The sequence below is a fragment of the Thunnus thynnus genome, chromosome 2, assembly GCF_963924715.1.
Source record: "Thunnus thynnus chromosome 2, fThuThy2.1, whole genome shotgun sequence".
Taxonomy (NCBI): domain Eukaryota; kingdom Metazoa; phylum Chordata; class Actinopteri; order Scombriformes; family Scombridae; genus Thunnus; species Thunnus thynnus.
Genome location: NC_089518.1, coordinates 26,616,947 through 26,678,534, shown reverse-complemented (window position 1 = coordinate 26,678,534; position 61,588 = coordinate 26,616,947). Strand labels below are relative to the sequence as shown.

The following is a 61,588-nucleotide window of genomic DNA, read 5'->3' as shown; positions in this document are numbered from 1 at the left end:
GTGTTTCCTTTTCTAAAGCACAAAAATCAAAAGCATAGTCTGTATTTAGCTCTAGCTTTACAGGATTAGTTCTAGGGCTGCAACTAATGATTATTTTCATTATCATTTATTTTATTTTCTCTCTATTAATCGATTAGTAGTTTGGTCCATAAAATGTTGTAAAATGGTGGAAAATGTAGATCACTGTTTCCCATAGCCCAAGGTGATGTCCTCAAATGTCTTGTTTTGTCCTGACCAACAGTCCAAAACCCAAATACATTTAGTTTACAATCATAGAAGACCAAAGAAACCAGAAAATATTCACATTTCTGAAGCTGGAATCAGAGAATTTGGAAATTTTCTTCTTAAAAATGACTCAAACTGATTAACCAATTATCAAAATAATTGCTGATCAATTGAATAGTTTTCAACTAATACACTAATTGTTGCAGTTGCTCTAATAAATTCCATGTAAAACCCTGAAGCACATTAACTCTTTAACTTTATTATTAATGCAATCTACATTTATTTTGTTCTGTCTTTACAGCATTTTACAGCTAAAAATGTTCAATGAAGCATTTGTCAAACAAATAATAGCTAATATAATATACTAAAGTTTGTTAAATGTTAATCCATTTTGACATTTATCATGAATTTATATTTGTTTTTCCCCCCATAGCAATTTTAATCCTTGGAAGTTAAAGATAATAATTGGTCAAATGCACATAACTTGCTTTTCTGAGGTGAATAGCACTGTTGTAGTTTGTTTTAATAGAAAAGAAAACAGTATAGAGCAGGACCAATGATGTGACAGTAGAGGGTGCTCTTTATGTGAGGTGGAGACAGACCAGATAAATACACACAAGTAAAGAAGTAGGAGCTTCACTTTGCCCTGCAGCATTCTGCATATAAAGCCATGAAAAGGCTCGTCGTTACTCAGCATCACGGTCGACTGCTTCCTGAAGCTTGTTAGGACATTAAATTTGTCTGGTCATGTTTAAACAATTGCAAACAACCCTTAAAATAGTAAAATACCCTCAAATCAAACAAGGAAGGATGATATTGCACCTTAAATATTGAGTTGATTTAGTCTAAATATAATAATTCTTTGTCATTTGTGTATACAGTAGCAGGGCTGTTGACCTGCTGTCCCTCCTGTCAGTGAGCCAGTGTTTTTGTTCTCCATAAGTACTATGGGAGGACAGCCCTTGGCTATAATTACAGTAAATCTCCTTGGCTCTGAGCCAAAGGAGGTGACAGGTTGAATCTGGGGTGGGACAGTTTTGTAAAACAAAACATGGAAGAATTTTAGCACCCTCTAGTTTGCTCGCTGTCCAGCAAAACAGGAAGCTCTTACCTGAGCTGCTGCTCTGGAGAGAAGTCAAAGGAAGAAAACATTTCTACACAAACTGGGGAAACAGTTCAATCTTTTCAGGAATATACAGTATGAATGGAGTCTAATATTCAATTCTCTTCTATTATTGCATCTTTTTGCTGTTTTTAGCCTTGAATGAAATGTAAACATTGCATGAGGCAAGTGTACAATCAATTTTCATCCAAAAATTGTGTAGGAAGATGTACTTAAAAACCTCTTCCTACACAACTCTCTTCATTTAGGAAGGCATTTGTTTGTGATGTGGAGACGAGTGATGCAAAGAATTCAGAAGTATTTATTTTCACTTTCTCCATTACAGGCTTCCCCTGTCTGCTTCCATTTTACTTCACAACAGCAGCATCACATACAGTAGGAGATTGTTGTCTGAATAGATGAGAGAGACAGACACAAAAACTGCATTGTAAGAAATCTGTTTACACAGGATGACACAGCATTTTATTTAGTATATCAGCAGATGGATAGCACATGGCTACAAAATGAATTAATGTGTTGTTGTGCTTTAGAAATAATGTTTCTGTGTGAAATATAAAATCTTATCCAATCAATCGAATAAGACCAGCAACAGTTGATGGTTAACGTATTGGTTTGATTTTCATTTATTTGCATTAAAATCAAATGACACAGAAATTAAAGGGCTTTTTCATGACCTCTACCTAAATAATATGCACTAATATTCACAATGTCAAAGATATATATATAGATTATGATATAAAATACAGAGCAAAATGATAAAGCAGAAGTTAAAAGGTTTTTTTTAGATGTTTGTATTGGACTTTAAAGAAGATTAAAGAAGAAAAAATGTTCCATAACTTAGGGCCTTCATCTTATTAAAAGATGACCTCTGTTTGTAAGATGTTTGGGAAGATTAAACTTAAATGATTGTCTGTTTAAATAAGAGACAGTCTGTGCATTAGAAAATACGACTCTGGGAGATTTCTCTCACAGAATCAAGAACATATCTGGAAAATGTTTTAATAATGAAGAAGGTGAAGTCTTTGAGATAAAGGAGCAAATGAGAGTGCAAGGAGGAAAGCATTTCTGTTTTCATTTTGTAGCTCATTATTCTGGAGGCTAACACTGATGTCAAAAAGTGCACTACAGTAAATTGCCCGTTCACATAATACTGTACATTTCAGAGGGAATGAAACAGGATGGGCACCACCCTGTAATATACAATTCAACATGGACCTTATTTAACACTGAAGAAATAGTGCCATAACCCCTGATCATACCTCTTGATTGTTAAATAAAAGGAGATTTTTGTTTAGGAATCTTTATCACTGATACTGAAGCCTTATAGGATCAGGTCTGTAGATAAGTAAGTGTGTATGGCTGCAATTAATACTTTGCTCACTGATCAATCTGTGGATTAATAATTTGTTGACTAGATAAATAATTTGGTCTACAAAAAAAAGAAAAAGAAGTGATCAAATGTCCATCGCAATTTCAAGGTGAATTCTTTAAGTTGCATATTTTGTCTGGACAACAGTTAAGATCCCAAAGATACTCAATCTGTAATTATATAAAACAGAGAAAAGGAGAAAATCCCTGACATTTAAGAAGCTGGAACAGACAAATATTTGGCATTTTTGTTTGACAAATGACTGAAAGATTAATCTGTGATAGGAATTGTTGTCCATTAATGTTCCCTCGATCGAGTGATTGATTAATCAACTAACTGTTTCAGCATGTTGTAAAGGGTAAATCATCATTGACTGGTAAGAGAGAACATTTATGAGATAATTCAATTATAAAATATACAGCTACATATTGCTGTTTAAGGTCAACCATTGCATCAACTGATATTATTACTGTATAGCAAACATTGCACTTTAAAGCTTCTTGCGAGTGTGAATAACAAAGTTTCGATGATTCAAATCATATTTGTACAACGCCTAAAATCCTTCCCATCACATGATGAGCCAGTATCTTGTCATCTTATCATATTTATAAATAGCATCGTTTCTTACCACAGGGTACATTTTCCCATCAGAGAAGTATTTACCTGTTCTCCTGCATGTGTGGGTGATCTTCGGAGTCTCATGCTATCTCAAGTTTCAGTTCATTAAAAGCACAAAGGAGTGACAGAATTATGAAACAGCATCTATCATACAGCAGGGCCTCTGAGCTGGGATCAGTTCTACATGCTGCTCTTCAGAGATTATACAACGTGACACCACTAAGTGAAGCTGGTCCTAGATTACTGACAGAGGCGATACATACAGCGTATCCACGCTCTGCGGTTCCTCTCTCTCAAGCCAGCGGTTGGGATTGAAACGTGTAGGTGAGGAAAGGAAAGGAGAGGAGGATGTGAGAACTTCCTCAAACTGTTTGCAGTTTCGCCCTTTAGGACGCGGTGGTCGTCACTGGTAGAAAAAGAGAAGCTGCTGTTCTGCATTTCATCTGACAAGAAATGACACTGGTTTACCTGAACTGGCACAATGACGCTGAATGTTATATCACAATGTGGATTGAAACACAGTAAAACACAGTAAAGTATATTTTAATTACTTAATTACTGCATAGAGTGACAAGATATGTGTGAGATATCCCACATGATGCATGTATGCATGTATGATAATGTATCATCCTCTACTTTGTAATAAAAAACAGTTTTCGGCAGTGTTTCATTCCACTAGTATTTCTCTTTTCAGCGGGGCTTCTGCAATGAGCAGAAACAATGCTTTTATTCTGAGTCATACAGACATATGAAGCCTTTGTCTGGGACACCCACTGTGTCCGTCACTGCTGTTTGATCGCAACCTAAAAGAGAGAAGGGGAGAGGTGTTTTCTCTTCCTCTTCCTCTGCTTTGAATGAGAAGCAGGAGGAGAAAGGCAAGCTTTTTGAAACTCACGGCAATCATCTCTGGCTTGGTAAAGTGTGTCACAGTGACAGTGAGGAATGAGATTTAATATCTGGGCTTGTATTCTTTCAGTCATAGGGGTATGGTAAAAACACAAACTGCAGGTTCATTGCACAGGTTCATGCATTTAAGCTTTTATTTATTATTTATTTTGCAGAATCATATTCAGTTGACCATCATTGCCATACAGGAAAGACACTGCCAACCCCTAACAAAGTCACAGGTAAAAAACATCTATCTAAACATTAGACAAAATGTAAAATCACAGTTTATTTCACAAATACACTCAAAGATTTAAGTGACTCGAGCCTCTCCATTTTGATCAAAACTACATTATTCTACCCAACAAAGAACAAAGAAGATGTTTACTTTGAGTACAATGTCGCACAAATAAACAAAACAAAAAAATCAAAATTGAACTATTGACACAATGTTTTCAGAAATTCAGAATGATTGATTTTAATATCACACATACTAAAAGGAAAATTGCATATTCGAGTTAACGTTACAAAATTATTCATAAAAAAAAAAGAAATAATATTTTTCAAACCTCTGATATTTTAACTCATCACTCATAAATCCACATGAATGTTCTGTCAGTGATATGTCTGTCAATAAAAATATGATATGTACATGCAGTTTTCTTCACAGCTTTTTATTTCAGATACTTACAATTTTATTTTTTGCTCTATTAATAAATGTGATATGTGCATGTTCCCTTTGTTGCAATAAGCTGCTATATTACATCCCTCACAAACATTTTCCTCCAGATCGCTGTATGAGACCTACACACTTCCTCCTTCAAGCCCTCTCCACTTTTCTCTCCATTAACATTCTCCAAAACCTGCCTCTTCTTCTCAGTCTTCCTTTTGTTTTTTCTCATTCTTCTCCCTCATCCTGTGGACCTGTCGCTTCCATGAATTCACTTGTCTCAAATCTGCTCTGCTTCCTGCCTGCCACATCGATGTCTGGCTCACAAAATCCATCCAGCTGCTGCATGCTTTCCTCTGGTTCTTCTTCTGGCTCATGGTGATGAATCTGATCTTCCAGTTCTGAATCAGAGTCATAAGAGTCATATGACTGTCTACGGCTCATCTCGTGGTGGTCACCTAGCTCTAAGTCAGATTCATAGGCTGTCTCAGGTGTGTCTTCTGACTGTAAGAGGTGAACCTGGTCACCTGTGTGATCTAACGAGTGTCCTTCTTCTTCTGCTGACTCCCTTTCATATGTCTGGTCATCTAAACTACGCTGGTACATCTGTTTCTGTTTCTCCCCCTCCCCTCTCTCCTCCAGCTCAGGGAGGTACTGGTCCTCGCCTGCTGGCTCATGTTGGTCCACCTCAGGGCTGTACTGGCTCCTCCTGTACAAACTCTCCTCATCCTCCTCCTGACATGAGCTTCCGGGGACACTCTCGCCATCGGACTGGGAGAGGCGAAGGCCTGGAGGCTTCTGGGAAAGATCAAAAGGCTCCTCTTGGCTGAAGTGGGTGAGGAGGCCCATAGGAGTGGACAGGCAGAATCGCCCCCTTTGCCTAAACACTGAAATGACAGAAATAGGCAATTACATCAGGTGTTTTTTGCATGTAAAAGTGCATATATATCATCTACAAGTACGTGCATCCTTACATCTTTCATCCAGCCCTCTGTCCATGACACCGTGTTTAACCTTCATGTGTCTGGTGAGGTTTCCCTTCAGTGTGAACTTGCTGGGGCAGTAAAGGCATTTGAAGGGTTTGCTGTCCGAGTGGAGATGCATATGGCCCATTAAGTTATGCATCCTGTTGAACTCCTTCCCACAAAGCTGAAAGACAAAGAGTTGGATAGCCACGTAAGTTATCAATAGCCAAATAGGAAATTGAATGAATTTACAGAAATTTACGTATCTGCTATGTATTCTGAATGGTTGATATAAAATTCCTCACAATTCAGCTGGGACCTATAACTTCCTGGTCTCAGCCAGGAAATAGTCCAGCACTTAACCCCCCATAAAACAGCTAACTGATGCTTGCACACTTTGTTTTTTGTATAGAATAAACAAATGACACATAAAGTCATTCCACACCATGGATAAAGCTTTAGAGGTTCTGGTAGACCGATTTATGACCTTTTGACAGAGCCAGTCCAGCTGTTTCCCCCTGTTTCAAATCTTTATGCTAAGCTAAGCTAACCTAATCTAAAGTAGAAGTATTATCTACAAAAAGTACATCAAGTATCAAAAGTAAAAGTGTTAATTTTAGTACATTATTTTATTACATTATTGTATTTTATTAGTGGTACATTAACATTGAAGCTGCATTTTATATCTGTATTTGGCCAAGATTTTCTCGACTTTTATACTGCTGGCAGTTTAACAAATTATTATATTTTAAAGGATGATGACATGTTTTATGTGTAAATCTTAATCTGCAAAGTAACTGCAAACTATGGCTGTTAGATAAATGTAGTTTAGGGATGCAACTAACGATTCTTTTCATTATCAATTAATCCGATAATGAGAGGAGGGTGAAAAATGTCAATCAATATCTCTCAAAGTCCAAGGTGAGTGTAGTTCAGTTTACCACACAGACAACTAAAGAACATCTAAAGACAATCCTCTAATTGATTAATTGTTGCACATCTAATGTAGTGGAGTAAAAACTACAAACTTTCCCCCTGAATTGAAGGTGAAAAGTAGCAGAAATCAGTAATACTCAACCAAAGTTCAAGTAAATGTACTTAATTACTTTACACCACTGGCTGTAGTAAACTCTATTTGAGGATACAAAAACAATGGGTCAACATCACCCATCTATTATTTTTCTTTCTCTGCCAAATTTCCTTTGTCAGATGACTAATTTTAACAGAATGCCGAGCCATAGCCCAACACGTAATCATGAATGAATGTGCAGGCATTCACATTCAGATACACCCGACCTCCCTCCCACTATCCTTGTTTTCCTTTTTTCCTCTCTGTCTTCCTCCCTCTCTCTCTCCCTCTTACCGACACACACGCAAGAAAAACAGAGAGAGAAAGACATAGAGAGAGGAAGCAACATCTAGACAGGGCCAGGAGGAGAACAGGGAAGGGCAACTCCTGCGCTGTCCTTCCTTTGCATTCTTTTTTATTAGGGTGGTCCTTTCCTTCAGGAGGAGAGAGGGACTGTAAACTGTCCAAGAGGACCGTGAGAAAACAGGAAGCTCCCTCCAGCAGCAGAGAAAGCGAGATGAAATCTATTTGCGGGCCTTGTTCTCCGGGGAGGCTGGGGGCCATTGTTAGAGAGGCAGTTTGTGCGGCGATATCCTTCCTATGAACAAGGAGGCTCCCACTGCCAAAAGCCTCTCTGCTATCTGGTCATCGTCTCAGTCCTTCTTCTAACCACCAAGGTCAAAACAGACAGTCCAGAAATGTGGGGAGATCCTTTTATAGCAGCTACCACTAAGTTTTGAAGGTTTGGTTCCTGGCTGTGATTATCAGTACGTAAGCATCGGTTAAATTAGCGTACAATAAAGGGAACATCTGGAGAGCTGAGGATGCTTTTATCCAAACACAGTACAGTACAATGACTGAACATTAAAGGAATAGTTTGGCATTTTGGAAACTACACTTATTGACTTTCTTGCCAAGAGGTAGTGTTGGGACAATATAATATAGTACTGATCAAGTTGTATAAATATTTATTTTGGAAATGAATCGGTCATTTCATATAATTTGCAAAATCATTATTCTACTATCCTAGACTTTCAGTCTTACTGAATGGACAAACAGTCAAGGTTAATCATTTATTTTTTGTGATGTTAGATGTGCCTCAGAATACAATAGTGTATGAAACTGGGTGATACAAGCATGTATTTGATGTCTACTCCCATAAAGATATTGGCATAGACATACATTAGTTCCTGAATGAAATGGAGAAGTACAGAGTGTGAGAATGGAGTAAGGGAGAGCAGGATGGTGGTGTGGTCAAGGTTGGGACACCAATTATATTTGCATGAAGTATGGATAGGCAAGACAACTCTCTAACAGAAGAGATAATGATGTCTTGATGGAAAACAGCTAATCGTGGTGGAAAGTACCCAAGGACACGAGATAGGTAAATGTGTAAGGTCACAAGAGGTACAGCGATGGGAGTGGGTTAATGTTTGACTCTACAGTCAAGTCAGTATAAATTAATGTGCTTTAATGATATTTTTTCAGTTGCTCCATGGACCAGCTCAGTTTACATGTACTCCGTTTGAATTTACAGTAAACCTATTTCTATATCAAACTCAAACTTGATACTATCAAACTTGATGTGTTTTCTTTTATGGGAAATTGAGCAGTGTGGTGAAGACCTGAAGACATCTGGCCCAGCTGAAGGTTTTCTCCCACAGTAGACAGGAACATTAATACTGTCTATGTCTATATGAAACTACAGCTAGCAGCCAGTTAGCTTAGCTTAGCACAAAGACTGGAAACAGGGGGAAACAGTTAGCCTGGCTCTGTCCAAAGGTAACAAAATCTGCCACATAGGCTAACCGTAAAACCTTAAAGTTTTCATATGTTTGGATTGAACAAACAAGATATAATTTGGTTCTTAGTGAGCTTTTGGGACACTGGTAGACAGATGTTACCTTTGGACAGAACCAGGCTAGCTGACCAGCTCCCTCTGTTTCCAGTCTTTATGCTAAGCTAAGCTAACTGACTCCTGGCTGTAGCTGCATGTCCAGCACATAGACACGAAAGAGGTGTTGTTCTCATCTAACTCTCAGCAAGAAATAAGCGTATTTTATAAAATGTGGACCTATGCATTTAACATGTGAGCTTAAGCGTAATTGAAGGCCAAACATCTGACATGTTAAGTTTGACCAACCTTGCATTTATAAGGCTTGATGTCAGAGTGGACGATCATGTGAGCCTTGAGAGTCTGCTTTTGGACGAAGCTCTTGAAACACATGTGGCATTGGTAGGCCCGTATGTTGGTGTGGATGAGGACATGGCGCTTCATGTTGGCCAACAGGGTGAACTCACGACCACAGATGCGACACTTGTGCTCCTTCACCCCCTGAAGAACGAGAGAATGTGACACTGGCACTGTAAGAAATATGGTCAAAAGACGAGTCTGTCTGCTGCTTAAGATTATAGTTAGTTTAACCAATTAAATGCCAATGATCTTTATTTTTAATTCTTGTGGAGATCCTTAAGTTTAAAAAAAAAAACCCAAATATGTCAATATGAATTTTTGGGAAGTATAAAATGATGCACAAGATATCCAGAATAGTTAAATTTCATAAAATGGTGCAGCCATAAAAATGTGGAGTCTCAAAGGAGGTTTAAAATATGTCAGTCTAAAAATCATGTATCTTCAGTGAGAAGTTGGCACAGCTCATATAGTATATAAAACTATGACATATATACACAGTGTGCAGTAGTTTTCCTAACTTAAAGGTACTTCAGGGGAAGTAAAAGGGGATAACTGGATGTTAAGGGGTTAAAAATTGCTTCACGAGCCCGAGTTGAAGCGGAAATTGCTTTGAGACAGCTGCCAAAACAACCTGTTCAGCAAGTGTCCAAACTCTGTCAGCCATCCTCACTATCCAAAATCTAAACAAGGAATAATGGAAATGTCATAATATGACAGCAAAATTGATAATTCTGTCAGAAGTCAAAAATGCAGCTTTTTTCTTCCAACCCCTGTCAAAGCACCACTGATAAAAAATGCTGACTCTTTTCTCTTCGTCCTCCTAGTTAAACCTACTTTGTGGGTGAGAGTGTGCTGTTTCAGGTGGTGTGACTGGATGAACTCCATCCCACACTCGCTGCAGATGTACGGTCTGATGTCTTTGTGTTTCATCATGTGGTTCTGAAGTTGACTCGGGTACTGGAAAGTCTTCTGGCACTCTGCACACCTGCAGGAACAATAGGTATTACCTCTTTGTGAAGCCAAATAGGGAACTGAAATTTTAAAGCAGTAGTTCAACATTTTGCTTATTTTCGTTCGTACCGAGAGTTAGATGAGAAGATTGATCCCACTTTCAGGTTGACAGTGGTATTTTCTCAGCTAACTTTCAGCAAGAAAGCAAACAAGGCTATTTCCCAGAATGTCGAAGTATTTCTTTAACAACACAATCATTACAATGTTTCAGCAGACATGTTTTTGTGCTCACCTGTACAAGGTGGGGCCACGATGGGCAGTCAGGTGCCTCTTCAGCTGGGCCAGTGTGGGAAAGTCCAGACCACACTCTACACATACGTTCTCCTGGCCTTTCTCATGCTTCAACTCATGAGCGCGGAGCTCACTGGGGTAAGCGAAGCCTCGGCCACACACGCTGCAGCTGGTGGGGCAGAGGAAGTATATGTGAGAGAAATTAGGTTAAAAGGAGAATGTTTGTCAGTAAAAAGCACAAAAAAACACAAAAACCCTGCTACAAAACATCTACCTGTATGGCTTCACGTCACTGTGTTGCATCATGTGTCTCTTCAGGTGGCTGGTTTGGGTGAAGGCCTTGTGGCACACCTGGCACTTGTGAGGACGCATGCCCTGGTGGGTGAGCAGGTGTGTGTGCAAGTGGCTCAGCTGCTTAAACAGCTTTCCACACAGGTGGCACCCATGTGGCTTGATGCCGCTGTGCCCCAGGATATGCGTGACCAGGTTGTACTTGGAGGTGTAGGACTTCTCGCACATGCGACACTTCCATCGCTTTTGGTCACCTCCCACATCCACGTAGTAGCTGTCATCAACATGGACGTTAAGACCCAGCTTCTCAGCGTTGGTCATCCCGCCTCGAGGAGGTCCGTCACGGCTGCGGTGACTGGGTCGGAGGTCCTCTTTGGGGTAGAAAGGTCCAGGGGAGAGGTGCATGACGGGCCCAGGCATGAAGAAGGGGTATGGTAGGAGGCTATGGTGGAGAGGGGGGAAGTACGGAGGGTGGAGGAGAAGAGGAGAAGGAGGCCAAACAGGGGAAGGACTGAGAGGCTCTTGTTTCACCTGCACAGGTAGATTCAGACCAGGTGATCTGTGATGCAGCTGCAGCCTGTTTAACTCGATCATGCCAGGGATGGTCTTCGGAGATGGGGAAGGAATAGGGCGAGATGGGAGGGAGAAGGGAATATGAGAGAGGTCCACCGTCTTCTTCCTGCTGCTTTCCTCCTCTTCCTCTGCTCCTCTTTCTGGAGACTCGCATCCCTTTGCGTCCATTTTGAAAGGAGTTCTTTTACGTTTTTGGGATCCTTCCTTTTGCGTATAACTGGGGCCAAGCATGGGAAAGAAAGCAGGTGGGCCTAATGCACTGTAGGTGTCTCTGGTGGGTGATATGCTTGGGTATCTGGCAGAGGAGAATTTTGGGGGCTTAATATAGAGCGGAGGTGGGCTTAGGTAGAAACCATGCTGAGATGGTTGCCTTAGCTCTCTTGCTCTATCTCTGACAGGAGGACTTCTTGCTGGTGAGAAATTTACTGTATCTGTTTCCATCTTCTCTCTGCAGAAAAGGAACAAGATAAGTGGTTGAAATGTCATTATTTTACATGCCATTTATAGAAAAAAACTGACAAAAGTACATCAAATGACTCTGTCTGGTGTCTATTTATGACATGAAACTGTCTCTCTGAAGATTCCTCAGGAAAGAATGGCGGTGGACAAACGTACAGTGTGCCGACACCCACACCTTTCAGTGTTCAACCTGAAACCTTTCACTTCTTCCTTTCTCACAGATCTCCTCCTCTCCTGAAATTAGGAAGTTATCTGTGAAATGTTCACCTCTACCTCCCGCACACTTTTCGCTTCTCCATCCCTTTTTCTCTGCTCTGTTCATCTTTTTTTTTTTTTTTGCGTTTATAGTCAGGGAGAACTTCCTCTTTTCTCCTCCACTGATAACACTACGTGCTGTTTTAATCTATATCTGTATGTACAGTACAGTGCATATGGTTTTACTAAGTAACCGATAAGCACAAAACTGTGATGTTAAGATGTTACAGAGCTATTAATAACACCTCCACTGCAGTTTCTACGTGCATGTTTTAGTGTAGATGATAGTCAGGGATTAAAAGATTGTGATACACAGAGAGGAACTGTCTTACTTCTGCATGACATTCAAAATAGTGCTTAGAAATGAACATATCTATTCTATTCCTGTATATAGTTCAACGCTTATCAATCGCAAACTGATGATCCATATCAATCCCCCGTCGCATGACCACAAGTTCAACGTCATTGTCTGTTACTTGGATCCCTGTTGGTTGCAGCTGCAGCAACTATTCTTCCTGAGGTCCGTTCAAAAACTATATTATTGTACACATAAAATACACATATTACCATATGAGGTGCAACAATTTAACAATTTTCATTGTTGATGAATCCGTGGATCATTTCCTCAATGAATTGATTAATCATTTGATCTAGAAATTTCAGAACACTGTGAAAAATATGAAGAGGGTGTAGTTAATTGTCTTGTTTTGTCCGAACAACAGGCCAGAATCTGAAGATATTCAGATTATTTTTGCATAAAACACAAGAAAAGCGTCAAATCCCCACGATTTAGAAACTGGATCTAGAGAATATATATTTCTGCTTGAAGAATGACTTAAACAATTAATCAGTTGTCACAATGGTTGCTGATAGTTCGACTAATCGATTAATCAACAAATCATTCATGCCATAAACATGCAGACACTATAATATATTGCATCAAGTCATGTTGAAAAGATGATGAGAACAAGACAGCATGTTCACGATGATAAAGTTAAGGATGATGATGCGATGAAGATGAATTCAGCGAAACTACAGGAGATTACAGATAAATTGAGATGTCACAAATTCACATTTTTGTCATTTCATTTCTGACAAAATGAAAACTCACAAGTGGTAAAACACTTTCTAAGAACCGGCAATACTTGTCCATATCAATAAATAATGAAAATAGATGTCAAAAGGATGCAAGTGCTTTGATGCATATTAGTCATCTACATAAAACATGAACTGTACTGTATGTAGAATGCACACATTTAATGCCATGAAGTATATGTTAAGATTTGCATGTTATTCTCCCACTTATCAACATTTTTTTAACAATTTCAGCTGCATTTTTCACATTGCCTTCACAGCCTGCTTTGAATGCTCTCCTAGATTTTTCCTCTTCTATTATCCTCTTCACCTCTTCCATGATTTATGAGGAAGGTGCACTGTGCAAAGACCCCAGCCTATACTTTGCAACACCATGCATTCCAAACAATCCATTAAAACCGAAGCCCCTCCTCACCCATATGCCAGTCAGTACCATGAAAGTGTGTGTTTGTGTGAGGCTGAAGCCAAGTCTGTGTGTGGAACTTACCAGCTGAGTGTAGCAGAGTGTGTTTTCTGTGATGCTGTGGCTCTGTGCTGTCTGAAATGCTGCTGCAGCTGCTGCTGTTGTACCTGTACCTGCGTTCTCTCCCTCCTGCTCGCAGTGCAACTCTCCTGACAATGAGCCGCCCGTCCACGGATAGCATTTGAAGTGACTTAAGAAAGAGAACAGGAACAATCACTTTGTTCTCATTTTTCAGATGAGTACCTTCGGAGAGAAGGAAGGAAGGGAGGGGAGAGGAAGTCAACAAGCCTAGTGCCTTCCTGCAGAAAAATAAGGAAACACTAGATAGACATCTCCATTTCTCTATGAAATAGGGATTTGTACAGCTTTTGGAGGAGCGCGGTGAGGCAAGATTTGATGTTTCACAAGAAAACAATGCAGTTTGAATGTTTAACAGCTGTGAAGTGACATGCAATGATGGATGATGATGATCACACTCTGTGAAAACCAGTCATCCCTTTCTCTTTATCCAGATTCTTAAAGAAATACATGTTAAGAAAGATCAGTTTTATATTTGAAATGAATAAAAACTCTTACATTTTTAGGTGGAGTTAGTGTAAAGATTATGTCTTTTAAGTTCCAACAGATAAAATTCATGGTCAGTTGTTTGCTGTACAGAGTGCACAATAAAATATATGATATAAATATAAGATATGTTTAATATAATGCAATCCAGCAGTAAAGTCGCTGCAAATACAACCTCTGTGAAGTGTTTAATGTTCAGTTTTTGTTTCTATCTAAAGAAAAGAGAGAACAGCTGTATTTCTCTTTTTTCTAAATGGTAATTTTTGATGCCTTGTTTGTCATTTTGTTATATTGGATTGCACAATATTGTAAAATGTTCCTGTTATTTCGTCCACCTCCTGCATGTGTTCGACAGATGAAAACAATCATAGACAAAATATTACTAGATAAACTGATGAAATGTGTCAACACAGCCACTAGGAGGCAAGAGCGGCCTACTGTCAAAAGGATGTTTGTCACACTCCACTCCAGTTTACAGCACTTTATGACAGCTGTTAAATATGATAACTGTCAGATTTATCTTCACAAACTGACTGAAGTTATGTTCTGTAATCTTTCTGTGAGTGATAAATATAAATAAACTAATAACAATCTATGTCTCAATATCCTGCTCTGCCCTTTTGGCACTGAAGTTAGCGAACACAGACATTATGAACTGTGTTTTTAATTGGGATGAGGTGGCAGTTATAGATCAGGAGGGGGCTGCAGTAATTGAGCTCATATCATTGAAACAGTGAAACTGTCTTCTGCTGGTTGTGGCCGATCATTAGCTGTGTTAATTAGCTCATGAGACCAATTAACCTAAGACCTGGACAATGTGTGCTTCAATTCCTGTGAGGGATTAAGGATTTTATATATAAAATGGGGAATTAGTAGGTGTGTGTGTGTGTCGGTGTGAGTGTGTTTTCATCATCTTTCAGTTTGTGTACCAACATCCGCTAATCGAGTACAGTGTTGCCAAGCTATCATGGTGGCTCAGCAGGCCGAGGTTCAGAGTTGGACTTCTTCTCATGACCTTTATACCTTTCTACAGAATATACAAAAATGGTATTATTTCAACTTTTTACCTTTTTTGTGCAGCTGATACATATTTTTGTTCATAGAAATTAAAAAATAACGATTAAAAAATGTTCTTCCCATTCAATGAAATTCATTAAAATCCTGACAGCTGTTATCTTCTCCTGTTTTCTGTAACATCAGACTATAATATAGTATGTTTGTGAATGTTTTTTCTCTACAAACAAAGTGTAAAACCTAAAGAATACACTCTCTCTGCTCTCTGAAAGCTTAATTAAGGGCTGATCACCCATTTGTTAATTTCTGATGAAGTATTTATGAATAAAAAATAGAGCTGTGGTTCACAAATTTGGTATAGAAACTAATTATGCGGCGATATTGTGAAGGGTCAGAATATCAGCTTTTTTAAAATAAAGGGATATCAAAGTTGTACTACCCTCACGTCCATTCATGCTTTGAATAATTTCAAGACTGAATAATCTCCCCATCCTCTTCTTGACCTCTCCTGACTTTCTACCATCTCCAACATGCACGGTCACGCAACACGAGTCCTTCTCTAATCATTCTCAATGGCATGAAGCAAACCAGGCCACACAACTGCCCAGCCCTTTGACCCGGGCCTGCCCAGTGGTCAGCTTCGTCACTGAAGGCGACAGTAACTATGACAGACTCATTAAGGATCTCTAAGTGGCTTTTGGGTTTCTGTGTCACTCTCAAAAGCAGCCGTGAAAGTATATAAGACAAGTCGGTGGCACCATGCAAGGATAGAGAACTGGTCAACCATCTGGGAGCATCTGAAACACTTGAATTCTTTTGTTCATCGAGCGATTAAGCAACAAGTGAGTACATTTTTTGCTTTGTGGATATCTGTCTGGCTTAGATTTTGTGGTCCATGATTCTAAACTGTTTACCTTGTTCTCCTCCTGTCCATCTATCTTTCACTCTCTCCGCAGAGATGACTGGAGCTGCTGTGTCCGTGTGCCTACTTTTTCTGCTGTCTGTATGTTCAGCGTGCTACATCTCTAACTGTCCCATCGGTGGGAAGAGGTCCATCACTGATGCCCCACTGCGCAAGGTGAGCTGCCTTTATCAATCTTTAACTTTTGAATTCTTTGGTGAGATATTAAGTTCAGACAAGTAGTATCAGCAAACTGGAAAATCTTTGCTGGATTTAAAGGGTTTTTTTTCCCTTGGGAGTTGTTGCCAGTCAGTAAAAAATAGGACTGTGAGAGTCTAAGGATCAAAGGTTTAAGGATAGAGGGTGTCATATTTTGTACAGACACATTTGTGATGTGTGATTTTGGGCTGTTTTAATAAAATGGACTACACTTAACATGACAAGCATCAAAACTTTCATGCACAGACATAAAAGAGGGAAATACACATTCAGAAGTTCACTTAAGGAAACCTTAAAGACATATCAAAGATAAATAGATTCTTTCTAAGATACTTAATGCTAAATTGTAGTGCCATTATATTCTAAATAACACCAAGAATAATCAATTTCTCTCCTCCAGTGCATGTCCTGTGGCCCCGGGGACAGGGGCCGCTGCTTCGGCCCCAGTATCTGCTGCGGGGAGGGCCTTGGCTGCCTGCTGGGCTCCCCAGAAACAGCTCACTGCGTAGAGGAGAACTACCTGCTCACCCCCTGCCAGGCAGGAGGTAGACCCTGCGGATCTGAGGGCGGACGCTGCGCTGCTTCAGGACTCTGCTGTGATGCAGGTCAGACTGTCTTCAAAGACTGATTTCTATCTTCAAGTATCATATAGGATTGAATTATATGGTTTTCTAATGTCTTTCTTTTCTATCATATGTTTTAACTAAATGGGGTAAAAAAAATACTACTTTTAGGGAAAAAAAATGTTGGTTGTGATCCCAACTGCAATATGTTACTTTGTTATTGCTTGAGAGTAGGAAAAAAGTGTTGCACACTCTGGCTCTATATGCATTTCTCTTTTATTTAGACAATGTTTTGGTCCTCAGGCCTTCTTCAAGGTCAACAACAACAAGGCCTATGGTGTGCATATGCAGCCAAAGTGTGCTACACTTTTTTCCTACTCTCAAGTCTACTTCCAGTGATCAGCACCTCACTACAACCCTTGGTGTTACTTTTCCATTATATACTTTATTATTGCTGCCAGAATTAGACACTTGATAGGGCTGCATATGTTTGAAAATGTAAGCTTAAATAGGTTACACACTGTATTTACAATTAGTGAACTCATCTGCCCTCGTGTTCTGACAAGGTTCATGGTCCCAGGTCACACAGAATCTGATAACAACATGCAGTTATTACACGTATTGTAAAGTGCCACGGCTGTAACAACAGAGAAACATTAACTCCTCATGTTCTTCCAAAACCATGTCACAGAAAGCTGCACCACAGACCAAACCTGCCTCATCGAAGAGGAGGGAGATGATCAAGCCAGTCAATTTGACAGCAGCGACCCTGGTGACATCATCCTCAGGTTCCTGCATCTTGCTGGCCACTCTTCTCCTCATCGAATTCACCAATGAGCTGCTCCTGACACCAAGACCTCACCGGAGGCTCTCCAGCTGTAGGGACAGATCGGGACTTGTAGTTCTAGTTCATATCGTTGTATTTCTTTGTCATTACTCTGATTTTGCCCTTTCCTCTGGAGTACTTCTGTAGAGTGCCTTTGTCAGGATATTTTTATGTATGAAAATAGGGATGAATACTGACAGTGGTCATCCAGATATCTGCATGTTGAAATAAAGTTTTGAGAGAGTATCAAATGTTGGGTTTTTTATTATCTTACACCATGACCTAATCGGAAATTGTGCAGTATAACCAGTCAGCATAAATCTTATCATGCTGCTGTATTACTATACTCCACTATCACCAAAAGTACAAACGCCACAGCCGTCTTTATCGCTCATTCAGTTTTGCATAATCCTATAACAGACTCCTGTGTGAATCCAAGGGGTCCTCACATGGCGCTGTGTTTCGTGGCAACTCTAGTGACATAATAGCAGTGTTGCAATATTTAAGATGATTATCTTGTATGGCAGTCACCTTTGATCTGTTTTTGTGAAACACATTTTGTTAAACCACAACTTCTTGCCAGTGCCAGAGGTGAATGCCACGCCATGCATCAGATTGAAGAAATCATATAATTTAACACTCTGAAATGCTGACGAGAGATTATTCACCTTCCGTTGGACTGAATAATTTTATGATAACTGGGTCTGCTCTGTGAAAGCTCTCCTTTTTTTTGTCAGGAGGCTTAACTCTAACAGTGACATCACCTGAGTAAACTACCTCTGTAATCTAATGTAGAGTATAGTTCACACTGTGGAAGCGACAGTGACCTCCAAGAGTGTTTGCAGCAAGTTGACACAAAGTGGAATTACTATAAATGCAAAACTACTAGCTGCACTTTATATTGCACAACAATTCATAGTGAGAATTTGTATCATTATTATTCCATGTGTTTCTTCATTGTAGACAAAATTAAATCTTTTCTATGATATGCACAGATGAGCCAAAGCTAAACCTTAAAAAGTAAATTTTACCAGCCACTTTCAGCTCTCTGAAAGTCCAGTTTATACATCATGCTCACATAAAGTAGATATGCATTGAAATAAAATGATTGTGTAAAAAGTCACATAAACCAAATGACAGAAGTGAAGAGGTGCAAAGAATTGGCTAAAATAAACACAAGAGGAAGACAAACAGAGAGAAAAGGGGTGGAAAGAAGGAACAGAAATCAAGAGGCCAAAGCAGCGAGAAGCAAACAGAGGGAAGGAAGGAAAGAGGATGAAGGAAGAGAGAAAAAGCAGCAACATTATGTCCGATCAGCAGTTTTTGGTGAATGACATGTGCAGTGTCATCATATGTGTTAGTGTATGACTCAAAACGAAAAAGATCCAAGATTATTATAGATTTTCTTTGCATAAACCACATGTTAACCACACTGATATTTTGACTTCAAAAAATTTCTCCCTTGCATTAACGGTTACCAAACTTTAGTCTAGCCACACTGTACCCCTGTTATCTATCTGGTTGTCTTTATCTACACTAAATCTTCTTTGAGCTCTGCTGGGTGAAGTGGGCTGGAGCTGCCTTAATTGGGGACACCTGTGGTTAATGATTGTAGCGTTGCAGTTTGAGAGTATAAAACAGGCAGATAACCGTTTCTCACTTTACCTTCACTGTCTGCCATCATGTCTTTCTCTGGAAAGTTCCAGCTGGAGTCCCAGGAGAACTTTGAGCCTTTCATGAAGGCCATTGGTGAGTGTAATGACCGTTAGCATCAGAAATACTTTGCTGATGTTTTGTTGTGTCGTGTGGCTGTAACATGCTTGCAATGTAATTGGGCTTCTTATTGACAAAGTTGTAAAACGTGCAACATGAGAAGATCTCACAATCACATATGGTTAGTTGACTTGTCTAGCAACAACCTATAGTGCTAAATTACAACTAACAAACTGTACAGCCAAAGAAACGCAACACTACTCGTAATGGTTTCTTAACTTGTTGCTCTTCTGCATCAGGTGTCCCTGATGAACTCATCCAGAAAGGCAAAGACATAAAGAGCATCTCTGAAATCGAGGAGAACGGCGACAACTTCAAAGTGACAGTCACTACCGGCACAAAGGTCCTTGTCAACAAATTCACCATTGGACAGGAGGCTGAGCTGGAGACCGTCACTGGAGAGAAGATCAAGGTAAGCTGGACTATTTTCCAGGACATGAACTAAATATACTTGGCTGTAACTAGAAATTGAATTGATGTCATTGTTACAAAATCCTGTTGCACATTGCTCCTGAATTGCCTAAGTCCCTGACTTGGAAACTTAATCTCCTGTCATGCTTCTGGCAGGCGGTGGCTCAGCGGGAAGGCAACAAGCTGAAGGTCTCCATGAAGGGAATCGAGTCTGTCACAGAACTGGTGGATGCGAACACAATTGTCAATGTGAGTAGATAAAACTACTTCCCTAACTGGTGCTGCATGACTCTAAACAAGCTTCTAATACTAATCTCTTTTCTTTCAGACTATGACTCTTGGCAGCATTGTATTCAAGAGGACAAGCAAACGCATGTAAATATCAACACTTGGGATAATAAAACATTTTTAAAAGGCAGAACTGTCATGGTTTTCTTTACAATATGATACTGAATGTTAAGTTTATTGGGAAACCAGTGAACAGCTGTTTGTAAAATTACTGGTTAATGGTGAATTACCCACTGGAATATCATGAGAGCCATGGTGGTATTTTATTTGAGGGGTAAAGAGTCTGTGTTTAACTGGCTAAAGGTCACTTTCGCAGCTGCGGGGAACTTGAGTGAACTGATTACATGACAAGCAACAAGTGTTTAAATGGACTCCAGAGTCAACCTGTACTTAAGGTGTACAAAACCATTACTTGTAACTTCCATATAATGATTCACTCACAGCTTAAGTTGACTACCAGTTAGGGTTATTTGGTAACTTTTGAAAGTGAAGACTTGAGGAATTTAAATCTTGAACTGGCAAAATGGGCAGGTTGCTGGAGTTTAAAATTAAAAATGTGGACAGTAGGAGGAGTCTGACTACTTTAATTTTAACCTATTCAAAGGCTGGCAATGCCAGTACTTTAGACTGAACTCTCAACAATTGATTCACCTGACCTTTCTTCTGGTGCCCCTGACATGTTAAACTAAACTTATCCTGTGAAATATCTAAACATCTACATGGATTAGCATAGAATTTTTGTACAGATATGGTTCCCACTGACTATTGTACTAGTGCCACCATGAGATCTCCAAATCTACCAGATGGATTGCCATGAAATTTACAAACTTTCCTGCCCCCTCAGGACTAGATGTAATAACTTTCATATGGAACCAAATAACTGCAAAACTGCCTAAATTAACTTCCCCTTTAGCCTCAGCTGTTTGTTTGATGCTAACTAGCAAATGTTGCATGCTAACATATTACACCATGGTAAACACTACATGCTAAACATGTTAGCATTGTCCCTAAGCATGTTGCCATGCAAATGTTAGCATTTATCCCAGGGGTAGCAGGGCTTCTCCAGTCCACCGGATGGGAGTATTGCCTTTTCTTTCAAACACAACTATTACAAAACCATTATTTCAGACAAACTTTACCATCTCAATGAAATATCACTGCATATGTGCAGACAAAGCTGGTAGCATTTTGAGTACTGAGGTTCAAAACTTTGCTTATTTTGGGATAATGTTTTACTTTCTGATATAGTTCCTTTTACTTGTACACTATTAGAACCATAATTATGCAATCATACATTAACAACCAAAATAACAAGACTGAGTTTCATGTGGAGGTAAAGTGTACCTGATGAAACCTGAAAAGTACTACTTCTGGTTCTTCTAACTTAATGACTAATTTGTGTTGTCCACTGTAGTTGGAATATTAAAAACAAAAAGCACAAGTTTGGTGTGACATCTTTTAGTGAAAAGTATAACAAAAGTGATACAGTGATGCAGAAAATGACCTTGTGACTACAGTATATGGATAGATTCACACACCAATACTCTGTTTACAGTAAATGTCTACAGTCCAGCAATTACTTCCTCCGGTGGAAGAGGTTCTTGATTCCTTCCTCCACAGACTTGGGTTCATGCAGCATGGTCATTGGTTTGTTCTTCAGGGCTGCCTCTCTCATACTGTGGTAAACATACTCGTTCTGCTTAAACATCCTCAGCTCCATCTCTGTCTGCATGCGCATAGCCTGTAGAAATATCAGGAAGGAGATGTGAGTGCTTAAAATGTCCACCTGTTCATTATCTGTAGCATACAATAAACAGAAAGATTTGCTAGCCTGTGAATTGGCTAAGGCTACGTTCACAATACGTGCTGAGGTGGTCCAAATCCACATTTTTGCCTCCAGTTTACAAAGATCAGATTGTTTCATGAAAGTGTGAAAAAATCAAATCAGATTTTTTCATATCAGATCTGGGTTACTTGCATATGTGGTCCTAGATCTGATTCATATCCAGTCTCTGTCAGTTAAATCTGTGCATGCGTTGCAGTTTACAAACCTTAACGGTTGTCACACCGGAGCTGAATACATGTCACTTACAAACATGAATGTGAACCATCAACATAAAAAGATCGGATCTGACTAAAAAAAATCATTATTGAGCATTAAACCTGTTATGTGAACATAGCTTAAGTAAAATTTGAGCTAAATTTGGATCACAGTGGTATTTTAACAAATCAAATATACGTCTTGAGCTGAAAGATGCTATAAAGCTCCGTAGAGCTGAGAGGAACAGCAGAGTTGACTGATCATATTCTGTGGGTTCATCACCAAAAGCGACTCCTTTCACATACAAGCAACCGTTGTTAATATAAGAATATTTTTTATAGCCACTTACTTCCAGGTCCTTGGTGATGGGATGTGTTGGGCCGTGGGTGACCATGATAATGGCATAGGCCTTGCAGATCATCCCGTGGGCAATTTCTATCTGCCCGGCCTGCCAGTGGGTTACTCCTGCTCGCATAGCAGCCATACCGAGAGCGGCATTGTTTGGGTGGTACAGCTTCCTGTCGTGATAAATGTAAAGATTTAGAAGATATTTGATTTATTAGTGTACATATTCATTCATTTTTTGACACCAGAGACTCTGTGCATTTATCGTAATTGCAAGACTGCTCAGTATCTCTGCACTCACATGTATCCCTCCACCATTTTGCGGGCGTAGTCTGCAGCGTCGTCAAAGTACTGCAGGTAGGCTTGCACCTCACTTAATGTGCTCCACATCCTGAGCAGGTAGATGTGAGTGTCGGCCAAAACTGGCTCTGTTTTCTCTATGCATTCTCTGCAGATTTTTACCACCTAAAGAAATATATATAAATAAAAAAATAGAGACATTTTAAAAAGGAAGTAGGATTGAGCATTTCTGAGAGAGGTGATAAGTCTTGGATTCTGTTATGTAACAGTTTGGGTTTTATTTGATTTTAATTTGATGCTGTACCTCATGGTAGTCACCCTTTAATCGAACCTCGTCCATCTTCTCCAGCATTTTCCAGCAATAATCTGTTGCCTCTTTCACCTGTTCCTCTGAAGGCTGCGAATGGGAGCAATTGATCAAATGTTAATGAGAAAATCAAGCACTGTTTCATCAAGTTTTAATACACTGATGAAGTACACTCACTTTCTAGATAACACATTGTTTGTCTTAAAAGATAAGATGCTTTTGTTGAGTTCCATAAAGGTGAAGGTCTGATTATTTTTATCTTGCTTTTTTGACCTTTGACTAACTGAAGGCGCCCTGTCAAAGAGCTGGACAATTGTTATTCTGATAACACATACTATTTACTCTTATATTAACATACATGTACATAATTACAGAATAATTTTCAGTTATTACAGTTAGTATCAGGCCTAAACCAGGCATATCGCAACAGATATGGTCAATATATATGATTGTTTCAGTTAAAAAAACAAAGTAATAAACACCTTTAACTACACTCTGCTGATATTTTATGATGCAAGCCAGTAATAACTTGTGACACACACGTGCACTATCACACAGGCACACAGAGTGGGCTGGCAATCATCACACTGACAGTGCCTCGTGTTTCACCGATTAAGATAAGGTCAAGCCTATCATTTAAAGCCATTCAATTCTTACACGTTTTTATGTTTTTATGTTTTTATGTGCATTGATTTACAAACTTCAGTGTATTAAATGGTAAAATTTAAGCAGTTTGGCATTGGAAGTTGAATATAAATCATCTAATATAACAAATGTTCCAACTAATCCTCATCTACAATAAAACATTGAAATAAAGTCAGTTAAGACCCTGTAGTAGTTTAAGTGATTGAGAGAATAAAGTTTATTATTAGTAACTTTTCTGTATCTTGCTGCTTCTCAGACATGTGTGTGAATGCAGGCACACATACACGCAGTTTAAAGCTGAACTCATTGGAGATTATCTTTGCTTAAAATAGTCACTGTGGCTCTGCTTCTCATGTTTCCTGTCTGTACGTGTCACCCAAGTCAGTATAACTGTAGTGAGACTGGTTTGGTCGCTTTTTTTTTGCCTTGTGCAGTGTAATATTCCTCTGTCAGAGGACAAAAAACAACATTTCATGAAACAAAGACACAAACCTTGACTCCATCCTGTTCCCTTCCCGCCAGCTTCAAGTCATCTTTGATGTGGTTCTTGCAGTGCTCACACGTGCAATCAAAGAAGTATTGTGTTTTCAGCAGTCTTTGTCTCTCCTCAGTCAAATTCAAGAAGTCCACATACGAGACTGTCAGCTCCTCTCCCTCTGCGATCTTACCCAGAGCACGCAGCTCAATCCTGAAGATGAGAAACACTCAGTTAACACTACTAAACGCAAGCAGACATTTATTACATGCAGAGTGACTGCTTTAGTTTTCTACTATCAGGCTTCTTTTCTACAAATTGCACCTTTAAAAGCTGGTTAAACACTTCCATACTGTGGCTTTCAGTTCAATCAGTGCAGATGAAGGATTGAAGGAGTGGATGAAAGTGAATATCAGACAAATTATGTCACATTTAAACTTTTGTGAACAAATTTTTATCACTTTTCTAAACTTAAATGTTTTACAGTAAATGTATTTAAATGTTCACGATAAAGTATCACAATATTTTCTAACATACTAAATATTTCCTTTAATTTTGCAAAAGTTTGGTTCATTTCCATCATATAAAAAGATTCCTTATTTCTTTTAGCAAACATGAAAAACTAGATTCTGGGTCTCTTTCCACCTTTAACAAAATCAGTGAATGTTGAAGGAAAGAAAGTTTAAAAAAAAATAGGGCTTAAATGTGAAATAATTCTTGATATTTAGCTTATAAAATGGAATATGCAGTTGGAAATATGGTTTTTAGTCATGTTTGATCTGATGTTACGTGGTGTTAGAGCTAAACTAACAGGAAGTTGTTTCAAATGAGCTGATGAAATACACGAAATACACACACAGCACTTTGTGGCATGATAGACAGAGACACAGTGCGGTACACACATGGACGAACACACAAAGTGACAAACCAAGTTCACGTTAAGATTTTGTGTGGAAAGGACAAACGGTTTTGTGGTAGATGAACTTACGGAAGGTGAAAATAGTGCAGAGAAACAACCAAACCAGCCTGTTGTGATGCTAAAAAATCTAAAAGTTAGAGCATTCAAGTAATTTGTTATTTTGACATATTGTATAATCACTGAATCACATCAAACCTACAGTGCATACTACAAAGCACTGCTGACAAAGACGTTTATTTTGCTACAGTGGATGAAATGGGAGCGAGGATGGTAAACTGAGTAGTGATGGAGCATCTAACATATCTCAGTGTTGCTTTAAACGGTAACACACTAAAGAGGCTTTAGGCTGAGGTAACGCACCTCCGTTGAGAATGAAACATAGCATTCACAGCCGATTGACTGAAAGACAAACAGGAAGCAGTTTTACACCAAATGCAACCTGACAAAAACACGTTAACACACACACACAGACAGATTATAAAAACACTGAGCATTTTACGCTCTCAGTCAAGTTAGATTCTGCAAAAATAAGAAAAAAGACAGTAGACATCATTGAAGAGCACTTTTTTTTAGTAAACTAGTGTTGTGTGTTACTTACTTTCCATGGTTGAGGATGACAGTACAGTTTGGCCAGCAGTCATGATTCACTAGACACAGATTTGGGAAGACTCCCACTCCCACTGCCTGAAGGCCCCTCTGGTCGCTCACAGTGAAGCCGTTACAGTTAATCTAAGAGGAAGAGTGGCATTATTCATGTGAACACAGGACTGGTCAAATTTCTTTTTGCTTTCACAGAGATCAGTTTCTGAAGTTATGTACAAAACTTATGCACAGCGAGAATTTCAAAAGGCTCTTGTGAATGGTTTGCTTCAAAGTCTCCACTAATTTCTTGAAAGGGTCAAATGACAAAAAGTAGGCAATATGAACGTAAATAGACTACTAGTAAAAGATTACAGCCGTGTCCTAATTCAGTGGCTTTTTCTACATTTACATTTCAAAACTGAATATGTGATAATGGGTCTAGGACTGCAACTAAATGCTCATTTTCATTATCGATTAATCTGTCAGTTATTTTCTTGGTTAATCGATTGGTTGTTTGTGTTTGGTCTATAAAATGTCAGAAAAAGGTGAAAAATGTTGATCACTCTTTCCCGAAGCCCCAAGGTGACGTTCTCAAATGTTCTGTGTCCACAACCCAAAGATGTTCAGTTTTACTGTCACAGAGGACTAAAGAAACCTGAAAATATTCATATTTGAGAATTAGAGAATTAGGAAATTTCTTTTTAAGAAATTACTCAAAACAATGAATCAATTATATAAATAGCTGGCGATTAATTTTCTGTCGATCAGCTTATCAACTAATCATTGCAGCTCTAACAACAGATTCCTGCTCTTCAAATGTGGTTTAACTAATTCAGGCCAACATGCTGTTATCAGGTTAAAATAATCCAGCTAATTTGGTCCTTTGAATGCAGTTTGAAGATTGATTTGTTAATCCTGGATTATCTTGAATAACAGAGGTGAAATGAGTAGAGAGTTGAAACTGTGATGATCAAGTGATGGCAGTGTTGGGAACCCTCCCTGTTAGAAATTTAGATGATACCAGTGAATGTGGTCAGACTGCCAGTGATGTTGGCTGGATGATTGGAGCGGTCTTCCTCTTTGAACACGTGCAGAGTTTTTCAGTGATAATCGTAAGCCTGCTATAAAAATGAAATCTTGCTAAAAGCCTCCCAAAAAGCATCTTAAACTGCATAAACAATTTGCAGCAAAGTGAGCTCTGCAGTCAGTCGTTTAATACATTTTGGTGTTTCAAATGTCAAATTAAATGCCAAATATTCTGGCCCTATTGGTCTTTTAACACTCAGAAGCTTTTAGTTGTATTGATTCCTTTTTAGTGTACAAACTTCATCTTTTTGTATGTTTCATCATGTATAAGTGCAGGTAACTCTTCATTATAAAAATTTAATTGTGATAATTACACCAATAGATCATAATGATTTGTCAATAACCTGCATGTTCTCATCTAAAATGGTAATGATATCAACATTCTTTAATTATAAATCTAAGAAAGCGAGACGTTTGTTTCTCACACTGAGTTTATGTAAATTGTTCATCCTAAAATATCTTAATCAATAAACCTGAAGTTTTGCAGGCTTGGAGTTAAGGACTTGTTGCTATGACAACATTTCCAGATGTATTTTCAGCCAGTTTTGAAAAAGCCAAAAAATCCAGACTTGTGTCAAATCGTCAAAATTATAATCTGGATAACCTGTTTATTCATGTATGGAGCACGCGGGTTGAGAAATGCAGTCAATTTTTTGCCTGAATTGTTCAACTGATTCATGATTCATTTGAGTCACCCTTATATTCATAAAACCCAGAAATATCACATGACCACTTCATATTTACCAGGTATTTGCCTTCAGGTGTTGCAGGGTGTAAAAATCTGAAGGATTTAAAGACTTAAATTTGACTGTTTGTTCTTGTTAGCAGCCCAGACATGTTGTTAAACACTTCTGTAGATATTTAACTTTTACCATTAAAATGGTACATTGTGTGCTGGCTGTTACCAAGCGTTAAAGTTAAATGTCATGAGTTGTGCTGCAGGTATGACTCCTCCGATTATCACCGGTATTTACTGCTTTGTCTGCCTTCGAGGGAAACTTTCTGGTGGTAAACATGAAGGTATTTGATTTTCTGCTTTGACAAGGATGACTGAATGTATTAGTTTTGGTCTGTTTGAAGCTATCTCATATGGGGAGGAGAGGCAGGTCAACCCACTAAAGAAGCCTCTGATATGGGACCAAACTGCTTTACAGCCATCTACATGAAAAGAAATCAATGGATGTCAAATACACATTCTTTAAACGCACCACTCCAAACATATGTGAGACGACGTCAAGCGTGTGCTGCTTGCTGCTACGAGGCCAGTAGTCCAGGAAGTTGTGGATATCCACTTTTGTTTCCTTCAGCTCATCCTCTTGCATGTCAGCAATGTGGTCCTCCAGTTCGTCCAGTGTGGTCAGCTGCATGTCAGACACCACGCTGCCCTCCTTATCGAGGCGCCACATGATGCGGGCCACCAAACTGACCACAAAAAAAAAACAACAATGAAGAAGAAGACATGCGACTTCAAGGGCACAAGCTTATGTGGCCAATAGTGGACAGAAAATACAAGTTAAGAGTCCACAATCAGAGAAAAAAAAAAAATTGTTGGTCATTGAGGTCATTTATTGATCAAACATCAAGAATCATATAATATGTTTTTACCCCTGCCCACTTCCACTTACCGGATGCTCTCATTGGGTGCCTTGCCATAAGCTTTGATGGCACCACATTCTTGCTTGTGTTCGGCCCAGCCGGCGCGCTGGCAGGTTCGATCACAGTAATGAGCAAATTTGCACTGGCCGCACCTCTGGAGCTTCTCTTGTCTGCGGAAACAGCTGTGGCAAATACGCTCTGCCAGACTGCAGAGAAAGAGAACAAACAGAAAAACTGAAGTTATTATGATATGTATATTACAGTACATGCATAAATTACATTAATGCTGGCCAAATGTACTGTCATAGTAAGTTATTTTCTCCTCTTTATACGTGTTTTTCTGTCAGTTTCAAGATGATCTTGAATTTTAGCATGAAAGTTCTTTTGATATAATCTTTCAGGTGATATACAAGTTGATAACCTGAGAAAGGTAGCTGATTCTTGACATTAGGATTAACACGTGTGACAAAATAAAACTAGCTTTTTCAGATCTTTCGGCCACATGAAATGCTAGTAATTGAAACTTGAGTCGAGGTTATTTTTTCACACAAGTTGGTATCTCTTCTAAACAAAATTCAGAAATATCTGTAGTGAAATTACAGCCCATTTGATGTAAAGTCACATTTTAAACCACTGAGTAAATATTTTACTAGAAATGTTTTAAGTTTTGTTTAAGATTTCGTCAGATTCTCAAAGATGTTAAGATATTTTCAAGATTTTCCAGAAAAGTCGTCATACAGAAAACCATGGAAATAATGATGTAAAGAAGAAAACTACTAAGTAAACTGGCTGAAAGATATCAAAAGATGCACATGCCATTTATGGGCAATGATAGGTCATTTTTGTCTCTCAAAATGTCTTCATTTGTTGAAATAGTTTGTCCACTTCACAATTCATCTCAAACAATACTGATGACATTTGGAAAAACATTTTTGTGTTACTAATTTCCAAGTCTGAGAGGTATGTTTGTTTCTGATTGTTCCAGATACAGTTATTGCTATTACAGCTATTTAGTGCTTGTTACGTCATAATACCAGCAGTCATTAAGTTACAGTTACGTACACATATTCCCTTGAGGATGAACTGTCTACATTGGATTTGCCTCACAAACATATGTTCACATGAGGAAGTCATTTGTTGTAAGATTACACACTCACATATCATTGTCAATCCAGAGCAAATTGGATTCAGGATTAGGATACAGTAGATTAGCTGTAATTTTAGCGTTAAAGATAAAGAAATACAGCTCAACTGCACAAATCTCCCCCCTGATGACCATTTCTGATCCCATCCCCCATCACTGGACACCCACAACTTCCATCAGCACTGTACCTGTCAAACACAACAGCTGCAAGACTGGGCTCAGAAAAGATGACATCTCCAGCCCAAAACTCCTTTGTGGCCTTCAGACCCCTCCCTTTCTCAGGTGTGGTAAATATTTCCACGTTCTCCATGGTAGCAGCACCGGTTCCTGAGACACTGGTGGACGAGAGAGGAGTATTTCAGTGCAAGAGAGAGGCTAAATACTGAGCTAAGGGTAGGGTAGTTGAGGATCTCGTAGACCAATCAGTTGCTTCTGTGTTCTCCAAGAATGACAACTGGACATTCCACACCCAAGGTACTAAAATAGCCGTCCACCTCTTGAACTGTACCAAGAGAGATAGAAAATGGGTTGGTGGTCTTTCGTCACATTAGTTCGCTGAGAAGTAAAATGTCTTCAGAGGACACACTTATCAACAAAGCTGACAGCCTTATCTAGGCATAACTCCTCTGAAAGTCATTTTATTCTCTCAGACTCATTCAGACATTTAAATTTTTTGTCCTGTTAACTGGCAGAAAGTCCCCCAACCCCCCCCACCCATGTATTGGTAGGTGCCCAGTCCCAGAGGGTTATTTTTGTCCCTCAGTTGGGCCTGTCTGTCATGCGTCTGTGGTGACGTTGGACAGCTGTGAGAAGGTTGACAGAAGCAGAGCTGAACTATTGCTAAGCCTCCACGCTGTTCTGGTCCTTTCTCTAACTTACTCTCTCTCTCTCTCTGTTTCTAAATGCAACATAAGTTATGACGTAAAGGAAAAACATTGCTGTCACACACACACTGTGGGGACAAGCCTTTTGGTGAGCTCAGAAATTAGCTCATTGCCTACAACATGAGTGGACTACCACGTTTGGGTTCCCACAGTGTGACACATACAAACACAAAAACTCACTAAAAGGCATGTGAACACACATTCATACATTTTCAGCCACACTTATTCTGCTTGTATGTCAGTGCTCCACAGACCAAATATCAGCCAGTATTTAGAAACCGCAGTTTGTGAAAGCCTGTACTGACCAACCAATAACATCCTCCCCACTCGAGACACCAGATTTTGAAGGTTTCAGTTGTATTCTCTGACTCTGAACCCAAATTATTATTATTAGTCAAATAAATAGTGGCCCCCTGATGAAAGCTTAAGTTTGATTTTCAAAGTTTATGTCAAAACTTTTTCACAAATCTAGCATAAATAAAATAAATACAAGGCCTGTGTAAACCCTCACCCCACACACACACATACACGCTATTTGAACAGTGCATGGTGCTGAAATTAAATCCAATTAACCTACCTACACAGATCAAATTTTCTTGTCATTTTTAGCCAAATGAGTATTAAAATAAAATGTTAGCCCTCACTTACAGATGGGACATGACATCTGCCCTCAGATATAATCCTAAACAGTGTTATAAATCAATTTTATTCGCATTAAAAGAGATAACAAAACATATAATCCTGCATCTCCTGCGCTGGTTAATGGCCCCCCAGTGAAAACTCCTGAAAAAACTGGCTATAGTTGAACCTAATTGTTAATTTGTCTAATCTGTCGATACAAATTTTACATATTCATGTCACTGTTCATAGTAATAAGTGTGGACAGTTCTACTGTATGTAATGCTAGTGTTCTTCTGCAGAACAATGGGCCATAAAAGTCTAAAGTTTTTCTAATTGCAAATTTAATTTGTTTTAAAAAAATCACTCAATTTCACTGAAAAGTTGAATTAAAGATTAAAGATGTTCTTTTAATCGATGCTTACAGCATTCTTTACATCAGCAACAAACGCAAATAATATGCAAAAGCTTTATTTTAAAGACCAGACATACATCTTTCCCTACATTAAGAAAAATAATATAATAATAATAATAATAATAATAATAACTTTATTTATATGGCACCTTTTAAAAACAAAGTTTACAAAGTGCTTTGACAGACAAAGCAAAAGCAGTACAATGTAAAGCAAATACATGAACAATAACAGATCTGACTTTAGAGATGGCGGCCAAAGGCAAAGAAAGACAATAAAGAGATGATAAAAAGTTTAAAAGATGAAAAGTTAAAAAAAAAAAAAAAGAAGTTTAAAAGAGAGATGATCTAAAGACAACATTACACAAAAGCAAGTCTGTAAAAATGGGTTTTAAGAACTTAAGAGATTTAAAAGAGCCTTATCTCCTCAGAGCCTTATCTCCTCAGGCAGGCCATTCCAAGACGAGGGGCCCTGATGGAAAAAGCAGTCACCTTTAGATTTAAAGGTCGTATGGGGTCAACATATCTGTTATGTAGCTTGGAGCCAGACCCAGACCTGCTTTAAAAGTGATCAGTAAAATCTTAAAATCAATTCTAAAACAAACAGGGAGCCAATGGAGAGAAGCCAGAATCGGGGTGATGTGATGTCCTCTGTTAAAACCAGTAAGAAGCCTACAACACAATAACATGAAGGAGTTATAATAATTTACAGGACCACATCACAGATTATAAGACATCACACTTCGAAGAAGTCGATGTGTGACCCTGAGGCGAACTTATTCTCCAGAAGCACCTTCATCAGTTTGGCTGCAGACTCCTTGCAAGGAAGCAGATGATAACTGATGCCTGTTAACCTCAGAATGTCTTCCTGCATCTCTGTGTCCATAGGACCTGAAAGAAAGCAGAAAATAGTATTACATGTTGCCTTTTGTCCTCTATAGGATATACATATGAGATGGTTAAATGTGGAGATACAGTACATCCTTTTAGCTTGTTTTCTTTTTTTTTCTTTGTGTGTAATATGGTTGAAAGCTTCAGAACAAGTGGGCCTTGCTCTTTCCAATAACAAAAATGATCTGTCACGCTTGATTTCAGCTTTACTGTACATAAATCTTTTCTTCCTTTCTTTGTTCAATATTGCTTCTCTAGCCGATATAACAAGTTGCACATACCTGGAGAGTAGCTGAGGACTTTGACATTTGGCTCCTCCTCAGCCAGCACCCTGAACATCATTACCCTCGCTGATTTGGCGGTGCAATACAGCACCCAGGAAGGCATGGCCTGCACTGCAAAGACCGAGGAGCAGTTCACCACGCTCCATCGCAGGCCCGCTCTCGGTGGAAACACCTGCAGAATCCCTGCAGTCAGCCCCAGAGCAGAGCTAACGTTGAAGGACAGATAGGAGTTCACCTGGTCAAGGTTGGTGAAACTCGCAAACCGGGAAATGTCACCCAAAGAGGCTGAGAGCAGAGAGAGGAGATGGGTGGGAGGGTGTAAAAACAGTGGGAGGTTAACATGAGATGAAAACATGAGGGGTCAACATATGAAATCGAATTAAATCGGCTACTTGGCGGTTGATCTCAACAAAAGGCAAATTATTCAAGACTCACCAGCATTGTTGATAAGAAGCACATGATCTATTTCCTTCAAACTCTCCTGTCTCGTAACCCTCACTGTCTCATTCACACCGTCTTGTGTGCTCAGATCAGCTGTGATGCAGTGAACCATCAGGTTCTGGTCCTCAGTGAAGCTCTGCAGCTCTTCCTTCAGCTCCTGGAGCAAAGTCCCAGTGCGAGCCACCAGCAGCAGGACAGAACCAGGCTTGAGATAGTGGGATACCTGGATGAACACATGACATGACATTTGTTTCTTTGTTTGTTTGTTTCTTTCTTTCTTTCTTTCTTTCTTTTTTCAACAAATGGATCACTTACTTGGTGTGCCAGCACCCATCCAAACCCCTTTGAGGCTCCTGTGATGATACAGAAGCACCGGCCGAGAGTCCTAGCGTTTGTAGAGTTGATGTCTGACATCTCTTCAAAGTGTGTTAGTGTGTTAGTGTGAGGTGGATGTGAGCACTGGGCTACTTTTATAACCCAACACCAGCAGGCAGAACTGATGCATTTCATGCTTTATATTTTACAGTGAGGAGAAAATCAAGAGAAAGGGGGAGTCTATGTGGAGTATGCCGCATCAGTAAATTATATAACTAAACATTTTAAAGGCTTTTTAAAAAGTATTTGCTAAAACTATTTTAGAATAAATACATAAATTCATAAAAATGAAATAGATGTATAGATTAACACCTTTAATTATGATTTTATACCTTTTTTAACAGCCTTTCATCATTTAAATATACATTTGATTAAGCACTTTATACATTGTAATTTGCTGACAACAAATAATTAATAGATTTTAATGAACTACAGTAAACATATTACATAACATAACTTTTATGAGACACACTTTAGGCACACAGTAGTTTCTGAAGATAAATTATATGCCAAAGCAGACTAAAAGAAAACCAATGAGCACAGATGACAATAAAACAACAATGCTGATAACATTACAAGACAGAACAGACAACAAAACTTCAAAACTATGATTTACTCACTGCAATCATTCAGTTATTATCAGTTATTCCCACCCTCAAATGACCTGGGCCATTAAAGGTCTGGTACTCCACCATGCACCCAAAAAGCAGTACAGGCCTATCAATACCTCCCCATCGTATGTCATTGCGTTAAAGGATAGATTCACAATTTTTCACGTCTGTCTTAAAACAATGCTCACATGCCCAGATTTCATCAAACGTAACTAATAACATTATGATGGCTGCATTCACTTAGAGCCCTGCTGTGTTTAAAGTCTTTAGAGCTCTCATTAATGCTATTAGTTATATCTGCCTTTCCTGCTATTACAAGTTAAAATCTGCTGTGCAAATGGCCCATGAAAACAATTTTTCCCCCTTAATCCATTAAACTGCCTAAGGTTCAGTTGTATTCTACAAAACGAAAGAGTTCGTATACTCACATTTCCATTTTAAGTGTCATTGGTCCCAGTAATAATAATGATAACAATAACTTGATGTAGCACATTTTAAAAACATTGCTTACAAAGCACTTAACATTATCTGCACATTTATAAACAAAATGCTCAACAAAAGCACATATAAATAATCAATACATTTTTAAATTAAAGTGTTAAAACAAAATACAATGATGTCCACAGTAAAGGAAAAGAAAAGGAGATCAGTAGGTCAATCAAAAGCATGAGTGCTAAAAGATAAAAGATGATAAAAGATGACATCACATAAAAGCACAGCTATAAAAGTACATTTTAAAAAGAGATTTAAAAGTGTGTAGAGAATCTGCGAGCCTTCGATCCTCTGGCAGGCTATTCCATAACTTTGTAGCTCTGATAAAGAAGACCCAGTCCCCCTTTGTTATAAATCTGGAGTTTAGAACGATAAGTAAAAACCTGCCAGAGGATCTAAGGCTGCACACCGGCTCATAAGGAGTCAGCAGGTCTGCAACATACGAAGCCTTCAAAAGTTATTAGTGAAATTTGAGGAAATTGTTCCTCCTGTCTGTTTTTACCGTGGATTTTGTCCCCTATCACTTACACTGAAATAGCTTCTCTTTCAGTGCACATGATGTCAGTATTTCCTCAAGACATTCTTGAAAAAATGTGGCACAATCCTTTAAAAGTAGTAACTAATATCAGATTTGAAACTCTTATGGCTCACATATTACCTTCTCACTCGTGTTTGAACAACATAGCACTTTCACCTTAGTATTAACCTCCATCTGTATTTCTGCACACACCAAATTTAGGCAGATAAAATTAACAGCTGACATTCAAGGAAATGAGAGAAGCAAAGAAAAGATCTACTTTTTTTTGAATATTATGTTGTCTGTTTCTTGGTAAATAAAGTTTTACATTCGTTCCTTTGCTTCAGTCAGACAGACATAAAAGATAAGGGAATAAAGACACACTAACACACACTAAATACACTAAATAAATACTAATAAACCTACTAAGGACCAGGGTCCTAGCTGAACTGGATTTAATAGATCACAGCGCCCCAGTGTGGCCAAATAGAGCCAGAGCATCCCTTGAGGCCACAGATTAGGCCAGCGTGTTTCCCCTCCATGCAAAGACTGCGTCGTTGCAGCTGTGAAAGTCCCTGTACAGGCATTTAGGCTGCCAGCAAATGGCAACTTAAATGCTCCCCCATGGACATTCAAACAGGTACAAATGTACTAATGAACAGAAAAATGTGAGATTCAGATTGGACTCCTCTTCAGAGTTTAGCACATTTTATAATATACAGAAATAAAATTGCCCTAAAACTGACATTATATCTGGTTTTATTCAGGTAACTCAGTTGTGTAACAATACCACATTTACATTAGAACATAAATGCATTTTATTAGTAAATCACATGACATTGTAACTTTTTACAAAGTTAATAAGCTGTAAACTGATCGTTTGGAAATCTATACACAAATAAACAAATACATTCTGCAGTTAATCACTTAATGGATTGTGCAGACATGTGTGTATCCACAAAAGAAAATGCTTTACAAAAAAATTAAACACTGACATCCTGCCCTGGAGCTTTTAGAGTTTACTCTGCATGTGCTTTGTGCCTTGCAGAGTAAACTCCTGCGATTCCTCTCCAGTACTGTAGGGAGCACACTGATGCTCATTTTCTTCACTATTGTAGCAACACAACACAGCAAGGAAGAAGAGCAAATGAAAAAAATGAGCTTCAAAACTGAGCTGGATGAGAAACTCTGGCAAGAAATGATGTAAGAAACACTTCTGTGATACTAATAAACACAGAAAAAAAACTTTACAATAAACAAAATAATAAGAGGCAGAAGAGGAAAGAAAAGCCAGGACAACCAGCAGCACCTATAAAGTATAAAATAAGTCATTTCGGCAGTATATAGGACAGACATCCTGTCTGAAGTTGCAGTAGAGGTGGACTGTTATGATTATTTATTTCTACATGTGGCCATTTTTGTTAACTGGTTTAGCACAAAAAAAGAATTCAACAATTAGTGAAAGTTTAAGAAAAGTCAGAAAAGCTTACGTGTCTCTGCACAAAGATAATACTAATGATCATATTTTATTTTCTATTATTAATAACTTTCTAAAAAGTGTGAAAATGAACAGAAACAAGCACTCCAACAAGAATTACTGTATAGTTGCTGCACACTGTATAAAACAGCATATAATGTAAAAGAAAACAAATGTAGAGAGTGAACCACCAAATACCAACAATTATAATCAGGACAAAACAAAACTGGAAGTAAATATGAAAATGAGACAGAGGAGGAAGGAAACTGCTATCTAGTAAAAAGGTCAGGAACCACAGAAATGGGGCAAAGAATAAATGCAAAGTAAAGATGACAAGCAGTCACAATGTGCAGCACAATCCAGCTGAAGACTGACACATCTGTTACAGACTGCTGTAGAAGTAAGCTGCATGCTTTTTTTTTTGACTGTACACATGATACCAGGACCACCCGCTTAATATTGAGTCATGTGACTCTTTGGTGACTTGTGGAACCTCACTAAAGTCAGTGATTAAAGTGTGCATCGTCACAAAACAGAGATAATTCACTTCAGTCCATGCTGCTTCAATATGAATTTGTTTCAACAGTTACATCTGTTAATGAAGTTTTATCTAAATCTACAGCTGATCTACAGTGTTACAGCAGGTCTCACAGTAGATGTAAAATGTTGAAGCCTTTTTTTACGCAAAATGCCAAATATTCAGAGTTTGCAGCTTCTTAAATGTGAGAATTTTAAGCTTCTCTGTGTCATATGTGACAGTAACCTGAATATCTTTGGATTTTAGACTGTTGATCAGACAAAACAGGACATTTATTTGAAGATGTCGCCTTGAGTTTTAAAGGATACGTTCACAGTTTTTCATGTGTCCATATGAACACTGAAAGAGGTTTTCGTCGCTGTAATCATTCCTCCTGTTCATACTGGTTAAAATGGTTCATCGAGAAAATAATCAGCAGATTAGTCGATAATGAAAATAACCATTAGTTGCAGCTCTAATTATTTGCATTCTTCCCAAACAATCACTAAATCAGATATTTTTCTTTTACATTCTTGGTGTGTTATCTGTTTTATCAACATAAATTAAAACACCATTAACCCACTTCCTCCATTCAATGTCTCATCCACCTCCATTCATCCATACATGCATCAATCCATCCATCCATACATCCATGCATCCAACCATCCATCCATCCATACATGCATCTATACATGCATCCATCCATCCATCCATACATGCATCTATACATGCATCCATCCATCCATCCATACATCCATGCATCCATCCATCCATCCATCCATCCATCCATACATGCATCTATACATGCATCCATCCATCCATCCAGCCATCCATCCATCCATCAATACATACATCCATACATCTATACATCCATCCATACATGCATCCATCTATCCATACATACATACATACATACATGGATACATCCATCCATGCATGCATCCATCCATCCATCCATCCATGCATCCATCCATCCATCCATCCATCCATCCATCCATCCATACATCCATGTATCCATGCATCCATACATACATCTATCCATACACACATACATACATACATGGATACATCCATCCATGCATCCATCCATCCATCCATCCATCCATCCATACATACATACATGCATGCATCCATCCACGTCCTTCCATCCATTCATCCATCTCCTTCCATAAATCCATACATACATACATACATGCATCCATCCATCCATCCATCCATGCCTCCAGGGGACTGTATATGACTCCATAGGCTTTTCCCGAGGAAGAGCACTGACTGGATGGATGCCAAAAGGGGGCGTTTGTATCATGCAGCCGGAGGGGCGGGACCAGAGGTGGGTGTGTGTCTCTCAGCTGATGCGCGTATCAACCGACCGACTCCATCATCAGCATCCGACGCTGACAGCGGTCGAAGACAGCATCCCTAATATTACCGACCCACGGTAACATCGCAACAATAATTCAGAGCCCGGCCGACCAGGACTGACGTTGCTGTCTTGTGACAATATTGTTTATTGAGGCTGCCATCTTACAAACCGCCGAGCTGCAAAATAGTGAGTAGCCTTTGATGATGGACCGCCAGGATGCTACAATCGGTAAATCAAAGCTACTGCATGATACGTCGTCAATGTCAATGACGCTGTGCATTTTGATTTTGGTGTTTTTCATTCAGCGAGAATCGTGCGTTTGTTTTTAGTCACGGGCCTCGGGAGCGCAGTCGATTCAGGGCTTGATGCGGATGCTGCTAAAGCCGCCCTTGCCGCCCAGGGATGCAGAGAAAAAGGGAGAGAGAGGGAGTCGTGAGGGGAGGGGATTGAGGCAGAGCAGCAGATAGATAGGCAGTGTATTTTACTACTACTACTATTCACCCAAGTGGAAGTAAACCTCTAGTAAATGGGCTGAGAAGGGGAGGTGCACTGACATTACTGCATTCTCTATCTATCTATCTATCTATCTATCTATCTATCTATCACAACAAGGTTAATATGCTACTGTATGGGTTTGATGATGGGAATGTTCATGTGTGAGCAAACTAATACTTCATGTTGTGATTCATTGTTAATGGCTACAAATTAAACCCATGTATATTGATATATAGCCTACAGTATGTACAAGTATATATATTAGCATATATTTGCACTCTACTCTCAGTTGCCAGTTTATTAGGTACACATATGCAGCCCTGCAATAAATCCCACCTTCATTAAGATTATAATAATTCAGTTTTTGTTGAAACTGTTTTAGAGAAGTGTGTGGAGTGGTGTGGTCATGTTGGAGGCTGTAGTTTTTGTTTAATTGAATGATATTATACTTAGAGGTGTTTCCCAAGTGTTTTGGGGGCATTTTTGCTTTTATTAGATGGGATAAAGTGAACAGAAAAACATGAATCGATGTTGCAATTACATGGTCAGCATCCTAAACCCTTAAAATAACCGGGATGCCCACCGAGAGGTGTTGCTCATATTCATCCTCTACCTTCATTGATATAAATGGGACAATGAACAAAATATTCGAAACATCTCTCAGTATAACAAACTACAGCCTCTAATGTAGACTACCAGTTTATAAGGTATACCTAGTTCAAACTAACATAGTCTAATACAACAGCCCTGCAGTAACTCCTACCTTCATGAAGATTTTAATGTATGTTTAGTTTTTGTTCAAACCGTTTAACTTTATGGTAATTTTGGATTGCATTGTATTATACTAAGAGGTGTTTCTAATGTTTTGCACCTCCCATGTATATAAATGAGGATGTAGAGTAAATGTTCTCATCATTACCAGGGCCAGATCAACCTGCTGGGGCAAAAATGAGCTGCAGGCCCCTGTTTGCCCAGTTGATAATATATATAACAACAACAACAACAACAACAATAATAATAATAATAATAATAATAATAATGTGTAATGCAATATTTTTAAACAGCATCACAAACTACAACCACAGAATTAACAAAAACTTGAATCAACACCTCTCTAAAACAATTCAGACCAAAACTGAACAGTACAGTCTTCATGAGGGTAGGGTTTATTACAAGGCTCTCATATTAGGCTGCATTAGTTTTAGCTGCATGTGCCTAAAACACTAGCAACTGTATATACATCCAGAGGTTGGACACAAACACAGAAAACTTGCATACTGCAGCCTCATGCAAACTAATATAATACCTCTATAATAAATACTCCTTATAAGGAGTTTTCAGTGCTCAGTTTTTGTTGAGACTTTGTCAAAGAGGTGTTGATTAAACTCAAGGATCATTTTTAGGCTATAGCTTGGTGGTATTTTTTCATGTGATGATACTGTAAACTATAAATGTTCCTGTTTTTCTACTTACTTTATAAAGAAATCCAAAGCTATACTTATGCATGCTAACATGCTAATAATGTCAGTGTATCATGTTTTTCATCCTAGTTTAGTGTGTCAGCATCCTATTAGCACTAAACATAAAGTACATCTGAGGCTGATGGGAATATCTGTAGTTTCCCAGGAATTTAATAAACCAAAAATATTGGACAAATTAAAAGTCTGAGCTGATGGTGGTGAAGAGTAAAAGTCAGGAGATCATCAAAGGTGTTCCAATTGATCCTGAGGGTGTTATGAAAGTCTGCACCAAATTTAATGGCAGTCCATCCAATAGTTGTCAAGACATTTCACTGAAAATCAAAAATGTCAGCTATATGGTGCGCTCGGAAAAAAAAAGTTAGTTTAAAGTTTTAAAAAGTTAGACACCAAAATCAATAAGATTCGTCCTCTGTACAAACTTTCATGGCAATTAATCTTATAGTTTAGGTGTTTTAGTCTGTACCAGTTGAATCAGCACTTCTCTGACACAATCTTAACAAAAGTGAAGCTTCACTAAATCTGTATTTATTGCAGAGCTGTTATTTTGAATAATGTTATGCAGGTGTTCCTGTTATTGTGTCCACAAATAAAATACCCTCCTCCAGTCCAGTGATACTGATGGAAACAAAACACAGAGGAAGAAGCTTCACTCTTACCTACAAAGTGTGAACATGATAAACAGATGCCATAAACAGAAACTAACAGTGTAATTTGTTCCTATTAGCATCATTCAGCTGGAGGACAGGTTTATTTTTACACTTTATTTATACCCTCATTATGTATACGTGTAATTGTCCAGACTTATCTATCTGACCTTTTTCATTTTTATCATGGTGGGAGGACCACGCTGCCCCTGTATGTGGGCTGGAATCTATTCTGCATTAGCTATTATTGTATAACTAGTCATTATGCAATTACAATATTGTATAACTCCTTTCGTTTTTCTGTGTTCCTCTAGTGTGTGTGCCCCCACTACCTGCATTAGGTTGTGATGACCCACACTACTTCCAAATGTATCTGTGACCCTCCCCAATCCTGACTCCTAACCTCTAATCCCTGACCTTTGACCCCCACTATGGGCAGTGTTGGCAGTGGGGTGGCAGGAGAGCAGGAGTTTGCCATGAAGTCTGTGGGCACGAGGACCACCCTGCCTCGGGCCCCTCCTCTCTCTCGCCGTTGCCCTGCCGACCGCAGCTGCAGTGCTGAGCGGCTGCCCCGCCCCCCGGCGACTATATCTGACGGGACGGCTTCTAGCGATGAACGAGGGAGTGTTAGTATCGGAACTGGGACCTGTACCGGGACTGACCGGCCCACCGAAACAGCTTCTTCCACCAACACTGAATGTACCATGACGGCCCCATCCAACAACAACCAGTTGGAGTGTGGCAACGGAGCGGGCAGGAGGGAGAGGGAGTGGGAGAGGGAGAGAGAGAGACAACGTGAGAGGGGGAGAGACAGAGACCGGGACCGAGACTGGGACCGAGAGAGGTTAGAGAGAGAACGAGAGAGGGAGAGGAACCGGGAGAGGGAGCGGGAACGAGTGGAGAGAGAGAGGCTGGAGCGAGAAAGGGAGCGAGAGAGGGAGAGAGCCAGAGAGAGGGAGCGAGAGAGAATCGAGAGGGAGAAGATAGAAAGGGAGAGGGAGCGAGAGAGGGAAAGAGAGAGGGAGAGGGAAAGAGAGAGGCTGGAGAATGAGAGGTTGGAGAGAGAGAGAGAAAGGGAAATGCAGGCTGCAGGTCTAGATGTTTGTGGGAACATTGTGGGCCGAGGAGCAAGCGAGAAGAACGGCGTTGGCATGACCCAACACCAGCACAGAGAGATGTTGGCCGCGAGAGCTGACAGCGAGAACAATCCATCCAGCCACAACCCTCCAAACCATAACCCACCCAAGATTCTGCCAGTGTCTGGAAAACTAGAGCAGGTACTTCAGGATGTGGAACGGTGGTTCCCAACCTCACAAGGAGTCACACGATGATTACAGGGATAGGAAATAGTCAAAACCAAAAGTCTGCTGCAGTTAATTATGTTTATTCTCTAATCTTTGTGTTTTTCATGTGAAATATTTTAGTTCAGTTTAGTTTGACATCTTCAGGCCTCTAAAAACTTTGAATGAAACAATCATGCTTCAGTTGAACTGCTCACAACTCATATAAACACTGTAACAAGGGGTCACAAGTCAGACACCACTGACTTAGAAGACCTGAGTGAAACATATTTACATTTTGAACCCTCAAAGGATAAATTCAGGCTTTTCAAGACTGTCTAATTACAGAACTCACATGCCATATGTATGTTGAAAGTAAACAATTCCCCTCTCCAAACTGGCTGTGGAGAAATCCCTTCCTTGTGCAACTGGTCATGTAAAAGGGACAAAATCCACAGTACTCTTTCTGTACAAAAAGTTAATCTAAAACTAAGCTGACATAGCCAAATTAAGTGGGTATCTTCCAAACTTGTGGTCTTTTTTGGTACAAAATTCCCCATACCCACTTTGCTTAACAAATCACAATGCTGAATTTTATCACTAAAATTATGTTTGCTGTAGTGATGACAGACAATTTTTGTCAGCTGCGATGTTATGGTATTACTTCTTCATTTCTCCCTCTGTCTCTTTCCCAGGCGATGCAGAACAACTCCGGCCTTGTTCGTCCCTCTGCCTTCAAGCCGGTGGTTCCCAAGAGCTTCCACTCCATGCAGAACCTGGTTGGCCAGGCAGGAGGGGCTGGGAGCGAGGGCAAGACTGAGGCAAGGAGTGAAGGGTTCAGTGAGGGAAGAGGTGGCAGGAGAGGCAGGGACGGGGGAGGAGAGTCAGGAGAGGTCCCAGAGGCCCTGCTCCTGGACCAGGACAGTCCAGTGAGGGTCAGCAGAAGTGAGGGTGGGGGAAATGGTAATGAAGTGGTTCAGGGAGGGATGTCTGACTCAGGGAGGAACTCCCTGACCAGCCTGCCCACCTACACAGGCTCGGGGTCTGGTTGTGGACCCCCAGCAGTCCTTGGGCCTCTAAGTGCTTCCACCAGCCACATCAATAGATTGGGCATGGTTGGGGCAGCTGCAGGCCTGGACAAGCTTGAAAAGCCTGGTTACCAGGTAGGGCCATCATTCACATATACATCACATACAAAAGTTATTAAATGCAACTTGGTGTTATCGTCTTTAATGTAGCGTGGTTTTGGTTGTTTCCTCCAGAATGGGCTAAGTGCTTCAGACAGCGGCCGCTCCTCCTCAGGAAAGAGCTCCTCGTCCTATCAGAGGCTGAGCCACCTGAGTGATGCCCCAGCACCTCTGCGCCCCTCCCCCTCATCTGATGACATCATTCAGGACCTGGAGGACCGCTTGTGGGAGAAAGAGCAAGAGGTCAGATGCCAGTCAGAGATGTCTGATTTGCAGTTATAAATTGCACTTTGTGGGCCTTTTGTTAAAATGAAGCTGCATTTTAAGGGTCCTGTCACCCAATGCAAAAATACACAAAATCATTCAGCTGTAGCTACATTAAGCCATACAAGTGGTTTTGCATTTATTTACCCAAGTGTTCCTAAGATCTCTATCTCTAGAAGAATGTAATGGGGGTGAAAGGAATTTGTTTGTGGTACATAAAAATTTAAATTCAATGGCAACAAATTGTTTCAGAAACATTGTCCCAGTTAGACTAGAGAAGTCACATATCTCACTCTCAACAGTTTTCATGGGTACTATTTCTTAAGTAGAAGTTCCAATTAAAACGGTGATGTGAGGGTCTCACATGAAATTCTATTCACCTCCAGATGGATATCAGAAAACCCCAACACATAAAATCATTTGGGTCAATTTGGGTGAACTGACCCTTTAACTTTCCCAAACTAGTAATGATAAAATCATTATAAGGATCCAACCTACAAATAATTTATGTACTTTGTCTTAGAGAAAGGAAAGTGCTGATGTGAATCAACACAGTTGTATAAAATGACTTTTGCCAATAAGTAAATAAGAGCATTTGAAATAAATAATCCGCATTTCGCAAAATTTGGTTTGAAAATTTGGACTGTTTTCCTAGTTGGATGTGTTCTATTTAATAACCTTGTTCCTGCTTTGTGGTCTGATTCCTCTTCTTTTCTACTAGGTGCAGCATATGCGCCGCAACCTGGACCAAAGTGAGGCAGCAATCATTCAGGTGTTTGAGGAGAAGCAACGTGTGTGGGAGCGACAGATGGATGAGCTGAGACAGAACTATGCCTCGCGCCTGCAGCAGGTGACCTCACTGCATACTTTGATCCAACCAAACATCAGGATATCACTGTACTTTATTTGCAGTTACATCCTGAGTGATGTGTGTAAAATCTTGGTGGAAATCTTGAAAATAAATGCACAGAACGAAGCATGTTGGCAAAATCTGATACAGTATCATTTGTTGAGAGTACATAAACAACAGATTAAACAAGTCAAATGTGTGGTTACATTCTTACAATGCAGCAATGCTACCACTAATTAAACAGCCTTGTATTGCACTGTGGTACGCTCATTATCTTTTGAAATTCAACCAAAAGTCAAAATTGTTGAGTCTGCAGGCTCTTAAGAACTCCCTCAGACCCAAGACCCTGAAGATAACTTTTAAGTCTTAGAACAATTCAAAGCAATCACAATTAATTATTTTATTAAAAAGATTCTTCATCCAACAATGCAACAAAAGCATAAAGCATCTGGGTGTCATTTGTGTAGAGGCAGCAAGGACATACAGAAGGTGATTTTGTGCTTGGGACACTCAAATCTGATTTTAAAAATTGAAACTTACTTTTGGATGGCTGGCTGTGACATCTATTTGTTTTGTGTATCTGTTGAGGAAGCTTCCTTTTACTGTATAGAACCTGGTTAATGTTGGAATTGAGATAAAAGTAAATGCATCGTTTGAAGGGTGTGCAGGCCAAATCTTTCCCTGATAATCAACACTCACAAACACTCATGATTTAAACCACCAGAAGATGTTATTACAGGATCTGCACGTGTTCCACAGTAGATAGACACCACCAAATCTTACACTGTGTCTGTACATTTGTCTGCAGGTTACGCGTCGTGCTCAGCGCTCCCAGACTGCCCTGCAGGCCCAGATAACCCGTCTATCCCAGGACAAGAGGAGACTCCAGGAGGAGATGGCGGCTCTGCTAGCCCAGAGAGAGGAGCTAGAGAGAAAGTGTCTGGATTACAGGAAGGAGCAGGCTGACATCTTGCCTCGCCTGGAGGAGACCAAATGGGAGGTGAGATATGAGTATATGAGTATGTGCGCTTGACTAGTTCAGGAAAATATTATCAGGGTTACATCATGGTAGACTGAGCAGTGAAGCACTTAAATAAGGGTGTGTGTGAAACTGCCTGTGTCTGGAAGCATGTGTGTACAATCAACCCACTTGTAAGCAGTATGGGATTGGAAGTAAAGAGATACCACTCACACACTCTTTGACTCTTGATGTGGCAGGTGTGTCAGAAGGCAGGAGAGATCTCCCTGCTGAAGCAGCAGCTGAGGGAGAGCCAGGCCGAAGTGACCCAGCGAGCTGGAGAGATGGTGGCCCTGAGAGGCCAGCTGAAGGAGCTCAATGCCCAGCTGAGGGAGCGGGAGGAGACCATGCTGGGCCTGAAGGACTCCTACAGCACCAAGAGTCTGGAGCTGGAGAAGTGTGAGGGAGAGCTGAGGAGGACTCTGTCAGAGGCAAGTTTTCTTCTTTTTTTCATTTACTATAGCACAGAACGTAAGACTTTAATACTAAGGTTCATAAACAACAGATATACAAATCTACCAACATAATTCTTAAACTTTAACCAGTAAAAGACTCTCAAATTATTATTAAAAATGACTTTTAGTCAAGTTCTTCATCAGATTTCTGAATTTACTTTGCAACAAAAGCATAGAGTTTCATGATATTCCAAAAGCATAGAGCACATGCAAACATCTTTCAGTGTCTTGCAATATAAGATATGATGGTGATTTTTGTAGAGTTTGTTGACTTTATAAACACCTCCACATCTCCACAAATTGTAAACAGCATCCAGGCATTGAGACAGAGGAATACTGTAGGTTGTTTTCCCACTTTTCCATAGACAGGTTTTGTAAATAACCAGCATTGTTTCTATACAGAAAGCTAAGATTAATCCTCAGTTTGGCCGAAATATCAAAGTATCACAGTATCAGGACTTTAATTTATATTTCTATACATATACAGTGTATTTACATACGTTTACATGTATCATTAGTCAGCATGAATTTATGCTAATAAAAGCATTAACAAATAGTACAAAGTGATAATAAAACAATAATAAAAAGCCTTAGTTTTTAAATCAATGAGCTGTTGTAGAATCAGATCCGGGTCATAAACATAGATTTGTATATTAGTAGCATTTGTGGACAAGACGTTATTCTCAGTGACCACATCTTGGGGAAGAACCTTAGTTATGCTTTAAAACAATGGTCATACTGTACAGTATGTCACCCAATGTTGCACGATGACACATAGTTTTGAAAGTTGCTCAGATGATTGAAGCCCTCCGAAGAAAATTGTCTGCAGTAGCAGGGAATGATCGACTTTATTGGAGGCTTTAGAAGGGACTACAAAAAGAGTAACACAATGTTGATTACTATCCAAAGCAGTCAGAATATAATTTATAACAAGTGAGATTGCTGCATTGGGAAGGTTACCACTAAATCCAAATTGTTGTATGTTTAATCCACAAAATCCTCTCTGGTAAGGAGGAATTCCAAAATATTGGGTAAGGGACCGGGACAAATTGAGGATTGAGCAACATTTATTACAGCCAAAACAATTTTCTCTTTTGTGCAGTGTGAGCTCATAAGCAGCTTACATAGATATAATATGTACGTATATGTGTTATGCAATAACTAAAGGATCAGCAAGTTTAAGAGCAGTTTTCTTTTTATGTTAAGTACAGTTAAGAATTCATGCATTTATCAGATGCTTTTATCCAGAGCAACAGTAAAATAAGTGAACATTCCTCAAACACCGACAGAAAAGGTGTAATAAAAACAGAATGCAAGAGTAATCAAAAGAGTTGTGCACCTAATTCAATGAGCAAATTTAAATATAATATTTAAATGATGACAACAGCTTTAAAAACGAACGTGCCTGGAGTACCTGGGTTTCTCTTCCACTATCAATCAAGGCTTAAGACTCACTTTACTGTAGTCCTTTAGCCCTTTGTTGTCATTATACACAATATTTATTAATACTTGTTGTTTTTTTTATTTTGTATTTTTATTAACATTCACACACAGAGTGAGTTATCAAGTATTACATCTAGAACTAAATTATGTTTTCCTTTGATGTACCTTTTTTGTCTGCAGGTGTCCATCCTCAGAGAGAAGCTGGGTGTATTTGAGGCAGAGGTGCTTAGTCTGAAGCGGGCTCTGAGCGAAGTTAGCAGAGGAGCCGAAGTTGTCGTAAGCCCTAACTTAGCTGCTGCAGGGCTGTTGCCACCCTGGGGAGCTGTGCACTGCCCACGAAACCCTTCTGAGCCCTCAACTAACTCCCTCACCCCCACATCTGACACCCTGCTGAGCCTTCAGAGTGATGAAGCCAAAGCCCAAAGGCAGGAAGCTCAGAGACAAGAGAGGCAGCAACGCGAAGAAGCTCAATGGCGCGACGTGCAGCAGCGGCAAGATGCTCACATACAGCAGGACATGCAAATTCGTCAGGATGGCCAAGTCCGACCAGATGCTCAACTCCGCCAGGAAGTCCAGCTTCGTCAGGAGGCTCACCTCCGCCATGAAGTCCAAATCCGTCAAGAGGCCCAACTCCGCCAAGAAGCCCAGCTGCGTCAAGAGGCACAGCTCCGTCAGGAGGTTCAACTGCGCCAAGAGGTCCAGCTCCGTCAGGAGGTCCAGCTGCGCCATGAGGCCCAACTGCGTCAAGAGGCCCAGCTACGTCACGAGGCCCAACTATGTCAGGAGGTGCAGCTGCGTCAGGATGCTCACCAGCCACAGCGGGTCCAGGAGGGTCACTGGGACGAGGCAGGGGAGCTGCGCAGGCAACTAGAGCAACTGCAGGCTGCATTACGCCTAGAGCGACAGCAACGAGAACGTCAGGCTCTCAACTTTGACCAGGAGCGACACACCTGGCAGGATGAGAAAGAACGGGTTTTGAAATACCAGGCACAGTTGCAGCTGAGCTATGTGGAAACACTGCAGAAGAACCAGGCTTTGGAGAAACGCATGAGCCAGTTGGGAGCCAAACCGACCACAACCTCCACCACCACCACTACCACCACCACCACCACCTCTCCCTCCTCCTCTAATTCTCCACCTCCACCACCAGCCCTTTCACCTCTGTCTGCTCAGCCTCCTTCCCTCCCCGGCCCTATCACCCTCACCCTCTCCCCACCCTGTGAAGACCAGAAGGGCCCGCCTTCTCTCCACCAGCTTGCCCCTCCCTGGGCAGGACCTTCACGCCTGGAGAGGATAGAGTCCACTGAGATATAGAGACAGCTCCATGAAACAGTTTCAAATTGTCCAGTACAATACACACACAGTGACGAGGCCTCTCACACTAAACCACTTCATCATACAGTAGAAACACATTTCAGTCTACAATAGAATAAATCAATGCAGTCTGACACACTTTTCAAAGCAACTACAGACACTTAACAGCAACAGTAACAAATAACAAGCTTATCATCTGAACAGGAAGTTGAACTATACGTAATCTACCAATGATTTATCAACCTCCTAAGCAGCCTTTCTCTTACTAGTTGCACACTACATCCTGCATTATCAGTGTTCATGAAAAGTGTGCCACACTGATGGGTGGCATAAAAACAAAATGTTAAATGACAATGTTTAGATAACAGCACTAATACAGAGGTCATTTAATGCCCATCCTAGAAAAGGACCAAGACAATCAGGGATATTGTCAACAAGATTATAATGCGGTATTTATTCATTGTAAGTCTGTGTCACTGGTAATGTAAAAGTAGAATTAGTGGTCAGAGTGTGTGATGTTAACCTGCATTTTTGGCCAGAGAGCGCCTTACTCCATTCTTTCCAGCATGTAGAAGAGAATAAGTTAATGCTGGGAATAGATGAGAAAAAAAAAAACCATCAAGAGTGTGATTATCATTTTCAGTGCTTTAATTATATATCAGCAAACCAGTTACACAACAATCACTATACATGACTGGACTGTTTCATTTAAATCCCAGCAGATATTAAAGGTCACACAGACTCAGTTATCAAGTCATTTCATGCACAGGGTCCAACTCGCATGACCCATCTAAACACATCATTAAGACCAACAGAGTTTATATTTTCTACAAATTGAATTAAATAGATGTTTAGCAGATAATCAACCCCGACTGAATATGAAATAAGTTTTAAGACACGTGGGAGAAACCTGGTTCGCCTTCACCGCAGACTCTCTGTGGTGACTAAAAAAAAAATGAACACTAGAGGTCGTTAGAGAGCTTTCAAGCAGTTTCTATTCTTCTCATTGAACTGTAAAACAGCGCAAATGAATGGAAGCACACAATCTGAATTTGGTTATTATGATGATTGTGTTGTTCACTTTGTGCATTTACAGCCAAGACATCAGAGAAAGCCGTCAGTATCCCCAAAGTTTTAAAAGAAAAAAAAGTTTTATAGAATGTATGATATACTAGAAAGAAATACTTATAATAGTTATAGATTGTAAATGTGTGAGTGTGAGTGTGTGTGTGTGTGGGAGAGCGGATGTGTGCATGTGTGTATACATATGAAAAGCTTCAGCTTATGAGATTGAGGATAGAGGGACTAGTGGCAATACAGCAAGTGAAGATATATTACGGTTTTTTTGGGAGGGGAGGGCTTTACAGTACAGTATAGTAAAATCTTGACACAAGGGCAGCGGACTGAAATTTCAAACTGAGGGAGTCTGCATATCCTTCTGGAAAACTACTTTTTCTGTATAGTTCATTTAGACAAAGAAGGGGAGAGGGAAGTTTAAAAAAAAAAATCCGAAAAGTGGAGAGTCTGCCTCTTTAAAGGGAGCATTCAGGCTAACTGCACTATGTAGTGTCCTACACACAAGTTATGATGTACAGTAGACTCAGATGTGAATATCATGGCTTTTATATGTGTTGTTTATGCCAGCATACAAAGATGTTGCTCAAGAATATTAACTTATCTCTAAGGTATTACATAGTATTATCATCTTTATTATTGTTATTATATTATGGTGAACTGACAGAGAAAATATGTGCCATTTGAGCTTTCCTTCATGTGTTTTGTTTTTTTGTTTTTTTTTTTAACTGTGTAGATAGCCTATTGGCCTACCATAATGGTGCAATCATAGCAACCCTGTCCAAAAATGATGTTCCTTTTGATGTAGGTGATAAATGTAGTTACAGTATTGCATTGTTTAGAGAACAAAAATGCTACCGATTTTATACATGTTTCAGATTTATTGTTTGCATTTATGTTACTAGTACTGTTCTGGCTTGATTCAAACCACCCCTTTGTTAAAATTCAGCAGAACTAATAAAGATATGTGAATAATTCAGCAGTTTTTGTTGTTGAACAGATCATTTGTCCTATTAACAGTGTCCGGCTGGAGTTTGGGATTCATTTGTGGCTTGATAAATGTAAATCCACACATCACAGTGGTAAATCTGAGAGGCTGCAAAGTAACAGTCAAGATGAAAGCAAAAAATATATATTTCTGCTGTATAAAATTTGGTTTATTTACTCTGTCTTTATTTTAATTCTTGCTTTTTTTGATTCTTGTTAATTATTTGTTAATTTTACTCCTCCAGGCCTCTTAAAAGTATGCAAACAATCAAAACAAAGACTATTAAAGGATATGTTCACAGTTTTTTTAAGTCTGCATATGTATATCAAATTGTGATACAAGGAGTACCCACACAAGAAAATAACGCTCCATTCAATTTTATTTCCAAAGTTTTTGACCAACTACAATATTTGGCTTGTTTGTTGTTTGTTGTGTGTACTCCTTGTATCACAACTTAAAGGATAGGTTCACAATTTTTCAAGTCTGTCCCAAAACAACAGTCAGGTGCCCAAATGAACACTGGAAGAGGTTTTCCTTGATGTAATCATTCTTCCTGTTCATACTGGCTGTTAAAAGATCCCCTTCAAATGTGCTTTCAATGTAAGTGGAGGACAAAATCCACAGTGTGTCCACACAGTCATTTTGTTCAAAAATGTATTTGAAAGTTTTTCTGAAGCTTATATGAGACTTCAGCAGTCTGAGTTAGTTATATTAAGTGGATATCTGCCACATTTACAGTCTTTTTTAGCATCAAATTCCCTCTTTTCTTGTGTGTCCTCATTCAGTGTTTTCCTGTTGAGCTGTTGTGGAAGTATAGTAACAAAAAGAGGGACTCTGACACTGAAAAGACTAATGTTGAAAGATATCTACTTGATTTGACTAATTTGGACGCTGAAGCTTCATATTAGCTTAAGATAAGCTTTTAAATACATTTTTGCACAGAAGGAGGCTTGTGGATTCTGTTTCAATGTTCATTGGGGTACCTGACTATTGCTTTAAGACAGACATGAACCTTTAATTGGTTTTTGTATCCAGCATCTATCCCACTTAGGTTGTGTGGATGTGCACACTACTACTCTGACTCATTCTATATGTATATTGAAACGGTTTTTGCATTCTGTAATCATTCCTCCCATTCATATTGGCCGTTAAGAGATCATTTAATAACACAATTGCAATGTAAGTGATGTGGGATAAAATCCACATGTGTTATTCTATGCAAAAATACATTTAAAAGTTTATCTGAAGCCACTATGAGGCTTCAGCAGTCTGTGTCACAGACAAATCAAGTGAGTATTGTCGAAATTTACAGTCTTTTTAATATGAAATTCTCTCTTTGTGATACTATTCCTCCACCACAGCTCAGCATGGAAACACTATTTGGGAAAACACAAAGAGGGAATTTGTACTAAAAAGACTGAAGGTTTGAAGGATATCGACATGATTTGTCTAACTCAAACTGCTGTTTGCCAGTATGAACAGGAGGAATGATTATAGGGAGGAAAAGAGGTTTCATTGTACATTTTGGCGTCTGACTATTGTTTTAAGACAGTCTTATTTGAATCTGTAAGATTTGGTCAGCCTGGTTATAATCTGTAGACATGCAAACTGTGAAGAGGGGTCAGTTTAGAACCACATGTCTACTGTTCTGTCAAATCATTATATGATACCAGGTTGTCTCAAAGATTTCAAGGCAGATAAAGTAGACGGAGGATATAGGGCACTGACATTATATAAGGTAAGGTATCAGAGTGAGTAGGAAGACTTTCTTCCCATTGAGAAGGTCTGGATTATTCTCTGGGAACATCAAGCACACTACCAAGGTATGTTTGAGTGGCCTTCCTGTGGAGGAGGCAGCACATCACTGACAAGGACAAGAGAAAATATGTGCTGAGGTAATGCACACGTTAATGTCAGTTATATTAAGCCTTTTCCAGTGGTGCAAAGCAGCTAAATACATTTACTCAAGTTCTGTGCTGCACTAAAGTACAATTTAGAGGTATTTGTACTTTACTTGAGTATTTCCATTTGATGCTACTTTATACTTCCATTCCACTGCATTTCAGAGGGAAATACTGTACTTTCTACTCCACTACATTGCCTTAGTTTCTTTTCAGATGAAGATTTAACACAATGGATAATATAGCAAGGTTTTAAAATACAACACATTGTTAAAGATGAAACCAGTCATTTCCAACCTTTCTGGCTTTTGACACTTTACAAAAAGCAGTTTGTAGTCGGGGTCACATTTCAGATGTCTATGAGTTGTTAACAGCTCCACCAAGTGGTGATTTTTCCCTCTAAATTTCTCACATGGTTTAATGTCAATAAATGTTCAAATGATCCAACATTTCACCAAAAATCAAAGATTAGAGAAAAAAATAATCCAAAAACTGAAAACAGATTTGTGTATCAGAACTTTTTTCTTCTTTCCTCTCCCATTAATCATCTCACGACTCCTCAGATTTATCAGGTGAACCTTTGGAGGGTCTAAACTAGCTGACTGTATATAAAGTAGTTCAAACTAGCTCCACGTCCAGCAGCTGCAATAGCAACATGCTGCTTGCACACTGATGCTTCAGCATTAATAATGTAATGATGTTACATATAATAATATCAGTCAGAGGGGTGCAATTAGTACTTTTACTTTAATACTTTAAGTGTAGTTTGTTGCTAATACTTATGTACTTTTATTATGTAGGATATTTCATGAAGGTCCTTTATTTGTAATGTAGTATTTTTACATTGCTGTATTGTAATTTTTACTTAGGTAAAGAAGTGGCATTTTTCTTACCAACAGTACGACACACAGTTCGCATTTATAAAGTTTGTCCCTTTTCAGCTTCCTTAGTTGTTCTGGCTAAGCTAACCAGTGGCTAACACACTAGCCATTAGTTATCTTCTAAAGTTGACCACAGGAGTAAAAAAAACAGTCAACATTAGCGAAGTTTGTCAACAACCAGGTAAAATAAGGTTTTTCAGTTGCTTTAGTTTGTTAATCTAAAGTTAATATTGTCAGTCTGGTTCAGCCTCAGTATTATCAGCCAACACAATATTGCTAGCTATATTTGAATAATTTATTTTTCCATCATATGAACGATATGTACATAAACTAGCTTTAACGGTATGTGTGAGGCTCAAACATAAGGGGACAAGAATATTTTTCAATAATAGAAACTAAAATGTATCTTGAAATGTACGTTAGTAGCAGTTTAAAGACAGAGTCCATTATAGCACTCAGTTAGCCTATATGTAAATAATGTAGTTAGGGCTGCAGTTAACCATTATTTTCATTATCCATCAACCTGGCAACTATTTTCTCAATTAATTGGACTATAAAATGTCAGATAAAAAAAAATTTCCCTGAATCCAACTTTAACTACATTTAACAAGCTAACATGATTGGAAGGTTCCTTTGATAAATTAAGCAACTTATCGATAACCTAATTGCTGTTAATCATTACGTTTTGTCAATCGACTAATTAACCGTTTCGTGTCGTCCACAACTGTGTAGTGGAAGAAGTATTCAGGTCTTAAGTAAAAGTACCAATACAGTAATGTAAAAATACTCCATAAGTAAAAGTCCTGCATGAAAAATCCTACTTAAGAAAAAGTATGTTAGTATTTGCAGCAAAATGTACTTTAAATATTACAGTAGTATTACAGTAAAAGTACTTAATTCGTCCCTCTGACTGATATATTATTATATGTGACATCATTAAATTAATAATACTGAAGCATCAGTGTGTAAGCAGCATGTTACTGTTGTAGCTGCTGGAGGTGGAGCTAGTTTCAACTACTTTACATATAGTTAGTTAGTTTAGTCCAGTGGTTCTCAGCCTAGGGTTTGGGACCCTCCAAAGGGTCACCAGATTAATCTGAGGGGTTGTTAGATGATTACTGGGAGAGAAAAGAAGAAAAAACAAAGTTCTGATACACAAATCTGTTTTCAGTTTTTGGACTTTTTCTCTAATCTTTGATTTTTGGTGAAATATTGGATCATTTGAACATTAATTGAAATTAAACTGTGAGAAGTTTAGAGGGAAAAATCACTATTTGGTGGAGCTGTTAACAACTCGTAGATATCTGAAATGTCACCCCGACTACACACGCAATTTCCATCGGAAAAGGAACTAAAACTGTCAAATAAATGTAGTAGAGTAGAAAGTACAATATTTCCCTGTGAAATGTAGTGGAGTGGAAGTATAAAATAGCATTACATGGAAATACTCAAGTAATTATTGATATTTATATTTATATGTATTTAACCGGCCAGATTTCAAATATCATGTGAAGTGGAAATGACTCTTTCCCATCACTGTCTGTACTGAACAAAATGATCTTGTATGAGCTTGCCTCCTTGATCCCACTGTTCAGATGAACAGTGAATCAGTCTATGAAGGTCACATAGTTGTGAGGTCAACGGTCTTGTGAACTCACAGGTGTAAAACACAAAAGATATGATTACCTTCTAATAACGTAGGACAGAGTGGTGTACCATAGTGAGTCAGTGCTGAACACTTGTATTCACTGAATGCCGTATTTTTTCCTTGACCTGTAAGTGACGCAAGGGAATGTGTATAGGTCTAAAATCAATTTGTTTCCTCTCAGGTTGGAGAATATGGTCGTGAATCTCTGCCTGCCACATTTCAGTACAACAATCCATTGCAACAAGGTGCGTCACATTTCGTTAAGCTGTCACATAACTGTACCTTGTTCAACTTGACCGGTTTGTACTTCTGCAGCACTCAGGTGACAAGCAACTACTGTCAGAAACAATCAGTTAGAGCATAAAACAGGCAACAAACCCAAAAAAATACACCCAAGTGGTGTCTTATGCGAGCACTGTTCCACTTATTTTCACCTCTTCAAAAGTTAAAGAAAAATAGGTCTGATATGTGTCGAGACGGACAGGAAGAATCAACATACATAAACACAACATGGCAAAGGATGGAGATGGAGGTCGAAGATGTGGAAATAAAGAAGCAGAGGGACAAAGTGGCGTGTGGGAGACTGAATCACCGCTAACCTTGTCGTGTTCTTTTTATTAGTATTTTGTTATCTGATCGTCGCTCTATTTTCACTACACTCGAAGATGTTATTTCACTCTTTCAAGAGTTCTTCAGTTGTTTTTTTTTTTTACTCCTCTACAGCCTCACCTTTGTGTCATCGTCCTTCATGTTATCATTTTTCACTCTCTGTTAAGTTTTACTCAGTTTTGTAGAATATCATATATTGTTGAGTCTGATGTAAATGTTGTGCTCTTGGCCGAGACATATTTCGAATGAGACGAGGTTCAAAACATTTTCTTTTTTTTCAAAAGTTTGTCCAGTATTAAAGCTTTTTTGTGAGGTATTATTAACGTACCTAAACACTTGCAAATCTTTGTTGTAAACCAGTTTAGCCTGATAGACACATGAGAGTTTTGTCATGTATTACAACAGAAACACTGACCAGTTCTATTTAGAAAATTGGTATTGTGGTTAAAATGACATGTGAGTTTCCGGCTTTGATTCTGGCTGGGGACCTTTAATTTCTGTTTGCTTCCACTGCATATTTCTAATTCCTGTTTGATTTGTTTCTCAACTACAGCTGTGTGCAGATGGGTATGATGTTACAAACCTCGTGTCGGCCGACCCTGCTCTCCGGAGGCGGGGCTTTAAGCTGGAGTACTTCCTACGTCCACCAGTACAGGTGAGATGATACTGTTGTACTTGGGTAGACTTAACTTAAGATACACTTAACTTCACATATCAACAGACTGAAGTGTGACCCACAGACAAACGTGCATGTGATATATATGTTGGATCATTTCTGACTGTTTTATCCCATTTAACTCAAATGAGAATGAGTCTCTATAACAACTGAGGGATGTGTAGCTTGTTTGTCTCATATAATAGCATGGTCTTCATCCTCCTCTTCCCATCATCTTTACCTTGTGTAGCGCAAGTGAGACTTGTTTGAGTCCAGACTAAAATTCTTCTCTTATACCAGATGTATGAGAGGAGGGAGGTGGCTACAGTAGCAGATATATGACTTCCTCTGTCTTATATTGTAACAAACTGTAGATACATTGGTGTTAAAGGTTTGTAAATATCCTCTTATATCCAGTAGCTGCTTTGCTTTTAACCTAACTTCATTCCTGCTATTCAAACTATATTTTTTACATCTTAAAATTTATTCATTTATGTATTTATACCATTCAGAATCTACAGGCTTTAGGCTCCATAGCAACAGCAAAACCCCATGGTAAAATTTCTATATTAATCCCCATCATTAACATCCATTCTTGGTCCATTCCTCTCAGGTGACGTTGAAGTTTGGCTTCCAGGTGGAGCTGTGCAGGGTGGATGTGGAGCTGTGGCCCTGGGGTATGGATCGAGGACAAGCCTGCAAGAAACTAGAGATCAGCACCAGCTCTGATCCGCTACCTTCCCTGAATTATGGCAAGGGTCAAGGCCACGAACAGGGCCAGCGAAAGGAACAAATGCATATGCAAGTACAGAACCGGGAAAAAGAACAAGCATGTGGTAATAAATCTCACCAGTTTAATGGACACCAGTGGAGTGTTCAAGCCCAAAGTTGGGGTGAAGAGGCTCTGGATCGGAAGTCCAAAGAGCGTGCTCAGTCAAACACTCAATCCAGTAGTTCTGAGGCTGAGTTTAAACTGGTAGGTCGTTGCGAGCTGAGGGAGGAAACTCAAATCTGTTTCTCGCGTTCACATTTTTGTCCCCGGCCTCCGTTCCTCTCCGCTCCGCCTCCGCAACCTGCCAACTGTCGGCAGGAGGAGCTGTGGAACCGGGGTCTGCTTTCATTAGGCTCTGTTACACAACTTCGTGTGTCTGTGCCACTTGGCGGTGCTGCCTCTGCACTGGGGCTCAAGGCTTTGTCTGTTTGGGGACAACCTGCTCGCTGCTGCCCCGCAGAAGAAGTGGAGAAAATCAAAAGAGCGCATGAGGCCAGTGAAAGACGACTGCCACGACCTGCATTTTTTGGCCCCTCTGTCAGTCAGACTAAACAGCCACTGCAAGCAACAACAACTCCAAGGTATGTATTCATGAATCACTGTAACATTCTGGTCTCAGTCTCCTTCCTTCCTCTTTTATAAATGTGTGGAAAATAATAGATAAAAAAAATTCTTGTAATGTTGGTAATTCTCTGGTTTTTTGTCTGTCTCTAGCAATCACTCGATCCCGGAAGAGTTCCTTGACCCCATAACTCAGGAGGTAATGACGCTGCCCATGCTGCTACCCAGTGGTGTGTCAGTAGACAATGCTACCCTGGAGGAGTACCAGAAGAGGGAAGCCACCTGGGGTCGACCCCCAAACGACCCTTTCACTAGTGTCCCGTTCACTGCGACCTCCCAGCCTCTCCCCAATCCCCAGCTGAAAAGCCGCATTGACCACTTCATCCTGCAAAGTGGCAATGTGTGGAGGGACAAGATGTTGGGAAGACAAGGGAAGCGAGAGAATCCAGAGCCCTCAAGGCTCATTGCTTCTGTGGTAGAAAGAGAGTCCCAAAACAACTCTCCATTTCCCAGTAAAAGCTCTGTAAACAGTAAAACTATTCAGTATAATGCTGGCACCAGTAACACAAACAGGACTACACAAATAGAAGAAACTGAATCAGGACATTCATCAGGAAATGGGAATTACACATGTGACGCCCAGCCTCTTACCAAAGATAGCAAATTAGAGTTTGATAGGAGGAAGAAACGAGATCTAAGTGGATTTCTTAAAGAGTCAACAGAAGAGTTGACAGCTGAGAAGCAACTACTACCTCAAACAAAAAGACCAAGAAATGATACAGCCTCAGGTGAGAATAGACATTTTCTTTAAACATATGTGTGTCTTTTTGTATTTGTGTGTGTTGGTCGTTTTTCCTGCTGACATGTCTGTTTGTGGATGTTTGCTTCGTCACTGTTCTTCCTCAGTTCCTAGCTGCAGCTCTCATGAGCAGCGTTTGTCAGCCAGCCTGGACGAGGCCCTCTTCTCCGCCCTGAGAGGCCGACCTTCCTTCACCTCAAATCTGTCATTGCAGCAACAAGTTACTCCTGACTCTGAGTCACTTGACAGCTCACAGCAGTGCCAGACTGCAGGCAGTTCAAGCATGCCAACAGGTATGATTTGTATAAATCCACTGTGAATCACTTTTCACAGCAACACTCCTCCCAAAATGTTGTGTTTCAAAAAAAGGAAAAAGTGGCTTTAGAGCTTTGCTTTTTTTTGCATAGTTTGGCTCTATGACATTTACAATGGATTCAAACCGTTGCCCAGTAAAAAAAAAAAAGATATTTTTTGAACCACTTCTGCATTATAATAATATGATATATGCTTCCATCTTTATGCTAAGTGTGTTCAAGACACCTTTTTGAGTTTGCACAAAGCATTTGTGTTGGTTTGCTCACATTAGAGCACGCAGCTCCTCTTCTATTGGTCCCTTGATTCCATTGCTTTATCAATAGCAGCACTCCATTTGGCCATGCCAGCGCGCAGCTTGTTACGTACGGGGAAACCCTCTTAAATAGAGCGTAGGCAGCTGATATGACACTGATCTTCATCAGCTGATAAACAATGGATGATAATTTGAGAAAAGTGGTGGTAGCTGTCCTTGTTGTGGACAAGATATCACAGGAGGAACCAGATTTCAATCTGAATAATGCCATTCTAGCAACTCTGTAAGCTGACCACACTTATATCCTTTTATATTAAGCAACACAATGTCTTTTGAGTTACATAAAAAGAATATATTAAATATCACTGACTGAATTTTAGCTCAGATACCAAAACACTATCATATTATCAAACAGGATTTTATGTTATTTAATTTCATTCAATCACGATTTGTACAATAGGAAAAGTCTGGGCTAGACAAAGGTAAAATTCACTTGGGACCAAATATTAACAACAACATTATACCTGCTAAATATCAGCATGTTAATATCGTCATTGTGAGCATGTTAGCATGCTGACAAGCTAATTTAGCTCTAAGTCTTGTTACATTTTCAGGAGCTTGGAGTGACTGAAATTTATTGCAACCACAAGCCATGTTGAGTTTTTTTCTGAACTGGAAAACCTCTCTTACTTTTTTGATAGACTGTTAGAATCACTATCACTGTTCAATGGTCGATTAATTGTTGAGAAGCATTCAGGGTTGCAGGAAATCAAAAACTGAGGATCTATTTGGTTGAGAAAGGCAGTACACTAAAAAGTAAAACTCCTGAAATGTACTGAAAAACACAAATGAGCAACACACAGCTGTGTCTGAGAATTTGAAATTGATGCCTGTTAAATGAATATAAATCTGTTGACTCTTTGCTAACGTTCTCCCTCACATTTGCTTGCCAGGTGAGAAAACGTGCTCCGCGTGTTCCTGCGTTGTTTCCGTTTACTCCACATCGGCATCACCCGTCTACCAACTAACCTGTGGTCACTTGCTCTGCCGTGCCTGCCTGCGGAGGGGATCACAACCACTAAACTCTGTCACCACAGTTACATCCAATCACATCTTATGCCCTGCCTGCCAAAGCCCGATCTCTCGCAGTGATATCACACGTGTGCATCACTGACAGATGGCGTAAAAAAAAAGACAAACCTTAAAGGCCTGTGAAGAAATGCGGGGGAGTGTCCTCAAGGTGAAGACAGAATTGTATTTGAGATGTGGTGTTTTAGTTTTGTGACCATTTACAGATCCTAGATGGATTTTATTTATAGATTATGAACTTGGTTTGACGCTACCTCTTTGATATATCTTAACAGATGAGTCATGTTTCTCATGGTTGTCGTATTATACAACTGCTGCGGATGAAAATTCTTTAAACATTTGCCAAGTTTATAGTAACTACCTGAATTACAGTCTTCATCTTTTATTTGTCAAGTTCTGTACATTCTACAGTCATTTCATGTCAATTCATTGTAGTATTTCTTTTATTTCTCATTTGCTGTTATACGCGCTTTGTTTACAAGTCTACCAGAATTGTCCCTGATACAAGTGACATAACAGTAAGTAGATCAGAGTTCTGTTTTTAATGGTCACAGGCGAGGAAAGGACATGACTGATACAAAGAGCTTTAAAAACCATCTGTAAAAGAATGTAAAAAAAAAAAAAAAAAAAAAGAAAATCTTGTTCTCCTTTCTTTGCCTTTTCATAGAGTGTAGCTGCAGCCTTGGTTCTGCAGCTTATGTACACATCATTTGTAAGATGTTTTGAGGATGCACAAAGAAAGGTTTCGGGGACAAAAAAGCTGAGAGCAAGAGGCCATGAGAATTAAAGTGGAAATCAGGTAGACCAAGGCTGCGTGGTTATTGTGATGAAACAGACAGGGTCAGGCTAAGCTGATCAGCTGACCTCCGGATGTCATGTTAGCCTTGTCCTTATCGCAGGTCCAGCCTCTCTTCACTTTTTTAACCATTATACATTCCTGTCACTCTTGCATCATTTTTGTTGCTTTAAAAGGGTAAATGCAGGCAGAAAATGTAATAATTGGAACAGATGATGGATTATTTTTTTACTACTTTTTTTATATGTTCTGTACATGTTGGAATGAAATCCCATATTATGTATTTGAATGGCAAATGTTAATCAGGCAGCATTGATGTATGGAATCTGGTTGAATTTGTTAATATAATTCAGTCAAGTTTCTGTTATGGCACTGTCACCCACTGGATTATGTATGTAGTTTTATTTCCTATATTTTTCCTCCATGTTCACTATAAATG

General features: G+C 39.4%; 7 protein-coding genes across 10 annotated transcripts in view; 4 read left to right on the top strand and 3 right to left on the bottom strand.

Moving 5' to 3' along the window:
• Positions 1-4,353: 4,353 nt before the first annotated feature.
• On the bottom strand, positions 4,354-13,677 carry znf366 (zinc finger protein 366). Of its 2 annotated transcripts, XM_067613171.1 has the most exons (7): positions 13,521-13,676; positions 10,635-11,672; positions 10,362-10,529; positions 9,953-10,103; positions 9,068-9,259; positions 5,865-6,039; positions 4,354-5,777 (listed from the first exon to the last, which is right to left on the bottom strand). In XM_067613171.1, exons 2-7 carry the CDS (start codon positions 11,663-11,665, stop codon positions 5,119-5,121), a joined length of 2,376 nt encoding a protein of 791 aa, XP_067469272.1. In that variant the 5' UTR covers positions 11,666-11,672; positions 13,521-13,676; the 3' UTR covers positions 4,354-5,118. The 2 variants fall into 2 exon arrangements, with proteins under 2 accessions (XP_067469272.1, XP_067469280.1); XM_067613179.1 differs by lacking the exon at positions 9,068-9,259 and having other exon boundaries at positions 13,521-13,677.
• On the top strand, positions 5,977-17,978 carry LOC137199076 (isotocin-neurophysin IT 1-like). 2 transcript variants are annotated; one of them, XM_067613215.1, is made up of 4 exons: positions 5,977-6,066; positions 13,732-16,152; positions 16,595-16,799; positions 17,449-17,978. In XM_067613215.1, exons 2-4 carry the CDS (start codon positions 15,970-15,972, stop codon positions 17,592-17,594), a joined length of 534 nt encoding a protein of 177 aa, XP_067469316.1. In that variant the 5' UTR covers positions 5,977-6,066; positions 13,732-15,969; the 3' UTR covers positions 17,595-17,978. The 2 variants fall into 2 exon arrangements, with proteins under 2 accessions (XP_067469316.1, XP_067469317.1); XM_067613216.1 differs by lacking the exon at positions 5,977-6,066 and having other exon boundaries at positions 13,782-15,916; positions 16,031-16,152.
• Positions 17,979-19,179: 1,201 nt separating this feature from the next.
• On the top strand, positions 19,180-20,188 carry LOC137199093 (fatty acid-binding protein, liver-type-like). Its single transcript, XM_067613217.1, has 4 exons — positions 19,180-19,332; positions 19,596-19,768; positions 19,924-20,016; positions 20,096-20,188. The coding sequence occupies exons 1-4, from the start codon at positions 19,266-19,268 to the stop codon at positions 20,144-20,146; spliced, it is 384 nt and encodes a 127-aa protein (XP_067469318.1). The 5' UTR covers positions 19,180-19,265; the 3' UTR covers positions 20,147-20,188.
• Positions 20,189-21,497: 1,309 nt separating this feature from the next.
• Positions 21,498-29,948, bottom strand: smyd1b (SET and MYND domain containing 1b). 2 transcript variants are annotated; one of them, XM_067613192.1, is made up of 10 exons: positions 29,684-29,948; positions 28,381-28,557; positions 27,964-28,177; positions 25,686-25,816; positions 25,448-25,486; positions 24,186-24,381; positions 23,046-23,138; positions 22,743-22,906; positions 22,446-22,614; positions 21,498-21,796 (listed from the first exon to the last, which is right to left on the bottom strand). In XM_067613192.1, the coding sequence occupies exons 1-10, from the start codon at positions 29,803-29,805 to the stop codon at positions 21,632-21,634; spliced, it is 1,470 nt and encodes a 489-aa protein (XP_067469293.1). In that variant the 5' UTR covers positions 29,806-29,948; the 3' UTR covers positions 21,498-21,631. The 2 variants fall into 2 exon arrangements, with proteins under 2 accessions (XP_067469293.1, XP_067469303.1); XM_067613202.1 differs by lacking the exon at positions 25,448-25,486.
• A 2,197-nt stretch (positions 29,949-32,145) lies between these two features.
• On the bottom strand, positions 32,146-33,439 carry sprb (sepiapterin reductase b). Its single transcript, XM_067576704.1, has 4 exons — positions 33,341-33,439; positions 33,020-33,248; positions 32,582-32,869; positions 32,146-32,300 (listed from the first exon to the last, which is right to left on the bottom strand). The coding sequence occupies exons 1-4, from the start codon at positions 33,437-33,439 to the stop codon at positions 32,146-32,148; spliced, it is 771 nt and encodes a 256-aa protein (XP_067432805.1).
• Positions 33,440-38,375: 4,936 nt separating this feature from the next.
• lzts3b (leucine zipper, putative tumor suppressor family member 3b) lies at positions 38,376-50,864 on the top strand. The gene is made up of 8 exons (XM_067613157.1): positions 38,376-38,605; positions 41,312-42,274; positions 42,973-43,440; positions 43,540-43,707; positions 44,450-44,578; positions 45,387-45,578; positions 45,797-46,027; positions 47,675-50,864. The coding sequence occupies exons 2-8, from the start codon at positions 41,429-41,431 to the stop codon at positions 48,806-48,808; spliced, it is 3,168 nt and encodes a 1,055-aa protein (XP_067469258.1). The 5' UTR covers positions 38,376-38,605; positions 41,312-41,428; the 3' UTR covers positions 48,809-50,864.
• Positions 50,865-53,701: 2,837 nt separating this feature from the next.
• Positions 53,702-61,588, top strand: part of ubox5 (U-box domain containing 5) — a 7,937-nt gene continuing 50 nt past the window's right edge. The window contains exons 1-7 of the mRNA XM_067613129.1: positions 53,702-53,833; positions 55,482-55,545; positions 56,463-56,564; positions 57,178-57,917; positions 58,051-58,685; positions 58,804-58,989; positions 60,218-61,588. The exon at positions 60,218-61,588 is cut by the window's right edge and continues 50 nt beyond it. Of these exons, the coding sequence (XP_067469230.1) occupies positions 55,492-55,545; positions 56,463-56,564; positions 57,178-57,917; positions 58,051-58,685; positions 58,804-58,989; positions 60,218-60,438 (1,938 nt within the window). The 5' untranslated portion in view covers positions 53,702-53,833; positions 55,482-55,491 and the 3' untranslated portion in view covers positions 60,439-61,588. The remainder of the gene's footprint in view (positions 53,834-55,481; positions 55,546-56,462; positions 56,565-57,177; positions 57,918-58,050; positions 58,686-58,803; positions 58,990-60,217) is intronic.

Coding starts and splice junctions, on each gene's coding strand:
- znf366 (XM_067613171.1), bottom strand. CDS start 11,665: ATGGAAACAGATACAGTAAATTTCTCACCAGCAAGAAGTCCTCCTGTC. Junction 10,104..10,361: donor CGTGGCCCCACCTTGTACAG/GTGAGCACAAAA, acceptor TTGTTCCTGCAG/GTGTGCAGAGTGCCAGAAGA. Junction 5,778..5,864: donor CAGAGGGCTGGATGAAAGAT/GTAAGGATGCAC, acceptor CTGTCATTTCAG/TGTTTAGGCAAAGGGGGCGA.
- LOC137199076 (XM_067613215.1), top strand. CDS start 15,970: ATGATTCTAAACTGTTTACCTTGTTCTCCTCCTGTCCATCTATCTTTC. Junction 16,153..16,594: donor CTGATGCCCCACTGCGCAAG/GTGAGCTGCCTT, acceptor TCTCTCCTCCAG/TGCATGTCCTGTGGCCCCGG. Junction 16,800..17,448: donor AGGACTCTGCTGTGATGCAG/GTCAGACTGTCT, acceptor ACCATGTCACAG/AAAGCTGCACCACAGACCAA.
- LOC137199093 (XM_067613217.1), top strand. CDS start 19,266: ATGTCTTTCTCTGGAAAGTTCCAGCTGGAGTCCCAGGAGAACTTTGAG. Junction 19,333..19,595: donor GCCTTTCATGAAGGCCATTG/GTGAGTGTAATG, acceptor CTTCTGCATCAG/GTGTCCCTGATGAACTCATC. Junction 20,017..20,095: donor ATGCGAACACAATTGTCAAT/GTGAGTAGATAA, acceptor CTTTTCTTTCAG/ACTATGACTCTTGGCAGCAT.
- smyd1b (XM_067613192.1), bottom strand. CDS start 29,805: ATGGAGAACGTGGAAATATTTACCACACCTGAGAAAGGGAGGGGTCTG. Junction 25,817..27,963: donor TCTCACATATGTTTGGAGTG/GTGCGTTTAAAG, acceptor TCTTCCTCTTAG/ATTAACTGTAACGGCTTCAC. Junction 21,797..22,445: donor CCATCACCAAGGACCTGGAA/GTAAGTGGCTAT, acceptor ATATTTCTACAG/GCTATGCGCATGCAGACAGA.
- sprb (XM_067576704.1), bottom strand. CDS start 33,439: ATGTCAGACATCAACTCTACAAACGCTAGGACTCTCGGCCGGTGCTTC. Junction 33,249..33,340: donor GATGGGTGCTGGCACACCAA/GTAAGTGATCCA, acceptor GTGTTCATCCAG/GTATCCCACTATCTCAAGCC. Junction 32,870..33,019: donor GCTTCTTATCAACAATGCTG/GTGAGTCTTGAA, acceptor CTCTGCTCTCAG/CCTCTTTGGGTGACATTTCC.
- lzts3b (XM_067613157.1), top strand. CDS start 41,429: ATGGGCAGTGTTGGCAGTGGGGTGGCAGGAGAGCAGGAGTTTGCCATG. Junction 43,708..44,449: donor TGTGGGAGAAAGAGCAAGAG/GTCAGATGCCAG, acceptor CTTTTCTACTAG/GTGCAGCATATGCGCCGCAA. Junction 45,579..45,796: donor TGGAGGAGACCAAATGGGAG/GTGAGATATGAG, acceptor TTGATGTGGCAG/GTGTGTCAGAAGGCAGGAGA.